The sequence below is a fragment of the Mercenaria mercenaria genome, chromosome 17 (genome assembly GCF_021730395.1).
Source record: "Mercenaria mercenaria strain notata chromosome 17, MADL_Memer_1, whole genome shotgun sequence".
NCBI lineage: Eukaryota > Metazoa > Mollusca > Bivalvia > Venerida > Veneridae > Mercenaria > Mercenaria mercenaria.
Genome location: NC_069377.1, coordinates 59,259,581 through 59,331,669, shown reverse-complemented (window position 1 = coordinate 59,331,669; position 72,089 = coordinate 59,259,581). Strand labels below are relative to the sequence as shown.

The 72,089-nt window shown below is 35.6% G+C and overlaps 4 protein-coding genes across 9 annotated transcripts in view; all 4 read right to left on the bottom strand.

Annotated features, from left to right (window-relative positions):
* Positions 1-8,562, bottom strand: part of LOC123536928 (uncharacterized) — a 9,329-nt gene extending 767 nt beyond the window's left edge. The window contains exons 1-3 of the mRNA XM_045320435.2: positions 8,319-8,562; positions 7,465-7,766; positions 7,137-7,244 (exon numbers count right to left, since the gene is read on the bottom strand). Of these exons, the coding sequence (XP_045176370.1) occupies positions 7,137-7,244; positions 7,465-7,766; positions 8,319-8,400 (492 nt within the window). The 5' untranslated portion in view covers positions 8,401-8,562. The remainder of the gene's footprint in view (positions 1-7,136; positions 7,245-7,464; positions 7,767-8,318) is intronic.
* A 12,047-nt stretch (positions 8,563-20,609) lies between these two features.
* LOC123535582 (uncharacterized) lies at positions 20,610-25,484 on the bottom strand. 2 transcript variants are annotated; one of them, XM_045318279.2, is made up of 4 exons: positions 25,206-25,484; positions 24,366-24,462; positions 24,037-24,144; positions 20,610-21,270 (listed from the first exon to the last, which is right to left on the bottom strand). In XM_045318279.2, exons 1-4 carry the CDS (start codon positions 25,280-25,282, stop codon positions 20,698-20,700), a joined length of 855 nt encoding a protein of 284 aa, XP_045174214.1. In that variant the 5' UTR covers positions 25,283-25,484; the 3' UTR covers positions 20,610-20,697. The 2 variants fall into 2 exon arrangements, with proteins under 2 accessions (XP_045174214.1, XP_045174213.1); XM_045318278.2 differs by having other exon boundaries at positions 24,366-24,667; positions 25,206-25,482.
* A 2,920-nt stretch (positions 25,485-28,404) lies between these two features.
* Positions 28,405-40,424, bottom strand: LOC123536910 (uncharacterized). Of its 4 annotated transcripts, none has more exons than XM_045320411.2 (6): positions 39,988-40,423; positions 36,402-36,734; positions 34,130-34,366; positions 32,411-32,584; positions 31,531-31,557; positions 28,405-29,693 (listed from the first exon to the last, which is right to left on the bottom strand). In XM_045320411.2, the coding sequence occupies exons 2-5, from the start codon at positions 36,732-36,734 to the stop codon at positions 31,534-31,536; spliced, it is 768 nt and encodes a 255-aa protein (XP_045176346.2). In that variant the 5' UTR covers positions 39,988-40,423; the 3' UTR covers positions 28,405-29,693; positions 31,531-31,533. The 4 variants fall into 4 exon arrangements, with proteins under 4 accessions (XP_045176346.2, XP_045176343.2, XP_045176345.2 ...); XM_045320408.2 differs by lacking the exon at positions 31,531-31,557 and adding an exon at positions 31,863-31,897 and having other exon boundaries at positions 39,988-40,422; XM_045320410.2 differs by having other exon boundaries at positions 31,496-31,557; positions 39,988-40,422.
* Positions 40,425-42,936: 2,512 nt separating this feature from the next.
* On the bottom strand, positions 42,937-67,818 carry LOC123536070 (uncharacterized). Of its 2 annotated transcripts, XM_053528300.1 has the most exons (12): positions 67,678-67,818; positions 63,174-63,384; positions 62,565-62,700; positions 60,375-60,457; positions 59,068-59,193; positions 56,003-56,107; positions 54,495-54,542; positions 49,964-50,073; positions 48,840-48,982; positions 48,220-48,360; positions 47,625-47,714; positions 42,937-47,423 (listed from the first exon to the last, which is right to left on the bottom strand). In XM_053528300.1, exons 2-12 carry the CDS (start codon positions 63,367-63,369, stop codon positions 47,027-47,029), a joined length of 1,575 nt encoding a protein of 524 aa, XP_053384275.1. In that variant the 5' UTR covers positions 63,370-63,384; positions 67,678-67,818; the 3' UTR covers positions 42,937-47,026. The 2 variants fall into 2 exon arrangements, with proteins under 2 accessions (XP_053384275.1, XP_053384276.1); XM_053528301.1 differs by lacking the exon at positions 54,495-54,542 and having other exon boundaries at positions 67,678-67,816.
* Positions 67,819-72,089: the final 4,271 nt, after the last annotated feature.

The following is a 72,089-nucleotide window of genomic DNA, read 5'->3' as shown; positions in this document are numbered from 1 at the left end:
CATAAGTGACGTGAAATTCGGAATGTCAACATAACTGAAATTGGTATATGTAAATAACAAATCTGGTAAAGTATATATGCTGTTTCACACAAATGAACAGTCAAAATCTCTCCGAATAAAGGTCATTACCACGAAACCTGCTTATAACGGCCACTACACTGTGAAATTTAAATTTTTTCGTGGTTTGGGTCAAAACAGCTATTTGTTTGGGATATAAAGTCGTGGGTTATGACCGTCTTACATAAAAGGAAAGGAATTTTACTGCTTCGTTGAGATTAAATTTCGTAGATTGACTCAACCACGAAACCAACGCAGATAAGTCCCCCACGAAGTTTAATGATTTGACAGTTTTTTGTTTGTTTGTTTTGGGTTTAACGCCGTTTTTCAACAGTATTTCAGTCATGTAACGGCGGGCAGTTAACCTAACCAGTGTTCCTGGGTTCTGTACCAGTACAAACCTGTTCTCCGCAAGTAACTGCCAACTTCCCCACATGAATTATCAGAGGTGGAGGACTAATGATTTCAGACACAATGTCGTTTATCAAATAGTCACGGAGAACATACGCCCCGCCCGAGGATCGAACTCGCGACCCCGCGATCCGTAGACCAACGCTCTTACCTACTGAGCTAAGCGGGCGGGCTGATTTGACAGTATTCTTCTTCCAGTTTACCATAATGGAGATAATATAAATTTACATGTGTTTAGAAATCACCCGTCAGCACCTCCAGCAGACAGAACAACGACAATGGTTACAAAATCCTCCCATCCCCTTATGTCATTGCACCGCATGTACTTATTATGATGACCGCAACGCTGCGTATTTCCTGCGCATAAACCCACAACAAAATCACGTGTACACCAGAACATGATATCACCACTAATAGTTGAACTATAGTGGTATTGTCCATTATTTGTTTTTGCTTGCAACTGAATAACGATAATATGACAGCTTTGGTGCTGTTACATGAGAAATACGATATGCCACAGCAGTACGATGACACGATGGTAGATACGACAGAACGATAGCAGGATGATGATGACAAGACAGCCCGACGAAGATTGAATGATAGCACGGTGATGGAGGTAAAACATAATGAAGCAAACATGACGTAATATCAGGTCTTCGTCATTATAACTTCATTCAATCACCATCGTGTCCTCCCTTCACCGCCATGCTATCTTTCTGTTATGTGGTCTGAAAAGATGACAAATATCACATTGCATGATAAAATAAATTGTTTCGTTAAACTTGATATATACATCCTATTAAAGAATTTTAACGGTTATTGTAGCATGGGATTAATTCTTGTTTTGAAAATAAACCACGAAAAGGATCTACTAAATGATACTTTTTATTTAGGGTGGATATTTGTTAGCAAGTGGGGCCTTCATCTAAATTTCGTCTCATTTTACACAGATTTGTGTCAGATAAGCTAATAGTCACAAATGCCAGTTTGTGCAGACGAGGTGAGCTACAGAACAATACCACCGGGATGTTGCAATGTTATTCTGATGCACAATAATAGCTGAAATTTCTGTACCTTACATGTTGCCGCAGATTCCACTATCGTCCACTGAGCACCAGTTCCTTCCATCAGTATTCATATTCATATTCTGTTCCCTGTGTTTGTCAGGACCATATGTTATGCCTGTGATTGTGTCATGGTATTCAGTTTATTATTAACAAGGTTCAACTGATAGACATAATTTGCAAGCACCACAAAGACAAGGCCAAGAGGTTACCTGTAAGCTTCAGTCACAAGTTGACAAACACAGGCTCCTTAAAGATATAAGTGGGAGCTGTCATTAAGGACTAGAATGGAGGAAGCTGATATCATAACCCCATAGCAATTGGTGTGTGAGCAGAATTTGTGACAGTGACATGTGATTACACATTCAGATTTATTTTGTTGATGCACTTCTTTGTTTTGTTGGTGCACTTTCTGTACTCAAGGATATATCATGCTCTCTGCTGATGGAGGAAACTGTGCTCAGCAGACAATAGTGGATATTGTAGCAGCATGAAAGACTATGACTGCCTGTGTAAGACAGAGTTTTCCCAAACCCGAGAGGCAGCGTGGAATGGAAAACCGAGCACTAGCGAGATATTTTATCCACGCTGTTCCGAGGGTTGGGAAATCACCTGCCTTACTCAGGCAGCCATGTTAGGTCATTTTTCTTGCACACTGTTGATATTACTGCAACCTTTTCAAAGACATCATAAATTATAATCGCTCAGACACTATAACGTCATAATACGACGTCAAATTATGACGTCAATGTTCTCGCGCATGTTCTCTAGCCCATATTTCCCCGCGTGGTGGCTATTACATTCCAACTCTTTGCAGCTCATAACCTGTCTGGATGCGATACTGTTGCCAAACTATGTGGCACTGGAAATGCAGCGGCTGTCAAACAGGTGAAACGAGGATGCAGTCTAGACAAACTTGGAGATGTAGATGGGATATGAACAAGGTCTTTGGAGAAATTATCAGTTTTTTTTGCTGCCTGTTATGAAATGAAAGGGGCTAAAAGGCTGTCCGATATCAGAAATTATATTTGGACATGAAAAATGGTAAACAAAACTGCTCAAATGATGTCCAAACAACAATCGTTGCCAACTACATTGAAATCGTTCAATGAGAATTTAAGAGCACACATACAGACATGCATATGATGGAGTGGTTTGGACCCAGACCCTTGAAATTTTGATGCCATCAGTTTTAGATGGAGCAAGGATCCAGCTCTTAAGACGCTTGTACCGACGATAATCCTTGTAGACAACCCCCCCCCCCCCCCCCCCCCGCACCAGCTTTGTCCTAAAGTTCATCCTTTCTGGATTAGAACAACCATGTGCAACATCCCGCTGTCGTTCTGTGGCTCACCTCGCCTGCACAATATTATGTAACTTCCATTAAAACTGTAGCTGTCAAAATAGATTGGCGAAGGATGTATATGAAATACTCAGTGATATAGATGATGATTCTAGTGATTCTGACGAAGAATACGAAAACTTAACAAATACATACACGCCAATTGTTCAATAGCTCAAAGTTAAACAAAATATATCATATATAGATAACAGTGCAACATGCATAATACAAAAATAGAACAAGGATCAGTAAATTTTTTACAGGAACATTGTAATGACATTTGATATATCATTACTGGCAATTACAGCAAATGTATCGCAATCATACCTACTTCTTACATACATTTTATGTTCAAATTGTTACGCTTTTGAATACGATATCCATTTTATCCACCTCTTTGTTATGAAATTACTGAAGAAACATTCAAAGTGTTGTAAACATTTCTAATCATTAGAAGTACCCATATATGGTGGAAAAAATCTGCACATTTAGAGTGTCTAATGCAATATTTAGGGATTTTCCCGTTTGGCGGCCATTTTGACCGCCATTTTAGATTTTTTTAAATGAATTTCTTCTTTGAATTGTACATTTGATGTTTATCATGTTACCTCTAGCGATAAAATAATATATATGTTGCAATCCTGTCCTAATCTCCTGTAATTTAGGAGATATGCCGTCTTTGCATTTTTGGCGGCCATCTTGAATATTTCAAAATGCTCAATGATGACAAAGTTGCATCATCCAGTTTCTATGAAGGTACATGTTGTAGAACCTTTTCATGTAAAAATATTTTGTGCATACTCCAATTTTGGGTTTTTTGGTCGGCATACTGACTATAAGTTGAAATCGCGATTAATTAATTAACGATTTGATGTTACTAAATGGGGATAATAATCATATTCGTTTGCATGACTGACATTGCGCAAACGGATTTTGGTTCTTCAAATTTAAAGCCTACAAAAATAATCTTCTTATAATTTAATTAGAATCTATAAATTCAACGTCGCAATTAATGAAAGTAATTAAAACTCCACATCTGGTATTTTGACAAGATTAAGCAAGAAAGGAATTATCAACACGGGTTTCTTGAAAACATAATTATTATATATACTTTATTTTATTTCATAAAGTTCTTTAAATCCTTTATTTTTTCCATGGGTCTAAATCCATTAATATTTAGTATCAAGGTTGTAAAATTCGTAAAATTGACATGGGAAGGGGGGTAAGTTTACTAAAGAGTAGTACCAAGGCTAAAATTAAACAAATATAGCCATGATCCCATCAAGTATTCCGGCATAGGTAGGGTTATCTTCATACTCTATGTCCGACCCGTCCGATATTTGGTTTCCTCCCTCAGTAAGAAAGGATGCAACTCCGAAATACTCTCTCACTGCTGATGATTAGATTTAGGTGTTTGGGTACCTTCTCTAATGTGAAGGGATGCAATCTTAATATATTCTCAAACTGCTACTGCTTAGAGTAAGGTGTTTGGCTACCCCCCCCCCCCCCCCCCCACCCCTTGTCTGCAGGGTTGCAACCTTAACATATTCTCACACTGCTGCTGATTAAAGTTAGGTGTCCGGTCACCTCCGCTAATTTGAAGGGTTGCATCCTTGATTTACTCTCACACTGCTGCTGATTAGAATAAGCTTGTTGGTCATCTCCCTAAATTTGTAGGTATGCAACACTGATATATTCTAACACTGCTGCTGATTAGAGTACTAGTAAGATATTGTGCAACCTTCCCTATTGTGAAGTGATGCATTCTTGATTCACTCTCACACTGCTGCTAATTAGAATTAGACGTTTGGTCATCTCCCCTAATGTAAAGAGATGCAACCTTGTGAGGGTATATTAACTCCCTGGGGCCGAAATGCGACTATTGGCGTTATATTTTCTACCTCTGTAGCGTCGATATGCGACTATACGCGCGTTATCAGGACTCCCCAGGACGGCGATTGACGAGTATAGTCGCGGCACCGAGATCATGATGATAGCGATAAGTACTTGTTAATTTTTGATAATCTTGACAAAAGCAAAATTTCTTTGCGTAGTGGCTATTATTTCTTTGATGTAATAATTACTAGTTGTTCATTCTGTATTTCAAAAGAGTAAAATAATGTCGTCGGCCAGAGATCTTCTTAAAATGAAGAAACTATTTATTTATTATCATGCTGATTCTGAAATATTAGTTCCGTCGGATGATGATTCCGACGATGCGATTCCATTATCAGACAAATGAATGGTCGGAAAATGTTAAGTTTTAGAAGGTTGAAATATTGTTACACTTAATCACATACGATACAAATGGATAAAAAATAACACAACAAAGCATGTTTCATAAAATACCAACAACAAAAAATATGTAAATAAACGCATGTTTGTAAATTGAATAATTATTCAAAGATGGATGTAAATATTACAACTTAACTGTCTCAGCGCGTGACACACAACATTTGTGTACATGTTTAGAAATAGATATACATCAAAATAAACCATTGATTTTCACACAAAAACGGGTGTAAATTTCGAGTAAATTATTAAATGCTGATGTAAATATTCATTGTTAATGATGCATTTCTATTTATTGGAATTTAATGTTCAAATATCTATTAAACGCAGTAGGTGTGTTAAAATTGTGAATATTTCGAAGTGATTTTTTTTCTTTTTGGATATAAGCTACGGACGAAATTGGATATAAAAAGTATTTGTTCATACTTCGAATATTTTGTAAGTATATTTTGATTTACACACAAGTTAATAATGTTTCCCTGCATGATTTCAATTGACTGTATGCGAGTGTGATTATGATAAGGTTGGATAATGTTCTTTGACGTCAGGTGGTAATTCTTATCCCGCCGCAGCAGGCATGTTACGATATCGGCCTCAGGGAGTTAAGGATGCATCTCCTAAATAAAGAGAGGTGACACTGCTGCTGATTAGAGTTAGATGTTTGGTCATAAAGGGATACAACCTTGATTTACTCATACACTGCTACTGATTAGAGTTAGATGTTTGGTCATAAAGGGATACAATCTTGATTTACTCATACACTGCTACTGATTAGAGTTAGATGTTTGCAGCAATGTGATATTGAATCAAGGATGCATCGCTTCACATTATGGGTGATGACCAAACATCAACTCTTATCAGCAGCAATGTGAGAATATATTAAGGTCGCATCCCTTCACATCAAGGGAGGTGACGAAACATCTAACTCTAACCAGTACCAGTTTGAAAGTGAATCAATGGTGCATCCCTGCTGATCAGAGCAAGATGTTTGGTCATCTCCCTAATGTGAAGGAATACAACCTTAATATAATCTAACAATGTTGCTGTTTAGCTACCTCCTCTAATCTGAAAACAACCTAAACTACTCTCGTATGAAATATTGGCATTTTACAAGTGTCATTTCTGCGAACAGTGTTCAAAGTAGAACCAGTATTATCACCATTGTTCAAGGGAATATAACCAAATACTATTACAATGTCTTCTTCCCTTTTTTCCATGAAAATACCTTGTCCTACCTCTGATGTAACGTACTTTAAACCTACAAAAACTACTCGAAAACAGGAAAGGACCAACATAGGACCTTGTAGTACGCGTCATGTAGTGGGAGTAAAAATACCCCACAAACCCTACTTTAATAAATAAAACAAATTATTTGTAAATTATTAAATTTTCTCTGTTACTGTACTTTTGTAATAGATATGTCTTTACCTTTTTTAAATCTGTGTGTATTGTAAACTCCTTGTACAGAATTCACATTAAAAATAGTAAAAAAACCTATATAATACTATGAAAAGACGCAACAATGTTGAGGGCATAGAGAGGATCCCTGAACCATTCTAACCCAATTCTTCATGTTTCTAGACCTAGACCTGGAGATCATGAATTTTCAATTATGCCAGAGGTTTTCTTGTCAAAAACATTTGCCCAAGACGACCTTAAGGAAGCATTATCTTTTAAAATAGAAAAATATATATACATTGTACATGTATGTTTAAAAAGTAGCTCAATCACTTTTCAAAAGCCGATTTTTTATAAGCCCTCGTAGCACTCACCCCTCCTCTCCCTCCAGATAACTTGCCTCGGTGGTCTTTCTGGTCTGGTTACGGCTTTCAAACTTAATCATAAAATACTTCAAATTTAGTTGTATGCCCGAATAAAGTTGTAACCATTCGTGTAAGGTCTTTAACACAAGATAGAGGCAACAGAATGTGGATAAAAAACATTGAAAATAAGTGAGATAGCTTGGTTACCTGAATCGCAAGTGGTTTCCATGATGTACATGGTATACAATCTTCAACAAAGACAGGAAACTGGCGAAAAGGGAACTCTTTGACCTCGCATTGGCCGTGCTGGCAAATCTACAAATAAATGTTTTCAGATGTAATACTAAGTAAACATTTTCTCGCCTTATGAATGAAAACAAGTTTTATTTTACTAAAACAAACCATTTTGATATTTATAACCTGATGGTATTGGGCTGACATGCAAGAATGGTGCGCCATAATACGAAGTGGACTTAGTAACTACATATAGCATGTCAATTACGCAGTAGCACACAACTATTTAAAGGAATACTACCTGTTCACGTTGTTGTGCAGTGAATCCAATATCATAGATGACAATCTTCAGTTTAGGTTTCATGTCTTTTATCAAATGCTTCAACCAGCCTTGTATCCTGGAGACATAAAATGAAGAACCAGTCGTAATTACGACAGGTTCTTTATGTATGTCAGAAACATCTTTAAACTTCGCTAAACCCAGTGCTGGCAAGTATGACCCCGAGTTGCCAAGAGGGTAATTGCTTACAACTCTGCGATTGTCCTCGCGTGGAATGGAAATAGACGCATTGACTGGACATTCTGCCTTTTCAGTTATTCCGTCTGAAAGTACAAAGCTGAGTTGTATTTATAAAAAGTATCAAAACACACATGTAATACACTTGTAGTGTTAGAATGCAGTAAATTAAAATTTTGTTTGAATTTATGCAAAAAGATATCGATGAACACATTTGTTCTTATCGAATAAAGTATTATTAGCTGTATTTCGGAATTAAAACTTGTCTTACTAATGTGAAAAACTAGTAAGGAAGGACTAGCATGCAGTTATATTTTTTCAGAGTGGATGTTGAATTGTAGACACAAGTGACCCTATAAAAACAAAACGCAAATGTAAATGGAACAAAATTAATTTCTACAGAACGCGCAATAATGTATGTGGCTAGCTTGGGGTTGGAACCTGTAAGCACAAAAGTTATGTTATTAATTAATTAATCTTATACACGAAAGATGTTGAAATACAAAAATACTGGGTTCATACATTTCATACTTTTGTATATCCAGGCCCACTGAAGTCATTTTCAGCAAAACCGAACACTGTTTGAAAGAAAAGTCACACAAGCCCATACATGGATGTTTAGAATATGTGATACTTACATTTTTTGCTTAAATAGATCACCAAAATTATCAACGACAGTAAAATAAGATACCACTTTAATCTGTTGCTCTTCCATTTCATCGTAGCGTGACTGTTTTGAAGTCATTCGAGTTAACTCATTGAAATATAAACTATCAATATGAGAAATCTGAAAATTATCATTGACATTTATATCCACATCCACTTTTTGTGTTTAATTTTGTTATTCACGATTTAAATTATAAAACAAACTAGGATGTCATTTTATACTATTATGCATGACAGGTATTTACTTACCTGTTAAATCAGATGTTAGATCTCCCAATGAAACAGTTTCAGGGGTGGTATAGTACGTCATCAACAGATGCGCACAACACTTCTCGATGCGTTTTTTTCTGTCAAAACACCTCGATTCGGTGAGTAAACTTGCGATTATTTCATTGGTAACGAATAGATTTGGAAATGACATATAGTCTAAAGTACCCGCATGTGTCTCTAGTTTATCACTGACGTTTGCATTTCCGTTTAAGAGAACATTCGTGCACAATGCACTTCATGAAAACACTTCCCCATCCATCACACCATATATATCATATCGCATAAAAAGAGTTTTCATGCATTTCTAACGACTCAAAGCCTTGACGGGTGTTCTTTTATAGCAAACAGAGGTCAGTGATACCTTGATTAATTATTGGAATCTAAACTTTCCAAAAAACCTGTAATATAAAATTTCACCATCCCGGTTCACCAGCTGAATTAATGTACTTCCCGGCTGACCGGCCGTGCGACATCGTCCAAATTTTGCGTGTTGGACTTGACATGAAAGTACTTTTGAAAAACCTTTCGATTTATTTTGACGCATGGTACTTAAGTTACCATACCAGGAAAAAGTAGTATTTAGCAATGAATGTTTATGTCAGTAATATACAGTGCTGGATGAAAGCATTTCATTTACCTTGCAAGGGCTATGTTTATGACACATTTACTCTTTCTTTTCCAGACCACCACGGAAACACCCGAGATATTCCGTAACTGTTTATCAGAATTGAATCATGAGGCCAAACCCTTGGGGTTCAGCAGTGTGATATCCGTGGACAGATAAACATAAGCTGCATATAAACTCGGGAACAAATTACACGTCGAAAACGTCAAAATTAAAGAAAGAACAAAACCCGTCTGTGAAAAATGTCAGAAATGAAGACCACACACGTAGTCGTTGAATGAGATTTACTCACTGCTAAAAGTATGTGGCAATATGTGCAGACACCGTTTAAAACAGCTCACCGTTACGTGTGACCACTACCGAACCATATTTAGCCATGAACAGCTTCTGTAGACGAAATTGAAGGTAATTTTGCGTGACTATGGTGCCCTTAAAACATTTTTTTATATATTTTTGTCTCGTCTGTCTGTGTTGAAGTCACAGAGTCTTGACAGTACCTCTCCTTTCTTCTAAATACCATTTGACAGATTTTGATGAAACGTAACAGCAGTAATAAAATTTGTATAGGATGTAGTTGACAGTGTCATAGGGTAACATCATAATCTAAATAAATAAAATGAATAAAGTGGTTGTTGTTTTGCTGTATGAAACTGGGTGAATATTGTCTGTTTACTAGACATATCGCCAAAAATAATTTCCACCTTATTATTTCGTGAGGAGTTGCTGTTGGAGGTATATTAATGAGAATTTTCCTGGCATGTCCCTTTAACGATTGTCTTATAGCTTGTGCGATGATATTTTCATGATACAATTTTGTTGCACAGAGACATTTGATTTATGTCTTCCATTCTTCTAAGGTAACTTCGTCCTTTGGTTTAGGTTTGTATCCTGAAAAGTGACTGATTTCTGGTTTAATCTGTACAATAGTTTCTCTTGTAATCTCCCTTTCATCTTTGTCTTCTTTCTTCGTTTTAGCTTGTGTATTCTCTGTGTTTTCCTTGTCGACGCATGGTTTCATAACCTCTTCTTACTTGTCTGCCTTTTCAGGACTACCGTTTTTCTCATATATGAACCATAATTCCTCTTTCTTTCGTAAATGTGCCTCTCGTTTTGTTAATTCCTCATTTCTTTTTCTCAATTCACTTTCTATTCTAGCTATCTCTTTATTATTTTCATCTTCTATCTTCTTTTGCTCTTCAGCTTTCCTTAACCTTTCATATCTCATATCACTTTTTCTCTCCTCTTCTTGAAGCTTCCTTTCTCTTTTCTTCATAACATTTTCTCTCTTTACTAATTCATCTAACATCATTCTTTGTCTGTCTTATTCAATCATGCGTTTCTTCTCTTCTTGTAGAATCTGCTTGTGCTTTTGATCTTCTATTTCAATAAGATCTCTCAATTCAGCCTTCCGCCTTTCTATCTCTGTAAGTTCTCTATTCACTGATTCTGTAATCACATTCTCCTTATATCTTTCTTGTGTTGTCTCTTTATCTTTAACATTACTTCCAAGTTCTCCTCTAACCTTTGCTTCAATTGGTAGTAATGCTATTTCATCCATTTTTCTGTCTAAGAATTCAAGATCATCTATGTCCTGTTGCCTTTTATGTGAAGTTATTAATCCCTGTCCAATCGAATTTCTCTTACTTTTTGACTCCTTATCTGACGTATAAGTGTCTATTTTATGTTTGCCTTCAGGCATTAGCTTATACGTATGGTGCATTTCTGTGGCTTCATACCATGGCATATAACTGTGTCTATTTTCAGTTATTCTCCTTCCGGTATCAATATCTATTTCATTTATTCCTGTGTACTCATTCCTTTTAATATGATATGATATTTTTGATGTGTCACTGAATCACTCCGATGCATTTGGCTATGATGCCTTGTCTTTGGCTCTCCTCGTAAGTCTGTGAGTCTTTCCTCTAGGACTTCCGTTTCTAAACTTAAGACTAAGCTTGCTCTGTCATGTGTTCGATTTGTCCTATTTACTATTGCATCTCTGTTGCTTGTTGTACTGTTTCCTGTATTTAAATTATCTCTTTCAGGTTCTCTTTGGTACCTTTCCTGTGGATTTACATAGCTCATTTAGCTGCCTTCATCAATACCTCGTACTTGCGGAGAGCAGGTTTGTACTGGTACAGAATCCAGGAACACTGGTTAGATTAACTGCCCGCCGTTACATTACTGAACTATTGTTGAAAAACGGCGTTAAACCCAAAACAAACAAACAAACAAACAAATCATCAATACCTCGTTCTGTTGTAGGTAGGTTTTCACCTGCAGCGTATTGACGAGAAGCTGGAGTATTTATATTCCTCCTTCTAGTTATATTATCATTGCCGTTAGTATGTATTTGTCTATCCTGTAACAGAGGTGTTTCATTCCTAGTTATATCATTATAGCTATGTATATCACCCATCTCTCTTTGCTCATTCCTCCTTTGAACTAATAACAAATCCCTTTGACTTTGCAATCTATTCATATCAATGAGTAGCCTTTGTCTTTCTCTTTCTATATTCTCAGTCCTTATTTTTTCTCCTCCTCTAGTCTCAACTGTTCTTGTAGTATTTCTCTCCTCCTCATCCTTATTTCTCTATCCGTCATGTGTTCTGCCATGTTTTCTACTCAAATAGATATTACACTTTTGTGCCACTATCTTGCTATAGTACTTATTCTTCACTAATTGAGACGTTTTTGTATAACTCACTATGTATATTGTTCAATTCACTTTTCACCTCACAGTTGCACTACTAGCCTGGCTCCCTGGCTGCATGGTTATTTTTTATATAAATATAGGAGTATAAGCTTTTGCTCGTGTCGTCATTTCTCTACACACTCCAATCTAACTTCTGCCTTAAGTTTAAAACTTGATACAAATTTCGTGGTCCCGGTAACAACTTTTTTCTTGATGAACTTTCTCTAACCTTTGTTTTTCAAGCTGCATACTTTTCAAATAAAATATCATCGTACTCTAAAATGGGTCATTTGAGTGACATTTGAGTGACTTCTATTAAGATGGGGGTTTTTTTTTGTTGTTTTTTTTTCTCTCAATATATACCCTTTACTATGCTTTACATTTAAAGATGTGAGTGGATCAGCAACAATCATGTGAAAGATTGATGCATGGGTGTATATGGTAACATACTTCAGTTACGTTTTGGTGCTGCATTCGATCAGGAGTGTGAATATTGTCTCTGCGATGCTTACGAAATATATGTAAAATATTTTTAGACGTGAGATATATTGAATGATTTTTTTTCCGCCCATGAACTAATTTTTTGGAGATCTGAATTGACAATATAAGATGCAGAAACTTTACTTTACTAAAATAACTGTGTTGGTATAAAAAAGAGTAATATTAGCTTGGATGTATAGAAGTACGTCATTGATATATTTGAGAAAAAGGAGATGGGCAAGGATGGACCCTTGTTGAACACCAGCAGCTTTTTAAAAAATATTATTAGATTTACAACCATAAAGTAGAGTTCTTTGCTTCCTGTTTTGCAAGCAAGATGAAAGCCAAAATAACATACGTCCGGACATGCCAATAAGTAATAGTTATTGTTCGAGGAATAGGTCTGCATTGTGTTTATAGACCTGTGAGGGATTTGTGAACCGAGCGAGCGTATCGAGCGAGGTTTTCAAATCTCCTCACAGGTCTATAAACACTATGCAGACCTATTCCGAGAATGATAACTGACTTACCTACATGCTTCTTTGTTTTACATAGTCCAGGTTGGTTTCGGATTTGTAAAACGTTTGTAACGTGTATTTATTATTAAAAACAAATAACTAGAAGAAGGAACAAGACAATATGTGCTACAATTTATCGGATACTATTAATATAACAAAATGCCCAACTTGCTACGCACCTGTAAATATATTTGTCAGCAATTAGGACATGACATTTTGTATTGCATGAAAAATCCGTGCACATCTGGGAAATATTGGGAAGATTATAGTCTCTTTTTGAGATCATCAATGTGTGTCTAGTCAATAAGTCAGAATTTTACGCGAATGTGTGTATGTGTGTTCGGGTTTAACGTCTTTTTCAACAATTTTTCAGTCATATAAACGACGGTGTCTACTTGTAGCAGTGAGCATAATGCCCAACTTTATAGTGCTGCCTCACTCGAATATCACGCCGTAGACACGTGGCATGATACCCCACCCAGTCGCATTATACTGACACCGGGCTGACCAGTCTTAGCACTATCCTCTTAATGCTGAGCGCCAAGCGAGGAAGCTACTAGTACCATTTTTTTACGTCTTTGGTATGACGCGGCCGTGGATCGAACCCACGACCTCCCGCACTCTAAGCGGACGCTCTACCACTACGCTACCGAGGCGGTTTTACGCGAATGTTATTTAATAGTTTTTTTTACATAATTAGTTTAAGAAACTTTAAGTTTATTTAGTTCTTTAAGGTTTCGATGGAGGCCTTGAGAAACAAAAATCAAACATCACCAAATCATAGAAAGAAAGAGTTGTTTGACATGAAAATTGAACAGCATGTAAAACATGTATATTACTTTACGAAACAAGTGTCAGTATACTGATATAAACATTGAATTCCGGAAAAGGGCTGCCTAAAGGGGCTCCACTTCCGGACAGTTAAACGCCTTTAAAAACTCACCATTTTCAAAGAACAGTTACACATGTTCGTTTTGATGCATTTGCAATAGCGTGCGAGTGGTGAAATTTCGCATAACAAAGTGGAACACAGTTTTCAGCAATTGTTTATCATTATTTCTTTACATATGGTATTCATTTTCAAAGGGAGACAACTGTTCCCGATTATTTTAAGTACAAATGGCATTCATTTTCAAAGGGAAACAACTTTTTTCGATTATTTTAAGTAATCTTTGAGAAAAAGTTGTCTCCCTTTGAAAATGAATGCCATTTGTAAAGAAAAAAAGATAAACAATTGCTGAAAACTATGTTCCACCTTGTTACGTGAAATTTCACCACTCGCACGCTATTGCAAATGCATCAAAACAAACATGTGTAACAGTTCTTTGAAAATGGTGAGTTTTTAAAGGCGTTTAACTGTCCGGAAGTGGAGCCCCTTTAGGCAGCCCTTTTCCGGAATTCAATGTTTATATCAGTTTACTGACACTTGTTTCGTAAAGTAATATACATGTTTTACATGCTGTTCAATTTTCATGTCAAACAACTCTTTCTTTCTATGATTTGGTGTTGTTTGATTTTTGTTTCTCAAGGCCTCCATCGAAACCTTAATTTGCTACTTAAATATACATTGCCGTATAAAAGTATTGATATAGATTTATCATTACATTATCACAAGTTAGACCAGGATAATCCGTAAATAGCCAATCGCAAAGCAGACTTGTACCCGTCTATATTTCATATACAACAGTAGCGTTGTATATATATCGGGGGAAACTTGGGCAAAAAACGCGTGAATTTCGTGTCTTTTTATCATCTAAAAATACAGGCTAACGCCGGAGTTAAATGACCTTGCAATATTCTCAACAGTTATCAATGGGATAAGAAATAAGACTGACTTGGAGGTAAAATCAGTTGACAACGTCTAAATATTAGTATCGTAAAAATGACCACGTGTTATTGGATATCAATAAAAGGATTCACATGACTGAAAAATAACTAAAGACTGGAATAACTATAAATTTAAAACTCAAATTGAATTACAAGAAACTACATATTTGTAGTGTAGAACCAACTGGGTAAATACGTAATTTACACATTCGCTGAAACGTTTCCAACAGTTGTAACTTTTATGTTAACTTGTTATAAAATAGACATGTCAGCACGATCCTTACATTTGCAAACAACGGGATCCAGTTGTTCGAAGCTTTAACAGGCGGTTGAGCTAACTGTCGATTAACTTTATTAGTATATTTCGACAGTTTAGAAAACTTACAAAAACAAATGTGTTAAGGATTATACACACTAAATCATCTTTACAGTAAAATTAAAACATCATATTAGTTTTTCCCACCCACCAAGACTAGTATCTTGAATAGAAATTAGGCAGGCGGTTAGTTTAACAGCTTAATGCAGGGGTCGTGGGTTCGAGCATCATTGGGGTCACGACCCTGACTTCTCTTATGACCCCAGAACTGGTTTTCCTAGGAAACGGACTCGTGAGTGGTTACAGTAAGCTTAAAATACTTTCGTCATAAACTTAAACAAGTATAAACTAAACTAAACTAACACCCCGTTAAAGTTTCGAACAACTGGGCCCTGTTAGAAAGTAGAACGACTACATCATTCTTACAATGAAGGCACAATATAGTAAAAAGTGTTCGTAGTCGTACGAGCATCTACGCACTAACTATATCCTGACAAAATAAATAAATAAATAAATAAATAAATAAACACCGGCACTGGTTCCTGTTTAAATAAGAGAAAAAAATGAATATAACCATAATTATTTTGTCACTTTATACCGATTGTTGAAAAGTGATTTCTAATAGAGTCTGATAATTTGTATGTGATTATGTATATACCAGTAAGCTCTAGTCCACTGGCACCAGATCAGAAAAAAAATGCTTCCGTACATGTTATACCCTACCCCTAGAAAGAAAATGCCTCCGTACGTGTTATACCCTACCCCTAGAATACCTAGGGGTAGGGTATAACACGTACGGAAGCATTTTCTTTCTGATCTGGTGCCAGTGCTCTAGTCCATACTTAAAATACCAGATTACTTCAAACAACAGTAATTTGTTTTATCCAACATGTTTACCTCCGATTTGCTGTCAGCCTTTTTTGTAGTTTCGGAACATGGCTATCTTTTTGAATCAACGTATCTGTCATTGTGTTTCGCCAACATACTAACTCCTCACAAAAACTAATTGTTCAGCAGTTCAATTTTGAGTATTTTTTGAGAAATCCATATTTAACTGTTTAGCATTTGCGATTGCAAATGACTCAAAGTGTTAATGAACGTCAAATTTTAGTAAATGCGGTATTTGAGTAAAACTTAATTTATACAAAATAACCTGCATTCTTTCATATGCCCTACTGTCAAGCGCTAACGGTACAAAGATAATATCACTCTTATAAAAACACCGTAATCCTAATTTCTATAGAACGCGTGGGACAGTTTTCAATAATTGCAGTTTTTATGTCACGTGGTCTAAGTCGGATAGACAACTCGTGTCGTTGTCTACGGGATATATACAACTCGCTTTGCTCGTTGTATATATCCCGTAGACAACGGCACTCGTTGTCTATCCTATACAAATGCGTATCATCCGTATCACGTTAGCCTGTAAATGGTGCGTGCCCATTACGTTACACACAAGTAGCATAATTGGGTTTTCTTGTATATTTTTGAAAAATATTCTTAGCAAGCTAGGCATTTCTCCCGAGGGTATATCATCTCGATCGGGATAAATAATATACATCAATCGGTGTAACGGGGATAACATAGGAACAAGAGAAAACACTAAAGTTTTGATAACGTTTTATTAAGAAAGTGTTAATACTCATACCACCATGACAACTTTGTAAGATACATGTATAAAAGTTCATCTTTTTTACCAAAGGAAAACAGGTAAAATTGTATGCAGGCGTGTTCGTATTGTTGATATATAGCTAAACTAAGTAACAAATTATGAGCTACATAAAATATAAATGTTAGCACTTTTCTAGAGATACTGAAACTTTTGTGTGATTTTTTTCTGTTGTTCTTGTATTTCCCCGATCAAGGCAAATTAATCCGACCCTAATATACCCTGGTCAGGCGCGCGCCAAGAAGACACAACGAAAAGTGCTAAAAAAAACTGCGCGCACACCATCGAGAAGATATTAAACCTTAAGATCAATCTTCTTGACAATGAAAGTAATGAGTACTACTTATTAAGAGGTGTGTAGTTCGAGGATTTGAATAAAACATTATTTCGTTTAAAGTCGTTCTGGTCCTCCACATCTGATTCACGTGAAGAAGTTATCAGTTACTTGTGCATGTAAAGTCAAAACAAGTATAGAACTCAGGAAACTGACAGTTTTACGCAAATGAAAGACTGTCAGGTCAACAAAATTTTGTGCAGTGCGAAATATTTGATAATATGTAAAGGCATAAAAATGTCAACCGTTAATTTGATATGAATTAACGACATTCAGCAAAATTAGAACATTTTTCAGAAAACGAGTAATGTACTTTGACCAGTTTCCCAACAATTACCACTACATAAAAACCTTAAAATATGTTTAAATTGTCATACGTCCAGAATATATCACGAACATTTAACTGGGTTATGTTCAAAAATACAACTTCGTTACTTTTGTTCAATGTTAATTGTACAGAAAATCGTCACAATTTTCAGTAGCAAATTAATAATTAACTTGGAGGAAATCTGTGGTGTTTGTATCTTTGCAATTACATCATTGTCATTATTTTTCTTTGTAAAATAAAATGTTCTGTTTCGTGAAGCATTCTCCACTTAGACGGAAGAGTATGCCCGTATTAACTTTCAGACCAATATCAAGACCTGTTTAGAATTGAATGTTAAAATTTTACAGCAAAGTCATGTTTAGATCAATTTTCAATTTTTGTAAAACTGGTTGGAAATTTTTCACTTAAAACGGACTATATTGAAACAAGTGATAATGTTGTTTACGATGTCAATCATGTGCGCACCGTAAATGACATGCACGGACTTCTCATGATTCTACTGCATTGTTACGGTCGCTTACGCACAACCTTAAATTTAATCTCTGACAACTGCGTTGACAAGTGTGTTGACAATTTAGCTCAGTAGTTAGAGCATTGGACTAGCATCCGAGCGAGTCAGGTTCGATTCCCGCTACAGGCACTTGAGATTTTTCGTCATAAACATTTTCGTGTAAACAGTCGAGGTAGGACAGGTCTGGTTATTGTTAAAAACCTCATAAGTAGTCTATAAGGTGTTTATAGACCTTATCGAAACAAAGAAGCCGGTAGGTAAACTCTGATATAAAAGAAACCCTTTTTGCCAAACATGGTCAAATGCCTTGCTTATATCACAAAAGACAACTCGTATTTCCTTTCAGGAGTCAACAGCTATAATGGATAAGTGTGTTGCTTAATTGTTGAGTCTCCCAGGACATTTCCGGATTGCAGAGGAGAAAGAAGTTGTCATGATTGGAAATGATTGAAAATTAGTATAAACACTGCATTTGAGCACTTTATTTGTTGTATTTATTAAGGATATTGACCGATAGTCATTGGTCAAAGACGGATCGTCAAATTTAAAGAGTTGAGTAACACTAGCTTCTTTCCAAGTGACAATTGAATAACGGATAAGAGAACACACAGGAGTACATAGTTCAGAAGAAAGTTGCCAAAGAATGTGAATGTTAATTTTGTCTGACCCAGCGACCTTCCCGACAGGAAACGACACGAGTAGATAAGCGCTTCATGTAGAATGATGGCAATATCGTGCAAATATGGTACGTAAGATTAAAATCAAGTATTTAATAGTGGTTACCAGGATCTGTATTATGGGGTCTGTAAAATAATCAACAAACAAAAGACTTTAATTGGAAACCACTACTTCAATCCTAATATAGTCCATGCCGATGATTAAAACGTCATGTCATGTAATGAATGCATCATCTTTTCCCTCCGGATTTATAAATGAGTAAAGAACTAAATTCGAAGTTGGAATATGTGGATCCAGCCATGTCTCTGAAAAAGACATTATGCCGAAGCACTTCTAGGCAGAATAAAGTTGTTCCAATTTTTAGAGCTAAACTATAAACGTTGTAGTTTACAAAGGAGAGACCTAAGATAAATCAATGTATTTTGCACCAGAATTTGTAGGGGATGAAGATGTATTTATAGAATCAAGCCCAGGCTTTTCATGGTTGTCTTCGGACAGCAGAATAAGATAATACTGGTGCGAGAGTTATAAGTATTAAAACAATGTAATGAAAATGATGATATTGAAGGAAAAGGTAGCATTGATCCAATGAAAAATGCGTGAACAACGGTGAAAGAATACATACATTTATGAATGAGAAGTAAATAAGTAATTCCAACAAGTATACCAGATACAACGTGAAATATGAACAGCATTACTTGCATAAGAAAAACTCTAATCTTAAAGTGAATGAGAAAAACTCCTAGATTTGTCTTGGACATTAAATAATTATAACTGGTCATGTTTCAACCGATCACGTGAACTTTCAATCATCAATGACACACAATACAGATTACGATTTATCTCTTCTGTACGTGCGTAAATATTTTCACCAATACATCATACAGTACTAGGAATATGTTCAAAGGTTACAAGTTCCTCACCGCTTATTATATGGTGGAATTTTAGCGTCTTCTTTTATAACTAGGATGACAATATCAGAAGTCCAGCAACTGTCAACACGGTACTATATATATTTGACAGTAATTGGCCGTGAATCTCTAGATTCGCTGTTATTACCAACTCAAGGTTATCGGTTCCACGTTGACATTAATTGTATCACATGTGTCAAGGATGATTTGATTTTGTTTTCAGGTATGGCAGTAATATGGATGTTGTTCCGGCGATTGTATTGTTGTGAGGATTTGTTTGGGATTAATACCGTTTTTTCAACATTATTTCAGTTACGCAACGGCGGGAAGTTAACCTAACCATCGTTCCTGGATTCTGTACCAGTACAGACCTGTTCTCCGCTGCTAAGGTAGCTGCTAACTTGCCTACATGAATCAGAGGTGACAGACGAATGATTTCAGACACAATGTCTTTTATTAAATCGTCATAGAGACCATACGCCCCGCCACGACCCCGCGATTAGTAGATCTGCGTCCTCGGGCAGGCATTGTTCTGAGGAGTCAGTCATTGGTTCACTCTCGATCTTGTTATTTTTATGCTTTAGTTTTAAGTTTTCAGATTCGAGCGATTTCACTTATTTTCTGAAGAAAAAAACAAACACCATTGATGATAGCATACAGCATCCTTGACCATTGCCACTATATCGTTTCTAAAAGAAGACAATATGACACCTCGGACATTATCTCTGAATCGTCATGAGTAAAAGCTCATTCGTGAAACTGGTTTCACCAAGTATAGTTTGGGAGATTGTACAGGTTTCTTAGAATCAGCACTTTCAAACAATGACATGCAGCGCTTCTTCTTTGTACTTGGTTCAGAGTTCGAGTATGTTAATGACGTGCGTGATTCTTTCTTAATATGATACTTAATATAATGTTATAAGGACATGGTTTTCATATGTTTGAGTTTAATCATATTTCATACCGGGTCAGTCAAGTATAAACTTTATCCTACAGTTTTAACTTCTGTATTCAAGGAAGAGACATAAGTTGCCACCATGATCACATGATTGATTTTTTCACGCATATTATCTTAGGAAAATATCATAACTAAACAAAATGCTTATGAAAGTAGTTCCATTTCATACAAAGCAGGTAAAAAAGTTCTAGGAGACAACATTACTGAAGACAGATCTAATCTACTGTTTCTTTAAAGTTCCAATTTTCTATCCGGACATTGTAGGATATCTTTCTTCTCGTATTGAAGAAACACCATATCGTCTATAAGTATATGGTCATGTCCTATATAGCACTTTCTCCACTTTACAGCGTTGCCTAAATCAACCGTGTCCAGATTTGAGTAGTACAACCTATTTAGGATTATACCCAACACGGACTGTGCAAACCTATGACAATACCCATAGTTCTTTGAAAATCTACATTTGTTTTGAAGCGCACGTCCACCAGCAATGCAAGACTTCGTCAGAGCACACGAAACCCAAGGTCTCATTATATATTTATAAGTGTAACGACTTTTCTGTATGAACAGTAGCGACGCACTAATGGTGTTACAGTTTTTAAATGCACATGGGTCCTCTCCAAGTGCGTGAAATGTTTCTGGGACAGTTTCAGATGCTATTTCTACCGTAGAACCACCATAAGTCTCGTGGCCAATCGCTATACCTGTTTCTTTAGCACTGTCTATACCAGCTTGCAAATTACCGTCCATCACAAACACTGCAGCATCCATCCAGATCACAAATCCAAACTCTTCAAGGGCTAACTGACAATACATAATATAGAATTATCATTACATGATAAAAATGCAATCTCTTGTTTATAAAAAATATACAAACGTTCCTATGTCTTGATACTGCCTGTCAAAGGTGACGTGAAATTCAAAAGTCAACATAACTGAAATTTATATATGAGCCGTGCAATGGGAAAACCAACATAGTGGCTTTGCGACCAGCATGGATCCAGACCAGCCTGCGCATCCGTGCAGTCTGGTCAGGATCCATGCTGTTCGCTAACAGTTTCTCCAATTCCAATAGGCTTTAAAAGCGAACAGCATGGATCCTGACCAGACTGCGCGGATGCGCAGGCTGGTCTGGATCCATGCTGGTCGCATACCCACTATGTTGGTTTTCTCATGGCACGGCTCATATGTAAATATCAAATATGTAAGTGGTTACACACAAATATACAGTCAAAAACATAGTTAATTGATTTTTGTTTTAAAAACAACGAAAAGGATCTTTTAAATTATTTTTTATTATGGATTGGTATTTTTGAGCTAGTGATGCCTTTGTCTAAATTATGTTCTATTTTACATAGATTTGTATCAAATAAATTTTCAGTAAACAGTTAATGAATTGATGTTACTAAAGGGGGATAATCATCATACTGATTTAAAAAGAATCAACAACAAAAACAAAACACATTCATTTCGTTTGCATAACTGATGCATAAACATTGCGTGATTTATACGAATTTTGGTTTATCAAATTTAAAGTCTACAAAATTAATATTCCTTCAAAATTAGTTTGAAAATTTGTTAATTCAACATCGCAATTAATGAAAATAATTAAAATTTCACATCTGGTATTTTTACCAAAGGTTAAAAAATTTCAAAAGATTTAGCAAGAAAGAAATTATCAACATGGGTTTCATGAAAGAATAATTATTATATATATTTTACTTGATGTAATAAAGTGCTTAGAATTATATATTTTATCTGCGGGTCTTAATCCATTAATAATTAATATTAAGGTTGTAAAATCCATACAGCTGAAAAAAAGTTTATTAAAGAGCAGTACTAAGCTTAAATTAAACAAAAATAGTCATAATCCGTCAAGTGCACCGAAATTGGTAGGGTCCATCTCGTCCTCTTCCAACACGGACAATTGGTTCAACACCTGATGATGTGGCCAGAGAAGGTCTGCTGAACTTCTGAGAGAAAATTAACATTACAACTAACTTGTACCTCGGCATCCTAATATTTGTCTGTTTTTCTTTCACCTGTTTTCTTTTCCCAATGCTGTATTTTTTTTATTATTGTTGTCTGTCATCAACTTCCTTCTGTCCCTATGGTTTTGCTTTCACCATTCTGTTTGTCTGTTGCGTCCTCTCTAATTCTTCCAAAATTTTCTTCCATTCTTTCCTTCGCCTCACTTGCTTCTGTTTCTGTAAATCTTCGCGAAGCTTTGTGATATTGATCATTATTGTGATTATTTTTGCCACTGCATACAGACACCTGCCCGGAGCAGTAAGTAATACCTTGTCCTGCTAAAAACTTGAATAAATGCGGGAGGTTGCTTTTATCGACTTTGGTCACTTACATCTTGACAATTCTAACACCTGATTGAAATTTGCCATTCCTTTCTGCTGTAACGTTTCCTGAGCTGACTGAAAGCTCTTTACATTGCCTCAAGTTCCTTTTTAAAACGTATCGACCAACACCCATATTCTTCAGAAAATCTATGACATCATTGATCCTAATGTTTCTGAATAAATTTAAATTGTCATTCTAGATAGCTGTTATTCTTTGTAAGGCATTGACATTTAGTAGCCCTTGGCATAATGGATGTAAATCTATTACGGCTTCCATACTGAGACGTTCTTTGATGGAGTAAGATGTTTGGTTTCCTCCCTCAATATTAAGGGATGCAACTCTGAAATACTCTCTCACTGATGCTGATTAGAGTTAGGTGTCTGGTAACCTTCTCTAATGTGAAGGGATACAATCTTAATATATTCTCAAACTGCTACTGCTTAGAGTAAGATGTTTGGCTACCTCCCCTTTGTCTGCAGGGTTGCAACCTTAACAAATTCTCACACTGAAGCTGATTAAAGTAAGGTGTTTAAGTATGAAATACTGCCATTTTACAAATGTCATTTCTGCGAACAGTGTTCAAAGTAGAACCAGTATTGTCACCATTGTTCAAGGGAATATAACCAAATACTATTACAAGTTCCTTCAATAAAACTCTTTTTCCCCTTTTTTCCATGAAAATGCCTAGTCCTGTATCGGATGTAACTTACTTTAAACCTACACAAACTATTCGAAAACAGGGAAGGACCAATATAGGACCTTGTAGTACGCCACAATTGCTTGGGGGGGGGGGGGGGGGGGGGGGGGGGGGGGGGGTGCATATAGAGGATCCCTGAACCATTTTAACCCAATTCTTCATGTTTCTAGACCTGGACCTGGAGATCATGATGTTCAATTATGTCAGAGGTTTTCTTGTCCCGAGAGGACCTTAAGGAAGCATTATCTTTTGAAATATAAAAAAAATGTATATAAGTTGTATGTTTAAAAACTAGCCCAATCACTTTTCAAAACCCGACTTTTTATAAGCTCTCGTAGCACTCAGTCCTCCTCTCTTTCCAGATAACTTGCCTCGGTGGTTTTTCTGGTCTGGTTTCGGCTTTCAAAATTAATCATAAAATACTTCAAACCATTCGTGTAAGGTCTTTAACACAGGAGAGAGGCAACAGACAGTAAATAAAATAAAAACGTTGAAAATAAGTGAGATAGCTTGGTTACCTGAATCGCAAGTGGTTTCCATGATATACATGGTATACAATCTTCAACAAAGACAGGAAACTGGTGAAAAGGGAATTCTTTGACCTCGCATTGGCCGTGCTGGCAAATCTACAAATAAGTATGTTCAGATGAAATACTTAGTAAACATTTTCTTGCCTTATGAATGAAAACAAGTTTTATTTTACTAAAACAAACCATTTTGATATTTATAATCTGATGGTATTGGGCTGACATGCAAGAATGGTGCGCCATAATACGAAGTGGACTTACTTCTTATATATAGCATTTCAATTACGTAATATCACACAACTCTTTGAAAAGAATATTACCTGTTCACGTTGTTCTGCCGTGAATCCAATATCATAGATGACAATCTTCAGTTTAGGTTTCATGTCTTTAATCAAATGCTTCAACCAGCCTTCTATCCTGGAGACATAAAATGAAGAACCAGTAGTAACTACGACAGGTTCTCTATCCATGTCAGAAACATCTGTAAACTTCGCTAAACCTAATGCTGACAAGTATGGCCCCGAGTCACCAAGAGGGTAATTGCTTACAACTCTGCGATTGTCCTCGCGTGAAAGGGCAATAGTAGCATTGACTGGACATTCTGCCTTTTCAGTTATTCCGTCTGAAAGTACAAAGCTGATTTGTATTTATTTCATTATCATTATAAACAATAGTGTTAAAATGCAGTGAATTAAAACTTTTTGTTTGAATTAATGCAAATAGATATCGCAGAACACATTTGTTCTCTGTCGAGTCAAGTATTATTAGCTGTATTTCGGAATTAAAACTTGACTTGATAATGTGAAAAACTAGTAAGGAAGGACTAGTATGCAGTAATATTTTTTCAGAGTGGCTGTTGAATTGTAGACACAAGTGGCTTTATTAAAACAAAACGCAAATGTAAACGGAACAAAATCAGCTTCACCAGAACGCGCTATAATGTATGTGGCTAGTTTGGGGTTGGAACCTGTAAGCACAAAAGTTATGTTATTAATTCATTAATCTTATACACGAAAGATATTAAAATACAAAAATGTTTGGTTTATACATATGTCAAGGCCCACTGAAGTTATTTTCAGCATAACCGAACATTGTTTGAAAACAAAATCACACAAGCACATACATTGATGTTTATAAAAAGTTGAATATGTGATACTTACATTGTTTGCTTAAATAGATCACCAAAATTATCAACGACAGTAAAATAAGACACCACGGTAAACTGTTGCTCTTCCATTTAATAGAATACCCCATTGTAACGTGAATATTTTGTAGAGTTAACTCATTGAAATATAGACTATCAATATGAGAAATCTGAAAATCATCATTGATATTTATATCCACACTTTTGCGTTTTAATTTTGTTATTCACGATTTAAATTATAAAACAAACTAGGATGTCATTTTATACTATTATGCATGACAGGTATTTACTTACCTGTAAAATCAAATGTTAAATGATCTTTATGATAAAGTAAACGTACTTACACAATTTAAATGCATGTCAGTAATACGCATGCTTATGTACAATTATGTATAGTTTTGCTCATTTAGTCGCATACTTGTATGAAGACAAACTTATTTCATAAACGATGACAGTATGATGTATAGCTAGGCGCCTTGTCGTAATTGGGTGCTTTATAAATGCACCCTGCGTGTGAAGTTTTTCTAGCCCGGGTCAGTTGAAAAGGCCTGTCGAAGCCACTGCTGATTTATGAGACATGAACAGAGAATGACAGTACAGTTCAGGACCTTTTTGTAAAGCGACATTGTCTTCCAACTGATTCTTTAATGGATCCAATCATTACACTTAACTCACATTGATATCATACTCATATTGACATCATTATCTAGCTAAGTTCCATCGTAAATATGGAACTTTACATGCTAAACTTGCTATTAATGACACGATTGACTCTGCCTTTGCGACCAGTGTAGATCATGATCAGCTTGCACATCCGTGCAGTCTGATCAAGATCTGCACTATCGTCATTCAGTCAGTATCGTTTTGGTAAGCACTCCTTTTAACAGTTAATGGTTCTGTCCAAACTGAAAGATGGACAAGTTCATTATAGAAATTTAGCAGGGTAAGGGTTAATCAGATTCTTGGTTATAATAGTTCTGTATGCAATGGAAATGTCTATATGAGAGAGATGAATAATTATAAGAGAAAACACAGGTACTTGTGTACTTCTCTCCAGTCAAATTATTGTGACTGTCGATTGCATAAACTGAGCTGTAAAGGTGACTGATAGTTTGTTTGTTTGTTTTGGGTTTAACGCCGTTTTTCAACAGTATTTCAGTATGTAACGGCGGGCAGTTAACCTAACCAGTGTTCCTGGATTCTGTATCAGTACAAACCTGTTCTCCGCAAGTAAGTGCCAACTTCTCCACATGAATCAGAGGTGGAGGTCGAATGATTTCAGACACAGTGTCTTTTATCAAATCGTCGCGAAGAACATACGGCCCGCCCGGGGATCGAACTCGCGACCCTGCGATCCGTAGATCTGCGCTCTCCCTATTGAGCTAAGCGGGCGGGTTGAAGATGACCGATACCCTGGTAAAACTATTTATTCAACTTTATCGTGACGCGAAGCCTTGCTGGTGCTTTTCGATGCGGCTAAAGTCGGTGGTTTAGAAATTGTGGCGACCTCTCCTTATGAAAGGATATATCATTTAGGATACTATAGTATACATGTTTTCATGGATGTTTCTTGTGATCGTGTTATTAACACATGTTTTATATGCCCCTTGGCAAAACAAAAGATTATAAGAAAAAAATAAACTATTATACTTTTTGAAATGTTTTTAAAATCTCTAAACAATTAAAGCAGTGCTAAAGACTACAAAAAGGAATGGGCCACTAACTGGAATCACAATCAGGGTATAAACAAGGTTTGTTGTTGTTGTTTTGTGTTAAACGCTTTCCAACAGTATTTCAGTTATGTAACGGCGGGCAGTTAACCTAACCAGTGTTCCTGGATTCTGTACCAAGACAAACCTGTTCTCCACAAGTAACTGCCAACTTCCCCACATGAATCAGAGGTGGAGGACGAATGATTTCAGACACTATGTCTTTTATCAAATCGTCATGGAGAACATACGCCCTGCCAAGGGATCGAACTCACGACCCCGCGATCCGTAGATCTGCGCTCTCCCTATTGAGCTAAGCGGGCGGGCTATATATAAACAAGGTTTACAGCTAGGGGTGTATTTGGACATTGTTATGATGGACTATACAAATGGTCATTTGATCGTGTCTCAGGGTGATCGTTCCCATATCAAAATCCTGACAGTAGCTGAATAAACAGCAAGGACAGCTGAAACTGACATCTATGTCCTTCCATCACTTAACAGTAGATGTATTTCGATTGCCGGAGTCCGACTATTTAATCCTTTCCGCAATATCAATACTACTGCAATAGTAAAGTTAGGCATGGAAGGCAATACAAAATGAATACTAGTTTGTGAAAGACTGGAAAGGCACGGATAGGCTCGAAAAATGCCGGAAGTTAACGACGGTGACTGAAGAGTCGTTGAGCAAAAGCAATAGCTTTTTGTGCCTGTGCCAGTCGGTACCCTAGGTGAGTATAGTAAGCCGGAGTGCGACGGAAAGGTTAAGAAGCTACCGATTGAAACTTGTGTCGGAATAAGAGTGGTATATCAATTATTACGCAGACATTCAAGAGGTGCGTATACGTCAGCACGGAAATTGATAGCGTCAAAATTTGTACGATGGTGGACAATATCTCGTATTAAAAAGGGTGTATACATGTATCAGAGATACGTTTAATATTACATTTTTTTTGTTATATGTACCATTTGTTTTTGGTTGTATAAATGAAAATTTGTAAAATTTGTCGTAAAGGTGTTACAGTTAATAACATTTTCGGAAAGGTTGTAACAGTAGTCTTTCGCGATACAGTTACGATAAGGAATGTCACAGTTATTCTTTGAAGATATGACCCTTTTCCAAATCTTACAACTGATAAAAGGAAAACAAAACACAGCCAAACATCAACATCGCACTTTTCTATCGTGTCATTGCACTATTGTCATGTTGATAAAAGGACGATATAACGAAAGTACGATAGTGCAGTGTTAATATCGATTTTTCGCATCGTGATTCGTTTTTTAGCATCGTATTATCATGTCGTCGCCTATACGACCTAAGGTTTGATTTGACAGTACAATATAGTGCGATGTAAATATCACTTTTGCATCGAAATAGAACTGGCAATATCAAAATTTGTTCAACAGAAATGCAACTTTTAGTCATTGCTGCAACAGACTTTCGTGTTAGAGTGTTGCCTGTAATCACCATATATATAGATCTGCGTCACAAGTAAATAAGAACTATTCAGTTTTTTCCATAAAAATTGTTTATTTGAATGTACAATTATCTACACAAAAATAAAAATATTTAATGAAAATTTATAATGAAATGTAAGTATTGAGTTATTCAATCACAAAATACCTCAGCACACAAACAATTATAAAATATAACATATATCACAGATTTACAGACAAGGGAAGCCAAAACTTACAAAGTTTAGAAATACATGTGCCAACCATTGTTTCTACGGTATCTCTGTGTATACAATTTCACATAGCCTGGTGGATGAGAATGAGAGTATAATGCATCCATGACGCTGAACTTTCGTAGTTTTTAAAAGTTCGTTACTTTAATCCTTACCCTGCTGCAGGCAAGACTGATTCAGCCTTTGCGACCAGTTCAGATCAAGATCAACCTGCACATCCGCGCAGTCTGATCATGGTCTGCACTGTTCGCCATTCAGTCAGTATCTTTTTGGTAAGCGGCCCCTTTTAACAGTTAATGGTACTGTCAAAACTGAAAGATGGACAAGTTCATTATAGAAATTTAGCAGAGTGAGGGTTAAAATTTAGTTCAAAAATACACCAGAAGAACAGTCCTATGTACATTGTGGATTATGTTTTGAGAAGAAAGATGACTGAAAATGTCACTTTCTTACTGACAGTCAGCTCACGGTTATATGATTATAAATAGGTACAGTTTCTTCTATAGTGCCAAACATGATTAACCTACAGGAGAAAAGTATCCTCTAGGTTTCGTTTTTTTATCCTAAACCAATCGGCAATAAATTGTCCAGACAGACTTGTAGTACGTTTTTATGTACTGCTGTCAAGACTGTATTTAAAAATAAATTGATTTGTTTTCGCAAAACACCACATCTAAGTTTTACATAAAAAGGCAGTTTTTGCAAGTAATCTCTGCGTTGGGGGAAACACACATAGAAAAAAGACCAAATGATGACTGTTTCTTGTGGTATTTAAAAAGAAAGCCCGATTGTTTATCCATCCATTCGTCAGACTGGAGAAAAAAATGTAAAATATGTTTAAAAAAAAATCCGACATTTTTCCTTTCAGCAAATGGTGATTTTGCTTTCATTCCAGGATAGATGTTGACTAAAGACGTCGAGGAATTCTATTTTCAAGACTGACCACATTTTTCAAAAGCAAGTATTTTCGATAAGAAGACAGAAACATTTCTAAATAAAATAAAACACCAAGAATCAGCCATTTAATCTCTATCACAGACAAGTCCAAGTAAAATCATTCCCACACCCTTATGAAGTCTTGAAATAACCAATGTCGTGGAATTTCATCTGAAACAATAAAAAAAATGTAATAATTTTAATACAAACTTATACCGGTAAATGTAAGGTTTAAACGAACTCCCTAAATTCGCGCAGTTATATACAATGTCATGCATATTTCTCGATATAAGTTACCTAGTGGTTTGCCTTCTTTCTTCCAATATAACCAGGTATCACATTTTAGAAATAGCTTAGAACTGATAAATGTAAAACGTAAGGAATTTTTATAATACGCATTCTCATTGGCTAATTCAGCCCAGTATAATATAGATATCAGATGGTATGAAGTTTCATTCTACAACTGATCTATATAGATTGATATAATAGCTTTAATAATTCATGAAGTATGGACTTTTCAGCTAAACAGTATGATGTGGTATGGAACGGAAAAATATCATTGGCAAGGGAGCGATCTCAGAATTAAGGAGTCGGGGTGGGGAGTGTGGTAAGGCACCAGCTGAACCTACCCATACTTCCCTGAAAACGTTTTAATGAACGACAAAAAAGGAACGTTCTTCCCCTTATTGACAATAGATGTCATATCCTTATCTGTACATAAGAACATCTAAATTCTCTCACAAATTGTATTATTGTTTAGAAAAATCAGTTTTTTGTCAAAAGTTGTGGGGAGTACAGCATATACTGTCCCTACTCTCAAAGTTGAGAAGCCGCATCCTCCACGTCACTCCCATTCCAACTCCGCCCGCAAGCTTCTATACCAATGAATCTAGGTCAATGTAGTATTTTGTCAGTTGAAAAGTCCATTATTTGTATAATATGTAAAGTAAAACTGCAAGTTGCAGAAGTCTTAGTAGTATGTTAAAAGAAGCATAAAATATAAAGTTTGCTTTAGAACCGAGCCCATCAAATAAGAGCCAGTTGCTTCTAGGTCAGTGTGAAGAGTACTAGTATAGGAAGCTAGCTGGAAGTGAATGTCTATACGCTGCTCTTTAATGCTTTACTAAGAGACTGCAATCGAAAAAGTAGGAATTAATATTTTGAACTGTTAGTACAAACACGACACGCTAAGTTCTTGTAATTATTCTGCAACAGAAATGAACCCAACGTATTTATTTGGACCGTTTGTAGTTTATTTATTTCCAATATTTATACGAAACAGAAGCATGCCAGCTGTTGCAAAATAGAGTAAACATTTCATTATACGGCTGTTTATATTTTAACTCAACTATTCAGCAAGTGTTTGTAATACTAAAGTATAAGTTTCCATGTTGAAAAGACATTTTGAACATCTTAGATTAAATCAAAATGACGTAGTAATTCTGTATCCAAGGCTACTGTTGCGTAAATGTGGTTTCAATTGCGAGAATATTTTTGCGAGTCTCCTGTCAAATTGAAAATAAAATATCCATAAATGGAGAAAAACAGTATACTTTCGCACAAAGCGGCAAAATTATGTGGAAATGCGCAATAGAATTTCTCGAAAGTGGAGGCACGAAACCGCTTCCGTACATACCAATAACTTAATTATTACCCGCTTCAGCGTTGTTTCATTCGATTACTTGACGTTCTTTGCTGTCATTACGTAGACGTTTTTAACATAAGTTTAACCACATTACAGTAAAAATTGACATATCAAAAAACACGAAATTCTACCTTGAAATTTCTTACAGCCAGCTTACCCATCTTGACATACAAACTTGTAGTTCTGCGATCGTCACTACAAAATCTTAGAAGCTCAGAAAGCCCCAGAATTAAAGTGCATGAATATCTAAGTAGTATCAAGTAATTAGACTATGCTAATAAGCTTTGAAGTTAAATTTTATTAATGACGCAATTACGATGGAACCTACGTAATACGGTTGCAGCTACTGGAACTGGAACATACCGTCTAGTAAAATCCGTAAGGATTAAACTGTAAAACACAAAATGATCTTTTGACTGTTTGGTTACCGTTATTATACATCTACTGTAAGAGAACGCACTGACTATGCATGGAATCACTGTTATAAAACGGACTAGCACTAGATTGGTAATAATAAAATACGACCATATAAATTGCATTTATATATATACGCATATATATTTCGAGGCTCTTTTCAAAATAAACAAAACTCAAGTAAACTCTTGTTTATATATAATTCTTATAATCGTTATAGAATTCTTGATTAGGTGTGCAACTCCCTCTTACCAAACATGGAGTGTATGTGCACTACTTACATTCCGAGACCTTAGCGACTGCTAGGCCTAAAACCCTGCACATGTACAAGGATAAAATATGATATTTATTTCATTGTTCACTATTGTTTTTCGCCGATAAGAACGCATGTTAAGATTTACACTGGGTTCATCGTACCAAACATGTAATCGAAAGGGATCGCTTTTTTTTAAATTTCCAAAATGTTTGGTTTGACTTAAAGACAGTTGATGCCGTTATCAGCAGTAATAATCAACGCACGTTAAAAAATTTCTTAATTATCATTCAAAAAATAATTACAATGATGAGTAAAAATCTTTGCAATTCTTGTAAAACACACATTGTCGTTTAAAATGTTTTCTTTGCTCATTTCAATCATTACAATTTCAATGCATTGTTTATAAATGTACTGAAATAAAAACAGAACTGATGTCCAAAATCCGGAAAGTGACACTACTGAAATATCTAGAATAATGGAAACCTCAAACCCGACTATAAGTTAGATATGAATTACGGGGAAGGACTTTTAGCTAAAAACGCAATGTAAAAACGAAGAAAATAAGACACCCACCATTCTACGTCCAATCGGATCGGTGCGGATGAGCTTGGATTCCGGGGTCCATTTTCTACAGAGATCACAGCAGTAGTGCCAGCGTATAGAGTCCCGGAAGGGGCCATCAGATCCCGGCATCATTGACATGCACTCGTCACAAAACTGATGAGCACAGCCTAGTTTGTTCATACACTGTTAAGAAATAAAAATAGTATAACTTAAGCAATACAGATGTTACAAAGTTGCAAAAAGGTCAATTTTCAATGGAAAAACAATAAAAAATGATGATCAGTCTGTAAGACCGTTTGGGAGCATAAAACGCAAGATAATAACAATATCTGTGTATGAGATATAATGAAACGTGCAGCATCATGTCACGTTATCTAGAAACGGCTTAAATGGAACTTTATAACATATATTCAACATGTACCCCAAGGACGGGGCGATTTTTTACGACCACCATACCGCACTTTAACACTGCTATTGTCCGGTGTAATCTAAACTTCTTTAAAGATAGAACTCATTCAACTTTCCAGGATTTTATTAAAATGTTTATGGGTCACATTCTTTGTCAAGATATATTGACTCTTGATTTCAAATGGTTCTGAAACAAATCATATCAACAGAAAATGCAAAAATGATTCCGTACGCTTAATTTAGGATACAGCAGACACAAAAAAAATGGAAATGAATAAACAAATTTAGTTGAATACTAGATTTTTGTCCAAAGGAAACTAGTGTCCCCACTTCCGGTCACTGTACATAGTGTCATATTTTTAAGATATATGCAACATAAACTTTAAAGCACTTGTGTAATTTTCACTAAGTCAATTTTTTACTAAGTCAATGACCATAATCCTGTCCGGCTGAGCGATATCCCAAACAGAACATCAGATGTACAATTTCACATGCTATTTAACAATACCCTAATGTATTATGACTCTAAGTCAAATACGTTTTGAGATACGTGCGATACAAACTTGTGTGCACTCTATACATGTTTTTGGCGAAATCAAGGGTCATAACTCTGATCTGACCCCAACAAAACCCCAGGTGCACAACTTTACATGCTGAATAAAATTCCTATTATATTTCATGACATTAGGTCAAACACTTTTTTAAGATTCAAGTTACTCAAGCTTTTATGCCTTTTATACTCGTTTATGCATATTTCTCACTAAGTCATGGACAATAACTCTGGTATTGCAGTGTGAAATCTTAACTAAAACGCCAGGTGCACAACTTCACATTTGGCTGAAACATTTTTGAGAGATGTATGACACAAATTCAGACGGCCGGACGGACGTTTATATTTATGACTAAGTGAAGGGTCATAACTCTGGTCTGGCTGCGTGAAATACCAATTAAAACACTAGATGCACACTTTCACATGCTGGGTCAAATACTTTTTGAGACATGTACGACACAAATTCGGACTGACGGATGGAGGGACGGACGGACGTTCCTACATATGGGTATTTATGTGGCTACTCTTTTATTCTCTCTATTGTTCTTTTAGCCACGTAAAAGAAAAATAGCCACATAAAAGCCTTACGGAATGAATGACATCAAAGAAAAAGTACAGTTACCTATTGTTCCTATAGCCACTTAAGTATGCAAATGTGGGCTCGGACACACTGACGCGCAAGGGCAACTTTAAGTTTCCCCAAACATTTCGGGGCGGGGCGGGGGGGGGGGGCAAGTACGTATGATAATTGCACTGCGGAAATATATTACCACATCCGGTTTGAAGCATTTATGACACATGCACTTTCTATGGTCATGTGGATCTGCTGATTGTCCATCCACCACAAGATCGTCATACTGTGCGCGCAGATGTTCTGATCTGACATCGCGCATCCTTTCCTGCGGTCGACCTCGTTCTTGCTGGTGTCCTCGCTCTTGATGGTGGCCTTTTTGGCCTTCGTACTGTTGCTCTTGGTAATATTGTTGCATATTGCCCGGTGGCGGTTCCTGAAATAACAAATATTACTAGATGAGTGCAAATGTCCATGCATTTATTCTTGATACCGCAGATTTTAACGAAACAAAACGTGGAATTAAATATTAATTAACAGATAAACATATACTGAAAATAATTAGTATTGCTAAATATACTTTATGTATTATAATCAAAGCATCACAACTCAGTAAATATTAATTCAACCTTAAAACCGGTAATTTATGCATAACAATGCTTGCTACTGATCACATTCCTATCGTTAATTTCATTAAAGTCGCACCAAACGTATAGAAGAAGTTTTTTTGGTGGGTTTAACGACGTCGCACCGACACATGGCGACTTTCCAGCTTTGATGATGGAGGAAAGCCCCATGTGCCACTCTTGCAATATTTTATCACGGGCGGGCACCTGGGTAAAACCTCCGACCTTCCGTAAGCCAGCTGAATGGCTTCCTCACACGAAGAATTCACCCCCAACCCCGCCCCTCCCTCCTCCCCTCCTCCCCTCCTCCCCGAGTGAGGCTCGAACCCACATTGGTCAGGGGCATAAGATTTGAAGTCAGCGATATTAACCATTCGGCCACGGAGGCCCCTGTAAAGAAGAAGTAGTCTGGGCAAATTCTATTAAAGTGACCTTTGAAGGACCATAACTCTGCAAAATATCTCCCGGACATCCCATGCCAACGACATGCATCGCTAGTGTTTATACCAATAACTTCTGTAACGTTTCAATGAAATCTTGACAGGTATTTAATAGATATAGTGCATGCAAGAATCTCTTTATAGACTTCATGCATAATAATCAAAGGGTCAAAAACTCTATGAAAATAAATTCAACTCTCTATCCGTAACGTAAATGTCACTGATAGTACTTATGAAGTTTCATTCAAAACCGACCAACTGTACAGGAGAAGCAGTCTGGAAAAATTATATTAAAAATGACCTTCAAGGGACAGTAACTCCAGAAAATATAAACCGAGTGGGACGTACCAAAGATGACAACACATAATAAATAAACCAATTATCTAGAAAAGCTTTCATAACTTATGATGATTGCATGCCAACCTGAGATCAAAGAACGCGCGAGTAAGCAGCGCCATCCCTTGTTCTTTAGTAAAATGTGTAAAAGAACAATGCTTGTCAACAACGACAAAACAATGTGTCGTGTTGTCGTGTAACACCCCGCCAGTGCGACACATGACAAAATGCTATTTTTTTGTGTTCGCGCTGTCGCGTTGCATCCCTCTAAAACGACAGCGCGACATGGCAGAAACGAGCATAATCCTGTAGAAAATGCACTTAGATCTGATCTTTAGCTTTCAGATTGTTCCGACAGATCCAGTTTTTTGAAGTAAACCACTTGTAAAATGAATTATTTCACAAAGAGTTTCAAAGTATTTCGAAAAAGCACGTCTTAGTCCCAGAACCTGTATTGAATAAACAATGATATCCATTTCATCTAAATTGCCATTCATGTATATGATTGTGCTGAAAATGCAGGTCTGCCATGAAATAAATTATTAACCTGTGTAAACTAAAGTCTCCTCAGCCGTGAAAGGTAGCATTATCCATGTTTTCCACTGACAAAACCATTAGAAAAATGTAGATCTCACTAAGATGCTGATACTGTACAAACTCACGGAAATCATGCAATCTTAAAAGGCTTTTTTGTTTCTTATTTCAAGCTTTGGTTTCCTAACTAAAATAAACATGAGTGATATTGTCCGCCCGTTAATTTTGTCCTGCTCTGTACATTTTTGAAACTCGTGTTTTATTTTTTTAATGTCCATTTTTCACTCCCCTGTTCACCAAGTTTCTCGGACGGAAGGAAGGGCGGCTATGATACCAACTGATTCCACAGGCATTAGGTTTGACAGCAGATTATGTGAGGAAGCTGACAAAGTCAATTTTAGCTCTGCTGTCAAACATGTACAATGCTGACTAGATTTTATGCATACCGATATTCAGCACAAGCATGAAAACATGTTCACGTAAGACATAAATAAATTAAAATACAATTACACAACATGTATATTAAAAAATTAACCCTGTATTCATCTCTCCTTGGAGTATCTTCTTCTGAACGAGCTCTGTATTCTCTTTCTTTCTGCATGCGCTCAAGTTGTTCCTGCTCGTAGTAGCTCATTTGTTGGTACGGCTTCTTGTTGCGTATTGACGATTCATCACGCGCGGAGGGATACGGATTTAAGTCCTGCGGGAACCAGCGCCCAGGTCGCTCTGGCTCCCGAAATGGTTCATACGCTGGTGATACCTGAAACGTGGGCACTTTCATATATGATGTTCCATATGTGGTGTTAAAGTTGTCTGGTCTGTATTTATTTACCAGAGACATGGCATAGGGGTTGTCTTGGTACTGCATCTGAAAATAAAATGGAGTTCACGTGTGTTCAAAGTAGGAAACTGGTCAAAGACCTACAACTCAATAGTACCAAAGCAACAAAAGTAGAACTGAACCATGCCACGAATATATATTAAATTTTTGATGAATTTAAATCTGTTTAAAGGTCTGTTTTCTTGTTAGGGACACATGGCTTTCTATACGGCGTACGGGAAAATCACTCGAAATATACTAAAAGCAGCAATTTTTAAAGAAGTGTTTTTTTCAACGCATTACATATTTATGTTGAATTGATTCTCCTGAACTGGCAGTCCATAACGTTCCTCTAATTCTGTTCATACTACAGCGGTACAGAAGGGACATAGGACATATACTTTCATTCTAACAATATGTCGTTCACCATTCCCCAATTAAATTACCAACAGTCTTCAGTTAGTTACTGCTGGCGACTACAAATTAGCGTAAATACAATAGTAAACGTATATACATAACGTTAGGACTAGGGTTAGCTACCGATGGCGCACGCAGATATGTATTCGCCAGCAGCAGCAGTAATCCATATGGGCGACTCCTACAAAAAATGTTAATAATTTTAGTTAGAGGATAGTGCAAGATGCGGAAGATGCTCAAATGCCAGTAGTTTACTTTTGGTAATTATCTATATTTTACAGCACCCATACACGGGACTTTTATCCGAAGAGCGCAGGGAATGAAACTCACGACCCAAGGTTTCGTAGTCAGTGTTACCGTTGAATGCGTCCGCTTGCGAAGCTATATACTGCGAGTATAGGCTGTTGGATGCACATGTAGAGCTAATTAAGGCGTCTTTATCGTTTCAAAAACTATGAGAAAATAGTTCAATCAAAATAAAACTCCTTACATATACTCAATTATTTTGAAACCTGGCGAACAAAACGACCAAAGGCTACATGCAGTGCAGACAGTAAATGTTTAATCTTTCAGTCTTATTTTGACCCTACAAATCACTTAAAACGTGATGGTATTGAACGTCAAATATTAATACAAGATTGAATTTCTCTGTTTTGACACCTGTGCCAAAATTTGGACTATAAAGATTGAACGATTGTAGTGGTTCAATGCTTTTCTTTTCATCGCCTATTTTACACCAATTTAATTAGTCACAGTGCGAATAGAAACTTGCAACATAACCGAACGGTATGTTATAGTTATAATGTTAAAGGTCACTGCACGCATAGTTTATGTAGTCACTATATTAGCAGACAACCTGTAATTATGGCAGTTTCTTATATCAAAATATTATTTCGACGCCTTAGTGCAAAAGGGGGATAACTGCATTGACATAGACCGACAGTTATCCAGTTTTTGCACTAAGATATCGAATTATAGGACAGTAATATAGAGCCGCCCATTATTTAATTAAGTAAGAAAATATCCAAAAGAAAAACTCGTGGGATATTTCTCAGCCAGCCGCTTATCTAGGACGTCGTGGGTTAATTCTAGCTCCAAAGGGACCATGACCGCATCTTTTCTTATTATTCCAATGTTTTTTATTTTTGTTTTTCAGGAAGCAGACTCGTGAGTGGTATACTTACATCACAACGGAGCTAAAATAAATTAGTACAAACTAACCGAAATAAGTCAGTGTTCTTAATGAAAGATTTAAATCCTTTTAAATTGCCGTTCTAGGCATGGGTAGTCTTTATAAGCTGGAAAAACTTATAGATGAAAGTAGAAATCAAAATATCAACATTCTTTCTCTTGGTTCAATAACGCATTTAAACCATAAATCGCTTGAGATGGTTAATATTAATTTAGGCGATTTATTTTCTTTATCAGCGCATTACTATATTCACGAAGGACGTTTGAAAAAACAAAACTTATGGTACTTGTTGATATCTAGTTTTAAAAGTCGTTTTACGTAAACTGAGTCTATAGCACATTATATGGTTGTTAAAATTCTAAATTCTGAAAACTTCACGTTTTATACATACAAGGACATGTAGCACAATTTGTAATTTGTAAAACGTCGCAACTTCCTATTTGAACTGTAAAAAATAGTTTCACCTTCTTTTTAACGCACAAATAGCACTTATCATCTTATGTTAAGATTTATTTATCTATTGATTTCTAAATCAACAGTGGGATATGGGTAATTGTCAGTCATATCAAAACCCCCATAGCATGTGACTGATTGATCTAGAAACTGAGTAAACATTCAACATATAGCAATTGCCAGATAATCCAAGATATTATTTCAGTGCTTAACATGACGCATTTCAAACTTCTAAACGTTTGAGCATATCTTGATTCATTAACATGGAAAAAAAAGAAATATAGTATACTACTATATGTATTTCAAAAAATCACCTGCACGTGCAACAGTTGTAAACGTATAATAAATTCAGACAAAATCGACTGACCCTACCGATAGCATTCTGTGAAATAAAATGTTTTCTTTGACATATTGTTCTCCATACGAAGGCTTTTGGCTATTAATAGAGTCATATGTACCCGAAGTCAAGGACGAGTAACAAGTACCAAATATATTTTGTAAATTTGTGAAGGAAACCCGCCAACGTACGACCAGAATTATAGTTTATAAAATTCATTTTCAAACACGACTGAGAAGACATATGACCAGGGGTAAAACTCGTTCTGTTAAGTTTAATGTCGTTTTAATACACAGTCTCGCCTTCACTAACCTTAAGTCATCATACTGCAAAATGAGAGAAGTTTCGACTTGCATGTAATTTTGACCTTTTATTTTGACATTAATCGCAAACTGGTACTGAAAATTGCAACAAGTGTTTATACTGACGTATTTGATAAAAGAAGAGAGGCGATTGTTGATAAGCCTCATTAGTATTTCAATAAACCCCTTATCTGTGTTTTATGCTAATTCATACAAAGCATTTCTCTTTCGGTCTCGCCATGCATATATCTCAATAGCGAGCGAACTTGAATACTAAGCTTGTCTGATGGCAAAAGTAACTTATTTAAAGAAATAAAAATTCTAATAAACTATTCTCACTTCGAATTCAGCTAACTATATTTAGTATGCACTAACACAAATTAAATCAGTATCAAAAATTCCTCCGCTTTTAAAATAGAAATAAGATCGAGCACTCAGTTTTCATTTTCAGATAAGTTTTAACATTAAATGTGAAGGCAAATGTATCAAATTTACACAAGCTTCTGAGCCATGATAAGATTATTTTTGACGTATTTTCATACAGTATAACATTATTATAAAACAAGAAGGAGAAAATAATAATTTAAAAAAAACGATTACCTTGTTTAGGTAAAATTATGCCGTTGCTATTATCCACGATCTGGACCGTTTCCAATCTCTTAGAGAAATTAATAGTGTAAAGTTTCTACTAGTTTAAATTCCAACATAAATTTGGTCGCACTTGGCGGAACGAAAACGCGCTTCTGTATGGATATAGGATTAGCACTTTCAATCGAAAAATATATAACTCTTATTGAAGCAATGAAAATAAACAGCAGATGTTTAAATCCTATTTATTCTGGATAGTGTTTATCAACATTTTTTTCAATTGCATCTACCGAATGGTTGATTCGAACTTTAAAAGTTATATCGATTTCAAATAGAAAGATTGACAAGAAGACGATAGAGATACATTTAGTTGTATATACCCGTAATTAACGTCAAATATATAAATGACTTTTGAATTCGTATAATTGGTTCGGCCTTCGTTCGCTACAATATTTATAATAACTAAAAACCAGATTAGAATTTACATTATTAAGACAATTTAAGTAGCAGTGTAAATACGCGATATTTTCTCACTATTGAATAAATGCCAAGGTCTATTTGAACTTTTTTTGTTTTGTCAAAGCGAAAGTCGGGTGACAGGTTACCAGTAAGGCAGAGAATACTGTAAATATTTATACACCGTTTATTGAACTCGTTCTCCTAGCTATTCTATTAAGACCATAAAGATAGACAATATTACAGAAGGCTATAAAACCGTATAACTTTTTGTTGAAAACGAAATATTTACACATCTAAGCATACCAGATGAGATGGGATATTAAGTGGATATGTTACCTAGAGGCAATTAGAATGAATGAATGGAAAGCGAAGTCTTGAACATTAACATTCAATTAGTATGCCAGTTTAGTGTGGTTCTTCGCTGTCCTCCATTTCCCACAGCATGCAAAGGCTTCTTAGGGTGAAAAAGGTGTGTTCATAAGAAACATTAAATTCTAAATCCTATTTTTTTTTTTGGAATAAGAAAATCTATATTTGGGAGGACATGTAGAATCACCATACAATGAATATATAAAAAATACATGTGCTTAATTTTTGTGGCAGGGATCGGTTGTAGTGCCAAATAGTCGTCTTAAAGATGTTTTTTCATAAAAAAAAAAAAACAAAAAAAAAAAAAAAAACACAACAAAATAAGCCGTAGTAAATACTTAGACGTTTCAAGACATATTACTTGTCAAATTACATTGAATGACTATGCATACCTGTGTGTACTTACGCCCTAATCATTACTTTAAGATAAGGTGATAAAAATGTTTACTTTAAACTGATAATCGTTGAAAATGAATTTCAGTCAGAAGTACTGTTTGCTAAATGATGACGTCAGTGAAAAATTTCAGTGCACATCAAGATAACGGAAATCCTTGGTTCAATGTTAGGGCCGAGTACATTAACAAGGTAAAATGTGTGATCAACAATTGTATGGCACATGTCCCCTGAAAATGCTTGTCAGAGGCCATGACTAGAAAATGAACGGACAAGAATATCTATCCTAATAAAATATGAAAGTCCGTTTCATGATGCTGATATCTACCAACTTTCATTTCATTAGGATGGAAACTGTAAGAAAAGTTGGGTACAAATTCAGAGTCCAAAAAGGGTCATTACTCCTAAAAATAACCAAAAAAGAAAGTCCCGACTACATATGCATGTCTGTTTTATGTTGATGGTAATACAGAGTTTCATTTCAGTTGGTTGGAAACTGTAGTAGGAGTCAAGTTTACAACGTTCTGACGTCGTGGTAATATTACAGTCATAAAAGGGCCAAAACTAAAAAAGAAAGCCGACCATTAAAGTCCCGAAAATATGAGCGTCATGTCCACTTCATGTGGATGATGTAATTTCAGTTAAATGTAAGCTGTATGGAGACTGAGTTTACAGGAAAATATGACAGGCGGACAGAGAGACGGACAGTTCAAGCACTTAATGCCTCCAAGGTCTTCGACATCGGAGTGGGGTGGGGCATAAAAATATTTATATGATGAAAGATGATTAACATTTAAAGATTGGGTGTTTTTCACAGTTTTAAGTCATAACGAAAAAATTTAAGTCATACAAACGACGTCCGATCTTAGATGTTACAGAAAGGCCCCAGGGCACTGTTGAATCCAAAACCCACGACCGAACATGAAAAAATTCTACACCAGCACCAGTCTGTATTTCAAGCTTACAGCAGTGATTCTTGGTAGGAATATACTAGAAACACAGAATTTCCTCAGAAGAGGAATATTGGTCAAAGCAACCACGTATGCGATCAAACAAAAATTGTCATGCACATCTGATGTTCTGTCATTAAACAGACTGTTAGCCCTAAGCTTGACTCAGCATGAATATTTATCTAGTTGGGCTTTGGTTAATGAAAAGCTTTAAATAAACTTTCATGGTGTAGTTATACAGTTGAATAGGAACTTATTTCTAAATGTAGTAAAGTATCTATGTCCGGTGTTAGTGCAATATACAGTATGCCCCTGGGCTTATATTAAAGTAAGATAATATTATCTTTGCTAATAACTATTTATTTATTTATTTGGGTTTTACGGCGCACCAACACAGTATAGGTTATATGGTGCTAATAACTAAGTTTCTATAGAAGTTATATAAATAAGATATATATGACACAACACTGCCTAACTCTTTTTAAATTCGCATGTCGTATATTGTCATTTTAGTCATAAACAGAACTGCTTTCATGAATAATTGGTTCATTATTTATATATAATTTTATATAGGCACTGGCTAGTCTTTAATAAAATTGCCCTCTGGACAATAAAATGAAACCTTAATTGTAAATATGGTAGTAAACAGAGAGTGTTCAAACTAAACCAGCCTAATTTATCAGGCATATTTTATGTGTTACATTCAATGCCATATGGAATCTATGTCCGTTAAGTAAAAGGAACATATCACTTTGCGGTAAAGTACACTGAAAATAAGAGAAAATATATATTGTTTGTGATTACCTTCATTTATTTCTAATAAATAACTAACAAGATGCATGTAAATTATAAATTTATGGACATGCAACAATAGTACAAGTGTAAATATTTCATTTACGTAACAATATATATGTAAACACATAAACTACAAAGACAATAGTCCCATATAGGCCTTCAATCACAAATATACAGTCAATTGCATGTATAAACAAAGGTCTGAATAAAAAATTTGGACGGACTTAACAACATTGATAAATATTTAGAGGCATTAAAAACTCTCTTGAATGACCAAAACATAAGGCTGCCACACATCCAGTAATATACTGGATAACACAAATTGCACGGGCATTGCACAAGGAAATCCATTTTGCTATTTGGATGACAAAAAATGAATTAATATTTGAGCCGTGCCATGAGAAAACCAACATTGTGGGTTTGCGACCAGCATTGATCCAGACCAGCCTGCGCATCCGCGCAGTCTGGTCAGGATCCATGCTGTTCGCTAACAGTTTCTCCAATTCCAGTAGGCTTTAAAAGCGAACAGCATGGAGCCTGACCAGACTGCGCAGATGCGCAGGCTGGTCTGGATCCATGCTGGTCGCAAAGCCACTATGTTGGTTTTCCCATGGCACGGCTCATTTGTTGTTTCATTTTCTACTAATATAAGAACTTGCTGACAAGTATCCTAAATAAATAAGGTCTTCAACTTTATCCAGCTAAATCTCTAAAATGAATTGGTCCATCATTCAATTTGGGCAGTACCACTTGTTTATCAAAGTGGTGTTCATTGAAAATTTACTGACTGAAACAGAGAACAATGCAGACCATGATCAGCTTGCAAGGACTTGCAGGCGAGCATGGTCTGCACTGGTTCAAAGTCAAAATCACCTGCCACCTGCAAGCTAAAGGTTAAACCTGCAATCCAATGTTTATTAACTATATTGCATGTCTAGCAAGGTAATATTTATACATTTGAAGTTTTCAAACTTAACCCTTATCATGCTGGACATGATTGTTTCTGCCTTTGCGGCCAGTGTAGATCATCTGCATTGTTTGCCATTCAGTCAGTATCTTTTTGTAAAGCACCCCTTTTAACAGTTAATGGTACTGTCCAAATTGAAAGATGGACAAGTTCATTATAGAAATTTAGCAGGGTAAAGGCTAACACAACAGTAGAAATGCAAAAGGACAACATGAGCACTGCAAAGAAAGGAATGTCAAAGCTGACAGAAATTGCAATTGTTAAGTTAGGTAGTGCAAATGAACCAAGGCCACTGTCTTTAACAGTGGTAGTAAGAACTTTCTGAGCTCAAATTCTGTAACCAAGATTAGAAACAGTTTCAATAATACAAGAAATAGTAATAGAATGAAATAATGTATGATTCTAAGTTCACAACTTCTGCAAATTTACACAGTACAATATCTTAATATTTAAATTTCTAACTGCGTTTTCCCATTTTTAAACATTTACGCAAAGTTTAATTGTACTCAATCCAAGCATTTAAAATTGTATGAAAACTTGACATCTAGACTGAATCATAAATCGGTTAATGACTCCTCCCATTAACGACACCTGTTGTTAGCAACCCCTCCCATTAATGACACTTCCAAAAGGACACCTCTCTATAAAGACGTATACAATTGAAACTCGGTACCTTCAACTCACTTATTTATAAATTCTGGCTACTTTGAGGAACTTTTGAGTACTGCGCCAAAAACACAAGCAAAATTTATCATCTTCATGTCCAATTCCGTTATCTGTAAATAAAGCACTTGGTCCCTTCTAATTCACATCATAACGATTCAACAGTGTTTTCTTTCCAATTTCTAACTTCATACTTAATCAACCTCTTGAGACTTATCAGCCTGAGAACAACAACCACTACTTTGTCTTCCCAGTCATGTTTACTGTATAGCGGTTGCACAATAGTTTGATCCACAAACTTGGACAAATACTTACAGAAAAAACGGACCTAGATGTACAAGGAAAATCTACATTCTAGCAAAAACTAAAATTTAAGTCATCTTTTATTCCTTAATTATCTCTAATACTGTGAAATCATTAATTTTGGAGGAACAAAATTTTGTGGTTTGGGCAAAAGGGCTATTTCGTGAGGATATAAATTTGTGGACTGTAAGATTTTTCATTGGTTCATGGGGATTTAATTTTGTGGATTGAAGCAACCAAGAAAAGTAGTCCCTCATGAATATTAATGATTTCACAATATACTGTAAATGCCAATTAGGTTTGTTCTAGCTACTAAACAGCTACTTTTGATCAATATGAGCAAATTTCATTAAATAATTATATAAGATATAAAATAATTGTAAAATTTTGATTAACAAGGACTAAAAAATCAATATAATCTCTGTGATTGAAAATAAGTGATTAAAAACAATAATTAAAATTTTCGTAAAAACACAAGAAAAATTGATTATCTATAAATGGAACAGAGGCAGGAATATATCAGATAAAATGTAACAGAAGTAACATAACAGAAATAATATCAGAGACATAACAAAATAGTAGAAATAGAAATAACATATTAATAGAAATAACAAGTACCAATAAACACATTCTGAACTGTTGTATTCCTACTAAAGATATATATCACAAATTCAGTACAGCTTAAATCTACTATTATACACTTAAGAGAGAATATCATCTCCTACTGACCTTCTTAACAATATAAAACAGGAACAAAATTTGCAGATAGAACAATAATTTGATAACATAAGTAATAATAACATCACCATATCCAGTCATGCAACTTCACACAAGTCAAGAAACTTTATACTTGTATCATACTCTATTTTAAAAGCACCAAATCTTTAACAAAGGGGTGTTTACAGCACATGACATCTTCATTCATCTGACAAGCAATTTCCAGACAGTATTTTCCCCTGAATTAATTAGTAAAATTTAGTGATTCTTGATTGTGTATGTGGATAAAAATGAAGTTGTAAGAATTAAAGTAGTACAATACTCTCAAGAGTGGATTTTTGTGAATTAATTTTTGGTTGATATGTATATGCCATTAAAGGCCTGGCCTAGCTGTATATTACTACGAACCTTGCTTCTTAACCTATCCCTTATGTGCAAATTCAAAATGTTTATTTGGAATTCATTTAATTGCACTGTAAAGTTACATGCATTATCCAAAGGCACTCACAGATTATCTAATGCTAACTGATATCTACTACAACTAATAATTTCACTTAAACAGCCCTGGAACAGTCAATGGCAAATATTTTCCCCACACAGGATATACTGAAGCCAGTGATCTAATCCCTTACTATTTCTGATCTCAACTATTTACTATGACATTAAAATCAGATTGGCAACTGAGTAAATACATAATAAACAACCAGTAAACTTGAAATAACTCTCAGCACAACATAATCTAAAGCAATAATGTGAGCCTTGCCATGAGAAAACCAACATAGTGGGTATGCGACCAGCATGGATCCAGACCAGACTGCGCATCCGCGCAGTCTGGTCAGGATCCATGCTGTTCGCTAATAGTTTCTCCAATTCCAATAGGCTTTAAAAGCGAACAGCATGGAGCCTGACCAGACTGCGCGGATGCGCAGGCTGGTCTGGATCCATGCTGGTCGCATACCCACTATGTTGGTTTTCCCATGGCACGGCTCATGTAACCATGCTCTATATTTATACTGGGAGATCTTAATTTACTATCACAACTAACAATAATCTGACATCAAATTATTGGTCAAAATAAATAACTTTGTAAAACAATAAATATAGATTCTCTACAATTGAAAGCAAAAATATTTCTACTTTAAGCACAACCTTTGCACATTCTTAACAATTCTCATAACTGCAGAACAGATAATATTCCAAATGGTTCATTTCAGCCTATATTTGCAAACTGAGTGACTCTAGATAACAGTTGTGAACATCAAGCTACATTACCTACCTCTATTTAATCAGTTGCAAACTGTAAATTCTAAACATTATGAATACGACTGGTTTCTTTTTGTCTATCGAATTGCGAAATAAAAGGGACACTAAATATGTCCAATGTAAAGAACTTTCCTATCAGCTGCCTTTCTATTTTGAGAGACTGCTGCACTGTTCACACTGTCTGCATAACATGTGGCTGTAAATGTGGCACTGTGTCTCTTCCTGACACCCATGTGATGTCGAACAACCTGATCGAGCGGAACAACATCGCAAACTGTTCAAGCACTTTTCTCAGTATATCTCCAAATGGTGAAAACATGTGTCGCATTCCCACAAAAACATTCCAAAAGAATATACTCCCCGGTTGGACGAAGCCGTTAAACATTGCTGAAAGAAACGGTTTCACAACAAAGTCACCCAATGTCACAAATATTCCAACAATTAGTGGCTGGAAGATATGTTTGGCAAGAAATCGGGAAAGTTCAACGAAAAACCAGATCACAATGCTTAGAATTATACGTAGTATTGCAAATATTTCTTGCCACACTCTCTGGACTACCCTATCCACCCTGAAAAGAGAAACGGAAATAATAAATTAAATGACTTCTTGAGTTTACTAGAATTTACAGGAATCAATATGTACATGCAACCTAAAACTTGAATAAAACTGGCCAAAATGTTTGGCACAAACAGTTGCTGTTTTGTAATTAGCTGAAAAATCGAAGTAGAAACAAATTCCTTATAAATGGGTTATTAAAAATAGTACTCACTTGTCAGCAACTGGTGGTAAACTGGCCTCTTCAAATTCTTCATTTACTTCATAATACCGTAGGTTACCATGTCCAAAGTAGTACACATATCTGCAAAGAAAGAAAACCATGAGACATTCAAACAGTGGTAATCATGAAATGTCCTGCTTTTAACCCTTACCCTGCTGAATTTCTATAATGAACTTATCTATCTTTCAATATGGACAGTACCATTAACTGTTAAAAGGGGTGCTTACCAAAAAGACACTGACTTAATGGCGAACAGTGCAGATCATGATTAGACTGCACGGATTACCTGTTTTCAGATACAAATTACTACTGTTTTTATTTAAGAAATAATTTATAGCAAGACTGTGTTTTAACACTATCTATACAAGATGGATTGTTATACGTCAGGTGTAATAATTTCCAGAGGGTGCAGGGTTATTTCAGATACAGGTGAGCAATATTTTCAACAAGCCAGCTGGATAGTTCCACCCATTAATGACATGTCCTAATGGAGTTTTAAAGTCACAGTGGTGAGTGGCAAGTGATCCGAAGTCAATGACCTTAACCTCACGGCCACAGAGTGTTATTTTATTTCTTTAATCAATACCTTCCAGTGTCTTCATCTTTCATAAAGAGTCTAGGAGGGTCCTCTAGGAGCTCTTCTTCTTTCTGCACAGCAGGGGCAGCCACTGCAGTGGCGGGGTATGGAACATACTGGACCTGTGGCATTGGTGGACTTGTACTGTACCTGTAATATAATGACGTTATTATAGAAACTTTGTCTGGGACATTGTAATTTTCTCCAGTTGATTTTGCCTGACATGGATCACAAGAGACATTTTTTTGTTTTTGTTTTTTTTGTTTAATTTTAGCTAAAATGACTATGAACTCATTTAAAACATAGAACTTTCTGGGTCATTAACAATAAATTAAATGCAGAAAGTAGTCTAGTTACAGGCAAAATACGTAATCAGAATTCTAGCATAATACAAATTTTGATGTTTGTCATTTAGTTTCTTTTTGTGAAATACAGCTCTATTTGACTTGTCATATAATTTGTATTAAATCAATACTGCTGAAATGAAATTTTGCATAACTGCCTGTACCTAAACTACAAGCTTTATACAAAGTTTCATCACAATCTGTGGTAATTAAACAACACACAAATTTTTTTTAGTGTTTTCAAGTCTTGATATTTTTTCATTGATTCTATTTTCATTGACATACCTTTGGTCATATACTTCAACCATGGTTGGAGAGGTCACCTCTGCTCTCTGTGTGACAGTGCCTCCTTGTGCAGCATGTGGCTGTGACCTTGAACTTTGCTGTGGAGGCTCGCGAGTCCTTGGTGTTGCCTGGGCAGCAGATGCCTGAAATAATAATATAGTACACTGTCATGTGACTAGATAATGTCATGTGACTTCCAACAATGACATCAGTCAGCTAATGAAGACCACAGGATATGGTTGAAATATTTGTCCAAGTAGGAACTCTTATCTAAATTATGAATTCAGAGCAAAGAAACAACAAACCGGTATTTAACTGAATAATGTTGAAAGTTCTGTAAAGTAAAAAACAAAGAAAATATAAATGATAGCCCCACCATCAGGTGTCAATGCTTGTCTGTTAGTGCTTAAAATAAAGTAATATGCAAGAAATAAGTTATAGTTCATTGCCTTCTTACTAATCTAATGATAATAAACTTGGGCTTGAAGTTTCATATATTTAAAAACCTTATGATAATAAACAAATGTGGAACTTAGTTCAATACAGTATTCATGAAAATGGACCTAAACAGAAACTTTAACCAAAACAGTAAATGAAGAGCCATTATTCTGTCAAAATGCATGTCAAAGTTATGGCTCTTTGCCTACAAACTAACTTAATAATGATTAATAAGTTTGCATAGTTTCAAATTGATGACAAAAGTCACAATACCTCGTAGGCTAATTCTAAATTTGACTGAGGAAAATGAGACTTGGTATTGTTTTGTGGATTTAAGAGTTATTTGTCAACCAGAGACATTTTTCTATGTTTTGCACCAACATGAGCATGGGATGGTGAGTCTAACTCCTGCTGATGTGGGTTCAGTGGGGTAAGGGTTTATTGGGGTTCTGCTCCCCTGCGAAAAAATTCAGAATAGGACACGAATAATGCATTATGGAGACTGGTCTCCAAACTCAGTATACAAGTGAGTCATTAAGTTACCAGATATTTTCACAATGCTTTACAAGCATGAACCTGTAAATTCTATTTATTTCACATTCTTTGACCATGACAACAAGGCTGAGTGAGCTAGTAAATTTATGCAGTTGGGATTTTCATTCAATGTTCTAATCTAAATTTCCTACCTGTGACTGAGTATTATTCTTTGGCCCTTTGTTTTTCTTGCCAAACTTCCAGCTTCTCCAGGTAGTTTCTGACCTAGCTGTCTGAGGTGCATCCTCAGCAACAGATGTTTCTGAAAATTACATCAGAAAAATATGATACTGTATCTATATAACCTCTGCAGCATTTGACTGAATTTAACACCATTATTTTTCAACAAGAATTCAATTTTGTAACAGCTGTCAGTTAACCAAGCCTGCTAGTGTTTTTGGATTCTGCACCAGAACTGACCAATCCTGTTAAAGTAAATGATAATTTCCCGGCATATATCACAAGTGAAAGACAAATGATCTTAGGCACACCCATCTTCTGCGAAATAATCAAGGGCAACATATATGTCTTGTCCAGGAATCAAACTTGCCACCTCTTTCCAAGCTTATGCTCTACCCACTGAGCTACTGGTATTATACCAATCGGTATGTGTAGGATGTAAAACCATAAATATATAATGCTAATTGGAAAGATGTCTAATGCTAATGATCAGAACAGCCAAAAACGAAAAAAGCAATTAATGACACCTATAAACAAGAGGACCATGATGGTCCTGAAAATCGCTCACCTGTCCCCACATGATCCAGCTTTGAACTGAGTATGACGTCGTTTTTTCTATTATTTGACATAGTGACCTAGTTTTTGAGCTCGTGTGACCCAGTTTTAAACTTGACCTAGATATCATCAGGATAAAAATTCTGACCAATTTTCATGAGGATCCATTGAAAAATATGGCCTCTAGAGAGGTCACATGGTTTTTCTATTATTTGACCTAATGACCTAGTTTTTGACGGCACGTGACCCAGTTTTGAACTTGACCTAGATATCATCAAGGTGAACATTCTCACCAATTTTCATGAAGATCTCATAAAAACTATGGCCTCTAGAGAGGTCACAAGGTTTTTCTATTTTTATACCTACTGACCTAGTTTTTGACTGCACGCGACCCAGTTCCAAACTTTACCTAGATATCATCAGGGGAACATTCAGACCAATGTTCATGAAGATCCATTGAAAAATATGGCCTCCAGAGAGGTCAAAGGTTTTTGTATTTTTAGACCTACTGACATAGTTTTTGATCGCAGTTGACCCAGTATCGAACTTGACCTAGATATCATCAAGATGAACATTCAGACCAACTTTCATACAGATCCGAACTTGACCTAGATATCATCAAGGTGAATATTCTGACCAATATTCATGAAGATCCATTCAAAAATATGGCCTCTAGAGAGGTCACAAGTTTTTTTTATTATCTGACCTACTGACCTAGTTTTTAATGGCATGTGTCTCAGTTTCGAACTTGACGTAGACATCATCAAGATAAACATTCTGACCAATTTTCATGAAGATCCATTCAAAAGTATGGCCTCCAGAGAGGTCACAAGGTTTTTCTATTTTTAGACCTACTGACCTAGTTTTTGACCGCAGCTCATCCAGTTTCGAACCTGAACTAGATATCATCAAGATGAACATTCAGACCAACTTTCATACAGATCCCATGAAAAATATGGCCTCTAGAGAGGTCACAAGGTTTTTCTATTTTTAGACCTACTGACCTAGTTTTGGACTGCAGTTGACCCAGTTTCGAACTTGACCTAGATATCATCAAGGTGAACATTCTGACTAACTTTCATAAAGATCCCATGAAAAATGTGACCTCTAGAGCGGTCACAAACAAAAGTTTACGGACGGACGCACGCACGGATGGATGGACGACGGACGCTGCACGATCACAAAAGCTCACCCTGTCTTTTTGTGACAAGTGAGCTAAAAATGAAAATGGAGCATAAAATCTTTAAACAAAATGGACTATTTTCTAATTTAAACTTACTGTTGTTATTAACAATGTTGAGCTTTTCTTATTCTCTTTTTACTTTCAATAAATAAACATATACGAACAGGCCAACATTCAAATGTTACAGTAAGATTTCAATAGGAAGAAAAAAATCCACATGTTTCACAATTGTTAAACATATGTAACATGTACAGCTGATATAAATCAACACATTTTTGAAACAGATGTTAGGGTGGCATTTTTTTTGTTTTTGTGGTTAATGGGGTCTGAACATTATTTTAGTCAGAAAAACAATCCCGCATTTGCGGTTTCCTTAACAGAATAAACCTGTTCTCTGCAAGCAACTGACAACTTCTCTACATGAATGAGAGGTGAAGGAGGATTAATCATGATAGGATTTTTAGGCACAGTCAATCATAATGAAAAATATAATGATGCCACAGCTGGGCATAGATTTATTTAACTATCAAAAAAGCAGTAAGTGTTACGTGATGGCTGAAAAATGTACTTATTCTTTACTCTGCTAAATTTCTAAAATAGACTGGTCTATCATTCAATTTGGGCAGTACCATTTATTATTAGAAGGCATGTTCAGTGAAAATTTACTGACTGAATAGCGAATAGTGCAGACTATGATCAGCCTCTACATATGTGCAGGCTGATTTTGGTCTGCACTGGTCGCAAAGGCAAAATCACTTGCCTCCAGCTCGCTTAAGGTGATACTCCATTCATTGAACTAGTAAGGATGGTTTTTAGATAGAATAATTTTATCTGAAAGTTTTCTAAAGGCTAGGCATCCTTAAATACAACTATTTTAGATGAGAACTGGCCTTATGATTAATGAAGCCCGAATATGAACGGAAGAAATTACAGTTTTGGTATGAAATACATAGGGTTGTAGAAGTATGTGGGAGACATTCAGAAGTACTAAAACACACACAGTCTTGTATTTCATACCAAAACTGAAAGTATTAAAACATTTTTATATTTACAATAAGGTTTTCTCTATTTTTTTACAATTTTTCAATTGATTTGGTGTTGCATAATATATACTTTTGAAGTTCTAGACCTCTGAAATGACAATATCTCTAACTTACGTCTACACTTGAACATCAAAATTATTAACTAATGACGGCTGTTGGAATAGCAATTATTCTAATACTTTGTCACAATGCATGCTTAACATGACTAAAGGCCAGTAAAATGTGCATATATCACGGAACGATGTGATGTAATAAAAACTATACAATCTATTTGTCAAGCAAGTGTTATGACCTCTGGAATGCTCTCTCTCCTTATGTGACATCTTTAATCATGTGAATTTACTGTACACTATAAACACACAGATCATAAAGGTAAAATTTCAAATGCAGAAGCAATGTAAGCAGAAGCTTATTAGAATAATAATCAAAGGCTGACAGCTGAATATGCAGATTACACATCATTGTTAGTACAAGGAGTATATCAACAAATAATACACAACTCTTATATTATATGGTAGGAGTTGGGAGGTAATTGGTAAGCACAATAAAGGTGTCTCATAAGCCAAATTGGCTGGCCCTTTCAATAGGGGTGACACTATAATAAACAAGAGCTTTACCTTTACCTTTTACATGACTCCTTATAAAAATTGCCAGTTCACAGTACACACTTACTGAATGGCTTGTCAGTCATTAGTCAAAACTATTGCCCTAGGTTCAAAAACCAGGGGCCAATACTTAAAGCTTTCACTTTTGACTGGCAATCCGTTCAATAGGTGTTTTATTATATGAAATCAGAAATAAATATTTGTATTATTTCTTTTTTGAAGTTTTGACTTTAGCCAAGCAAACTCTAGTGTTCAACTCATAATAGTATGAACCATGGACTGGAGCTTTGTATCAGAAATGTAACAATTTGTTGTATTGACCGGTCAACAACACATGTTTGCTAAACTAAAATCAAACTTGCGCAAAAAATACCCTCTTGAAATGTATGTCTGATATCATGCAATAAAATACTTATTGAAAAGCTTTGGCTTGACCAGCAAACCATTCAATAATTGTAGAAGTGTACCGGTATACTGAAGCATAGTGTTTGCTTTGAATCTCCGATAAACAGTTTTGGCTAGTATATTCCAAGCTGTATACTGTTACTAATGTGGTGTCAGGATTTTTTATTATTAAGAGAGGTGGAAATTCCAAAGACATCAAGGCTCTGTTGTCTATGTGTCCATCATATTAATCATATTCCTAATACATGTATAAATTAATTCTATTTGTAAGAATCAATTCATGAACCAAAACTTCTTCCAATTTGATTTTAAATCTTTAATTTCAAGATCACTAATAATGGGTTTAAAACTTTAGAGGGGGCACAGGCCGGGTAACCACCCTCTGAAACATAAAGCGCTTTTTTGTGAGTCAGAAATAGAAGATGCGGATCAATGTTATCAAAATTCATCATCAAACAGTTAAAATACTGTCCAACACTTAAGTTAATCAGCAAAGCAGCTACAAACAAGAATATATATATCTACTCACAGGTGCTTGAAACATACTATTTTTAATGTTCTATATGGTCTATATAGTATATAGTCCAAATAAAACATTAAAAATAGTATGTTTCAAGCACCTGTGCATCTACTGTTAAAAAGCATAACAAATAAGAACAGTATATATCCCAGTCACCAGTAAATAAATGTTCCTTTTTCAAACACAGTTTACCTTCAACAATTACTTCATTATTATTTTCTGGTTCCCCTGGGTCGTGTACTTAAATAAATCAATTTATGTTTAGTGTCACTATTCTTACTTGAAACCTAACTACCAGGCAGGAAAAAAAAACAAGAAAGTGTTGATATAAATAAGGTTTTGTATGTATCATGTCTATCTTGACATGCAAACCAAAGTGATTAATAATAACAAGATATAAAATACTAAGTACTAATTTACAACACAACAAGAATTAAAATGATAAAAGAACCAGATTTTCAATTCAACATGACCTTTCCTGAAGATTTCTAACTGATACAATTTACAAGTGACAACTATTACCTGAGTTTTTACAATGTGTTTTAAGTAAATGGTGTATAATGTATATATCAAACATAAATTTACAGTAATTTATACAAAAAAGGAAAGTCTTAATTATTTTTCTAAATGCAGTCATTTTTCAGTAAACATTCTATGCTGAACTTTGAGGAAATGAAAATGTTGAAAATTTTTACCTGAACTGTGGGGGCAGTAGCTTTAAATGATATTTTATTAAAGTATTATAGAAACAAGTTACCAGTCTTGACATCATGGTTAAATAAGCATTTCCACTTATAAATGTCACACATTAAAATCTTATTCATTGAAAATGATGTCATAATATCAGCAAGGACTCTGCCATTCCCCATCTGATCTATTTGCAAAACAGTGATTTTTTTTTAAATTGTGAATGGGTCTGGTAAAAGCCAGAAAAATTGTGAAAATTTGCGTCGTTTTTCTCAGAGTTTTGAATTCCCCACCTCCTTAATTGTGATTTTTTTAATACTTTGTTGTTTCATTAACAACTGTGGATCGGAACAATTTAAATGATTCGTACCTAAACGCACTATGAATTAAAGTTTCGTATCCAAACGTACTATGAATTAAAGTTTCGTATCCAAACGCACTATGAATAACGTTCAAGGGTCAATAATATAGGGTGACGAACGTAACAAATCTTGATCAATCAGATGCTTTTCCTCGCAAAAGTCGATAACAAACTTCTTTAAAGTTTTTCAATGCTTTTTTTACATTTTTCTACTATTTTTAGAGATTTTTCCAATTGAGAATGGGTCCAAAGGACCCAATTTGAAAATTGTGAAAGACCATTTGCAATTATGAACGGGTCCGATATTCGGTACCACTTATGTAAGGAAAAAAATCGCTGCTAAAACTTCATGAAAAAAAGAACTTTTCATGTGGCTCTTTCAAGCTACTTTCTTGCATTATATCAAAATTATGCTACTTCGCACTAACAGTGAAAAGAAACTTTTGAGCCAGTGTGAAATTAAAATTAAAGACGAAAATGAACTTTTGAATGCGATGATGCACATCAAAATGTCTATAGAAATCATGATGTGTAAGTGGCAATGGATTATGAATGTACACCCTGATATGTTTTCAAGATTTCGTTCATTTACATTACACAAATGCCTGACTACGATTGGTACATTATATGTAACATTTGAATAAGTACTCACCTTCTTTCATTTTTTGCTCTTCTCGCTGTTTCTCCTGCCTGTATTTTGACCTAACTTCCCGCAGAGTCCGTTCATCAGGATCTGAATCATCCCACGAGCCTATACCTGTAAGTTAAATAAAGTTCTAGTGATTACACCGTGTCCAACGTATACGTCGCATTTACGGTGGGTACGCTGCATACATGGTATATTGTACGCTCCATTACCGGCATTTCCTGTTGATTTTGTCAACATCCCTTATAGTGAGGTAAGAAAAAACTACTTATTTTCATTAAAGTTCAACGTGTTCAAAGTAACGATATATTCAGTACGAGCTGCAGATCATTCAAGCTCCCAATGGGAATGTGTTTTTGGTCAGTAATTTTCTAGTTTCTTCAAACATTCGAGTAAACCGGCGTGTGAAGTCGGTTTTGAACTCGGATGTTCACTTTCAGGTTCATTTTCTGTCTCTTAAAATCCTTCTGTTGACTTTTCATCGGTTTAACGCGAGAATAGTATCACAAGCTACAATTTGAAATATATATCATGGCGTAAATTCATGTTTAAAGGGAGCTTTATGCCAAAATAAGCGATGTACGCCCTATAAAACGGCGCGTCTACAGAAGTACGCCACATAAAAAGGCCGTTATATATATCTAAAATGCAACAGTTACTGTCATTATTGTAAGGAATTTCCGGGGAGGATACCTAAACCCCACCACTATAATAAATTCCTAGCAAAAGGTCTCTTTAAAATATTAATTTTAATGTCGAATTATCAAATAAACTTGACTAAATATATGAAATAACTGTGTTTGTAGAGTTACATTCACAATTAGATATCATGTATAATAATTTTCAGTCAGTTGTCCACAAGCATTTACCTGACACTCATTAATCTTCGCCAATATTTTTGGGCGTTTACGTTAGCTTACGAAAGAATCGTATCCTGAAAATAATTACATATATGTAGAAAACACATTACATGATGGCGTGGTGTCTCAGTATTACACAATGTTATTGGCACTGATTTTATTCTTATATCATTTCACGTGTATGTAACATATTTTACGAATTTTAATTGTTTTCATTTGTAGATTTGAGCCCCAACATCAGAAAAGAAACATGCAGTGGCTTTGCGACAAGCATGGATACAGACAGCCTGCGCATGCGCGCATTCTGGTCAGAATCCATGCTATTTGCTTATGGTTTCTCTAATTGCAATAGGCTTTGAAAGCGAACAGCATTGATACTGACCAGACTGCGCGGATATGCAAGCTGGTCTGGATCCATGCTGAAAGCCAATATGTTGGTTTTCTCATAGCGTGGCTCATTTTTACTTTCAGGAATCATTTACAACAGAAAATATGTCTTTCTTTCTTCTTAGATACTTTAAAAGAAAAATTGACAATTTCTTCCAGGGTTATCTTGGAAACAAGTGCTTTTCATTCAGGAAATGAACAAGAAATGATGATTATTAGTTTGATCAGATAAGTAGGGGAGAACGCTGTTGAATATGCCACACGTGACTTATAATATTTATTGAAGAGCTTAGACGTCATTTACATTTTTTTTAAAAAATGCCATTTTTTCAAATACTCTTCTTGGAAAGCACAAGCATTGTAAACAAAAGGACAACCAAACTGTGTTTGAAATACCGATTTTGACCGCTAAAAGTAATTTTTGACGTATAACACATTTGTGTTCTGACAGTTCGTTAACATGTAGATATATCGACATAAGATATATAATGAAATTCAGCATTTCCCTAAGGTTAAATGCCATGTACTTTCATACTGCTATACCATACTGAAAGGTAAGGGTGTACCCCGCACAGTGTACCCCGCATACTGTCACAACCTACCCCAGACGCGGGGCAGATTGTGAAGTTACAGGCCATGTTCACACTAGCAGTATTCGTTTTGTCCGCAGTCTACCTGATAATACGACAATATGTTACTTGTGAAATACATTTTCAGTTTTTAATTCGTTTTAGGTTCCGACACCGAAGATTACTTTACGAAAATATATGGAATGTTCATGATTCCCAAGTAAAAACTTTAACGGGCAATTTTATACCGGACTGTTTATACAAAACAAGCATGTTTATTTTATCTTCCGAATAATTAATATTACTGTTATTACATTATGTAATTCCAAAACCGTTTATAATTGTTAAAAAGTGTAAATAAAATGAAAGAATTGATGCGAGTGAAGACATACGTAATCAGTTGCTATAAATATAACGGCCTTTTTATGTGGCGTACTTCTGTAGACGCGCCGTTTTATGGGGCGTACATCGCTAATTTTGGCATAAAGCTCCCATAAAACATGAATTTATGCCATGATATATATTTCTATTTGTAACTTGTTATACTATTCTCGCGTTAAACAGATGAAAAATCAACAGAATGTTTTTAAGAGACAGAAAATGAACCTGAAAGTGAACGTCCGAGTTCGAAACCGACTTCACACGTCAGTTTACTCGAATGTTTGAAGAAACTAGAGAATTACTGACCAAAATCGCATTACCATGGGGAGCTTGAATCATCTGCAGCTCGTACTGAATATATCGCTTCTTTGAATACGTTGAACTTCGATGAAAATGAGTAGTTTTTCTTACCACACCACATAGGATGTTGACAAAATCAACAGGAAATGCCGGTAATGGAACGTACAATATACCATGTATGTAGCGTACTCGCCGTAAATGCAACGTATACGTTGGACACGGTGGATTAGAAACTTACTAATCAGAAACCAATGTTTGTCGTGTGATTAAAAATATATTTTATGTATATAACAAACAACTCAATCAAATATATTTTATGTATATAACAAACAACTCAATCAAATGGCAATGTATTGACTGTCACTAAAAAACCTATATTTGCACTATGGAGAAATGACGCTTAGTCTTCCCAACCAAGTATCACACTATACAAATCTGTCACTGCATTAATCGTAAAATACAGACAAAAAACAATATAATAAGAAACATATTTGAAAACAAGTCAAACCACTGTAAGAAAGTTCACAGAAAGTTTGGTTTCCGGCTTCTTTTAATTTAATTAATTGAAACTTACTTTTAATGCTGCCTTGATGTTTCTGTATACCCCTTGGTGTTGGACTCGGTGCCGGGTCATATGCTGTCCCTTTCTTGTCTTTACCTGGTGGACCCCTTTCTACTGGCTCTGGGGTTTGTCTCCTGTCTAAAAAACAAAGAAAGCAGAAGTAATTGATGCACTGGATTTCCAGGTGTACACAAACAGTTTCTAACAATCAAGGTAAAAATGAAATTCATCTATTCATATCCCCCTGGAAAAGCCATTTTGGCCAAAGCTAAACAATTTCATGCACATGAAGTTAGTGCTTATACAGTATGCAATTAAATCCAATTAAATCAACCTCTATGTTAAAGCCGCTAAAATCACACTTTCAAGATGTCATGTTCAGGATGAAACAAGGCTGCAGTATTAAACATCTGTACATACAAATGAAACTGTAGCAAAATATCTGCAGACATTTAACAGAAAGACTGAATCCTGCTAATATAGAATAATTTCTGCTATTTAACAGATCTATACATTTCTCAGTTATTGATAAAGTGTGTGTTTGTGGAACACAGTAACTAATCAATAAGTTAAATAAATATAGCAGTTTTAGTTTATAAAAGGTATATCTGTTAAAGTAGGTTGAATTTTCTCTAGTATTAATCAGCTGAAAAATAGAATAAAAGGAAATATCTTAAATAAAGTTTTACTACGGAAAATTTTCGTCCTTACAGAACATGAATTTAAAAAATAAAAAATATCAGCTAAAAATGGTGATCAGATCTCTTTAAAGTTTTTCGTTTTGAATCAGACATTACTTGGATTTTTTCATAAAATTTTGCTGACCTATTTTTACCTAAAACAATAAATTACAACTATAATGGAACCTGTCTAAATTGGACAAAGTTAGGGACAGGCCACTTCAAGGTGATGCCTATTTGTCGAGGTTTTGTAAGCAAACAAAATAATTATGAAGATGGTGACTTGTAACAGGACACCTAGTTGATGTTTTAAAAATAATTTTTGTGTTACCTGAAAAACGAAACTGAAGGGTATTGTAATTTGGTCTCTCCATCTTTGTTTTCAATTTGATTCCTTTCAGGTAATCTTTTCTTCCATTTTGGACAGGAATCGAAAGTAAAATTAACCAAATTTTGGACATGAACCAAATTTTTCAGACAGCTGCTGTATCTGTATTGAATTCCATAGTATTCAAGCTTGATGAATGTGAAATCAGGGTAAAACTGGCAACAAAAAAGGTATATATCTGGGTTCGAGGAGGGAGATCATACATGGAGGGAACAATTATAACAGGTTCTCTTGTATACTACTATACCTACCAGATATAGCCTCTCTAAAGTTATACGGTGGAGGATCCGGGGTCTCTGCTTTTTGTGCATGCTGATTGGCAGGCTGTTCTACTCTGTAATTATAAGACACTGATATGTGTACGTCATATAAGGGAAAGACCTGTAGCTTATAGCTTGTTTAAAAGTAATTGCAATTTAGCTGTAATAGTATCTTTATTGCATTTTGAAGCAACAAGTTCATTTTTAATACTTAATATTAGGCCGGTGGTCTAGTGGTAACACGCTTGACTGTCAATCCAGAGGTCCGGGGTTCGAATCCCAGTCCAGGCACTGAAAATTTCTGAGATGCTCTTGAGTGTCTCCCACCTAACTTAGAGGCCTGTACTGGTTCCTCCCAGGAAAGACGGCTATACACCGGGCATGTTAAAGAACCAGACTGTCTATTCACAAAGAGCTAGGCTAAGTTAGCCGGACAAGATGTATCTAAAAAGGATTTCTCTCTATCTGTTCTGGGGGCTTTATCTCACTCTGTCCCTCTGGTCAGGTCGCTCTGTGTCTGTACTAGTAGAGGATGAATTTCGCGCCCTGTGTGGCTGCGTTTGCTATATGTAAAGCGCCTTTGAACGTGTTTATCATGAAAAGGGAGCTATATAAATCTGGTATAATAATAATAAAAAATAATAATAATATTTGTAACTGTTTATATTACATTCCCTGTACAGTATGTCTAAACATGGTTTAACTGATGATAATTCAACTGTTTCAACTTACTAACTCTAGTTAGAGCAGCATGTCTTGAAATGATTTATAGAACTAGCATTCCAAATCAACAGTATCAAGGATTACTACTGAAATTAACTTTACCCAACAATCTTACCAGACTCCACATAAAACTGGCTGTATAACTTGTCTTAGTAAATCAAACTGTTTGTAAATTTACACAGAAAACTTTTTATGTTTGGCATGTTATTGCCAAATCTTAATAAACTTCACTGAAAACAGACCAGACAATCAAAACTGAAAAGACAAAGTATACCATCTATCCAGAACTGTCTAATTACAGAATGCTAAACCCTTTAAAGCCCTTGCATCTAATGCTAGTTTACATAAAAAAGCTGTAACAAATTTTTTCTAAGTTAAGTTATACAAGGGGCGTTATTTTGCCAAAAAGTAAGCAAGAGTTATGAATCTTGTCATATCAGGTCACTTTATAATACCAAAAATGAATGCAGAATCTGACAACATTTGGTCAAGTAATTCCTGAACTACAAAATATGAACTAACATTCAGTTGGGATGAATAGTAACTGAGACATGAACTTTCTCAGAATCGTTAATGTGTCTGCATATGACACCAGAAGCTGTACATGACACCAGAAGCTGCACATGACACCAGGGGGAAATACAACAGCTCTAGTGACTTTCACCACAGTGTGCATATAAGTTATTGCAAAACTAGAATTGTGTCCATTGGACATGGATGCCCCCACATACTGTGCCATCCTCTAAATAGCAAAGTTTTTAGTAAAGACAACCTTCACATGAAGGATGTTCAACTAAAAGTTTGAAACAAACTGTGTTCTGATAAGGCTGTGCATCTGAGCAACTCTGAATCCATTCCTTCAAAAAGTGTATGAGGAATTGAACACACCAAATTTCTTCACTATGGCCTATTTTGTGAAATTTAGAAAGGGTCATAATCCACAGAAAATATCCATTATTTATGGCCATCTTCGCATGAAAGTCCTTTATCTGTGAAACTTTTAAGCATATCCTTTCAATAATTGAGGAAATGGACACACAAGATTTTTCTCTATATAATATTCTATAAAGCAAAACTGTCATAAAAGTGGGGGTATGGTAAAACAAAATACTGGTAATACAAGGGAAGCTACTCTGACAAATGTTTGAGTAACTAAGTATGTATGAGTACATTCCCTTGGTCAATTCCATTAATGTTTATTGTTCATATTCCATTAGAAGTGTGACCTTTATAAACCTTTCTTTGTTATGTTGTTTCCTGTTATGTCTAATAAAGCACTGGATTAGGTCTCACTTTCTATAATATTTGTAATTACAGAGTCACAACTAAACTTGAAATAGTCTCAGAAAGCTTAGTCTGATCCAGATTGTATGTGAATTCTTTACAAATGTTAGTATGGCTGACTGTTGTAAATATGCGGCCTTAAGTATTAAACTGTATAAAATGTTTGTAGGATACCTCTGCACTGGCTGTGACTGCCTATGTTGTATATTCTGTTGTTTCTGGGCAAGAACAATATTGTTTTCTTTCTGATTACTGCGGTTACTGATGTTAGGTGAAGGTGCTCTTGGTCGGTCCTCTGTTGGCTTTAAATCTGCAAAGCATGAAGACAAGAATTTGGTATTCTTAAAGGCCTAGATTTTGGCAGTGGGCCAAGGGATTTCTGTTATTTTATGATTCTGATATTTTATAGTTGCCATCCCTCTTATAATTATAATGCTGTACTGCACATCCTGTAAGTAGTTCTACTACATAAAAAGACAGATGTTATTATTACATTCCTCCTTACATGAATCGCAAGTCCATAGTTTGTACTCTATGACCAGTCTATATTCAACTGGTCTAGTAAATCAAAAATTAAAAAGTATAACTGTGAAAATCTATTTTTGTTGTCATGTACTAAACCATTCCATGTTTTTAATAGTTAAAAATGAATTGACCCTCAGTCACTCTGATCTCTGGCAATAATTCATCAACTGGCACGCCATTCAATTAAAGATTAGTATAAAATGTCATAGAATAATAATAAAATTCTACAAATTTTCTGACATGGGCAATAACACCTACCATTTTTAATGACTTGCTTATCATTTGGCAAGTTCTCTTCCACATCAAGATCACTTTCATCAGACAATGCAGACTCTTCTTCAATTTCTAAGTTTATACCAGGTTTCAGCTGTCCTATACCAACATGCCTCTGTGATGTAAAATCCAGGGTACTGTCCCAATCCGAGTCACTACCATCTTTCTCTGTGTCATCCATTATTCTACCTTACCTCTGGTAAAAAAAGGAAAAGTGCTGTTATTTTTCATAAGTGTTCGCCTGATATTCGCAGCATGATTGCAACAAATGTTCCCAGCAAACTATAATATTTCCATAAGGGTCAACAAAATGGAAGGGGGGATATTGTCACCCTTGGTCAAAATTGAGCAGGGAGGATTGTGTCTGTGAAGGGGAGATTTTGTCATTCTTTAGTTTTCTACACTCCACAGTGCATATAGCAAGAAAGTGTTTTGTGAATTTAGTATTGGTCAACACATCAAGCAAGATGGTCCTGAAACATTAACTTTAAAATGAAGGAAGTGGCTATTCATATGGTCCCGTACGAATAGTGGAATTAAATAAGTCTGCAGGTGGCTACTCATACAGTAGTTTTGTATTACATTCTACTGTAGTCATTCAACCAATTTCTTTACTTTTCAGTCGCAAGTATTTCAGAAGTATTTTTAGCTCTTTAATCCCGAAAATATTAAATTATTTATAAATTAATAGCTCTCTACTCAAGTAGTAAAACGAACTCAACAATTCATTAGCACAATCCATGTTAAAATAACTAAATTCTTCAGTCTCGAGAAAAACACAAGACTGATAAAATAAAGTGCTAATTACTATCATTAATTATCAAATTTGCGATCATGTTTTTCTCAGGATTAAATAATAATAAATAATTCTGTTTCCTGTCTTTTACAATGTATCTATAAAACGATGAAAAACGCTGTTAAAATTTCACATTCAACAAGCCTCCAACCCGAGTGAGAGCTATTTATAAACAAGAGGACCATGATAGTCCTGAATCGCTCACCTCTTCCCACATGACCCAGTTTTGAGTATGACGTCGTTTTTTTCTATTATTTGACATAGTGACCTAGTTTTTGAGCTCATGTGACCCAGTTTTGAACCTGACCTAGATATTATCAAGATAAAAATTCTGACCAATTTTCATGAAGATCCATTGAAAAATATGGTCTCTAGAGAGGTCACAAGGTTTTTCTATTATTTGACCTATTGACCTAGTTTTCGAAGGTACGTGACCCTGTTTTGAACTTACCTAGACATCATCAAGGTGAACATTCTCACTAATTTTCATGAAGATCTCATAAAAAATATGGCCTCTAGAGAGGTCACAAGGTTTTTCTATTTTTATACCTATTGGCCTAGTTTTTGACCGCACGTGACCCAGTTTCAAAACTGACCTAGATATCATCAAGGTGAACATTCAGATCAATTTTCATGAAGATCCATTCAAAAATATGGCCTCTAGAGAGGTCAAAAGATTTTAATAATTTTAGACCTACTGACCTAGTTTTTGACCACAGCTGACCCAGTTTCAAACTTGACCTAGATATCATCAAGATGAACATTCAGACCAACTTTCATACAGATCCCATGAAAAGTATGGCCTCTAGAGAGGTCAAAAGTTTTTTTTTATTATTTGACCTACTGACCTAGTTTTTTACGGCACGTGACCCTGTTTCGAATTTGACCTAGATATCATCAAGATGAACATTCAGACCAATTTTCATACAGATCCCACGAAAAATATGGCCTTTAGAGAGGTCACAAGGTTTTTCTATTATTTGACACAGTGACCTAGTTTTTGATGGCACCTGACCCACTTTCGAACTTGACCTTGATATCATCAAGATGAATATTCAGACCAACTTTCATACATATCCCATGAAAAATATGGCCTCTAGAGAGGTCACAAGGTTTTTCTATTATTTGACCTACTGACCTAGTTTTTGACGGCACATGATCCACTTTCGAACTTGACCTAGATATCATCAAGGTGAACATTCTGACCAATTTTCATGAAGATCTCATGAAATATATGGCCTCTAGAGAGGTCACAAGGTTTTTCTATTTTTAGACCTACTGACCTAGTTTTTGACCACACGTGACCCAGTTTTGAACTTGACCTAGATATCATCAAGATGAACATTCAGACTTACTTTCATGAAGATCTTGAGAAATATATGGCCTTTAGAGAGGTCACAACGTTTTTCTATCATTTGACCTACTGACCTAGTTTTTGAAGGCACATGACCATGTTTCGAACTTGACCTAGATATCATCAAGATGAAAATTCAGACCAACTTTCATACAGATCCCATGAAAAATATGGCCTCTAGAGAGGTCACAAGGTTTTTCTATTATTTGACCTACTGACCTAGTTTTTGATGGCACGTGACCCACTTTCGAAACTGACCTAGATATCATCAAGGTGAACATTCTGACTAATTTTCATGAAGATCTTGTGAAATATATGGCCTCTAGAGAGGTCACAAGGTTTTTCTATTTTTAAACCTACTGACCTAGTTTTTGACAGCACGGACCCAGTTTCGAACTTGATCTAGATATCATCAAGCTGAACATTCTGACCAATTTTCATGAAGATCTTGTGAAATATATGGCCTCTAGAGAGGTCACAAGGATTTTCTATTTTTAGACCTACTGACCTAGTTTTTGATGGCACGTGACCCAGTTTCGAACTTGACCTAGATATTATCAAGATGAACATTCTGACCAACTTTCATAAAGATATCATGAAAAATGTGACCTCTAGAGTGGTCACAAGCAAAAGTTTACGGACGGACGCACGCACAGACGCACGTACGACGGACACCGCGCGATCACAAAAGCTCACCTTGTCACTTTGTGACAGGTGAGCTAATAAAATATTACAAAACAAAAACCGTAATATAATGGCAACTTTTTTTCACGTGCACAGTCCATGTCTTAAATACTAACAAAAACAGTAAGTTTATTATTTTAATTCATCGGTCCGAGAAAAGCAAGAATTTGATAAAAGCTTCCAATTTCGAGGTAAAAATTGCAATTATTATTTATTGAATTTGCGATGGTATTTTTCCCGGGATTAAAGAGAATACTTCTGAAATACTTGCGACTAAAAAGTAAAGAAATCATTTGAAAAATGTATTGGTGGAATGACTTCAGTACAATGTAATTCAAACTGCCATAAGAATAGCCTGAGAGGCTATTCGGATGGGGCCGTACGAATAGCCACTTCCTGAAATGAAACACCTGCTTTGTTTTTTCAAAGCAACTCTGCAAATAAATGGCATATCATTTACACTTAATTTTTTCTATCCTCTGTTTTAAACAGTTAACAAAAATTACACTCTGAAACTGAAAATACTAAAGCCAAACCAAAGAAGTATAAAATACACAGAATGGCAATCTTGCATGATCTCGAGTCAGAGCGTGAATTGGCATTATCTTAGTAAAAACAAACATCGGCGAGCATGGAGTTACAATTTGTACCTTTAAAACTAGAGTGGGCAGACCAATGCTCGGCGTAAAAGCTACATATTTTAAATCTAAAAACTGATTTTACATTAACTTACCGTATCTTTTTATCGTCAGTTTGTAGAACAGTGCGGTTCATGCGGAAGTATACCAACGCTCGGTGTACGGCATATTAATCTGCAGGTTGTAATTTTGAACTATTTATGCATTAAAGTGAAGTATAAGAAATATCTAACACAAGACATAGGTTGTATTGATTAACCGATTATTTTAAGTACATAAACATGTACGTAAATTACCCCTCTCTCTATTCTGCATTCACATTTTATACAACAATTATCTGAAGGAATTCATTTGAAGATAATTTATCACAATTCTGTGAGTCTAACTTCAAGAAATCAATAACTTATGATATTTGATGATTTATTTCCATTATTTTTGGAAATCTTTTCAAAAGTGTCATTAGTCCACATAGTATATCAATTACTTGAACAGCATAAGCTACAGAAAAGTGCAGTACAATTGGTCCGTATAAAATGCCATGATAAGGGTTTATAGTTTATTTAAGTATAAAAAAATAAAATAATTAAAAAGAAAAATGCTTTTTTCTCCATAATTCCGCCTGCAATCTACATTTTTAATACATGTTTTACCAGAAAATCTGTTTTAATGAGAGTAGAACACAAAACTGAATGGCTTTTAGCCTTGCATCGTCTGCTTTACTGTGACCACGTGACCATACTGGAAATGAACCGCACTTGGATAAAATTACGCGTGATGTAAACAAACGAAAAGGGACTCACAAGAGCTGATATTTTAAATATATATTAAGAAATTCTCAGAGAAACGTGATATACGCAGAGCGTTGGTATGCGCCGAGCATTGGTCTGCCCACTCTACATTTAAAATACATGTTAGGGTCTAAAACAACATAAGTTTAATGTGAAATAGTCTTAAGACACAAAGTACACGTTTCTTGCCATCAAAAGAAGCATGGTCATACGGTGATAATTAACTTACCGATGAATAATTGCTTTCGAATACAAAATGGCGTGCGGAGAAAACGTTACTTCCGGTAAACAAGATCTCATTCAGTTATCACGAGATGTTGGCGAGATTTGCTCTATATGCCTTTCAAGTTGCCGATTTATTTACTTTTATAGCTCTTTGGCCAAACTAAATGGGGACATGATGACCTGTATCAAAAGTTCTGTGGAAAGCCCTCCAACTGGATTGCGACTAATAATGTATACTGGTGGCAATAGTGATGAATTCTTATTTGATATTTCATTTGCAACAAATTAACAATGTACATTACCAACAATATCTAGTTAAAAGGGATCCACTCTTCTAGACAATTCCTTACACAGATATCTTGAGGTACAGTCCGTACCTCGAAATCTAAAACTCAGATCATCAGTACCCTTAGATACTTCCTATCCGAAAATGACATAATTTTTATGATATAGAAAGCTTCACGGGTTCAGACTTTAAAATGGAAATAAAATAGTACATGCAAATTTCCTAAATATGTCTACTATCTTCTAAGGAACTAGTGTTCTAACTAAAGCTTTAAAACGCACAGAAAGTGATACGCTCGAACAAGTTCGCTTCCTTGTCAACAACCATCTGTGTTGCCGAACGCTCTTGAAAAAAATGAAGAAGTACGCCCGTTTGGTTAATCAAGATTTTTTTACACCAAAAGGGGAAATTATAAAGCCAAAGAATTGAAAAAGAAATTCGGGCGTACACGCAAATTTAGAGATTATCTAAGAACCCCAGCTTTTAATAGCTAATTAAGACATCAATTTACCAAATATTGAATGGGGGGAAGCGGGCATTCAGACTGACGTAGATTCTGTAGTGTCTCGAGGTAATGATACTCTGTCAATTAGACCCAAACGTCAGCCAGTAACAAAGGAAAATTACGTTGTAATAAATCGAAAAGGAAGAGAATATAGAAAGTAAAATTGGTTGAACAAAACACAAAAAACATGGACAGGGCGGATGGACCAGGGATGGGGCAATGGGTAATGGATAATGGGCATTATTACCCAAAATAGTCCAGGAACCCACTCGTGAAAACCATATTCTTGACCTGTTTTTAACAAGTACTGTAACCCCTCCATTATAAGAATAAGTAGTGTGAAACCTTGTATTAGTGATCATGATGCTGTACTGGTGGTGTCACACACTTCAGCCCAAATGAAGCCACAGAAACCACGCAAACTCCACCTGTTTAATAACGCTGACTGGGAATGTCTAATACGTCATTGACATCTCGAACTTTTCCGTCGCTCCATCACTGGTCAAACAAATACCAACCTTAATCTGTAGAAAAACTGTGACAACCAGCTCTAGTGCAATAGAGGAGGATATAAACACGTTTATCCCGTCAAAATGGTCATCTTAAAAAAAATAAACTCCCCTGGATTAAGGTCAACGTCAAACGATAATATAGGAGACGGGATAAAGCCTACAGAAAATATAAAATTAAGAAACTAAATAAATTCAAAGATCAGTACCTCAGGTTAAAACATCTCTGTAAGAAAGAAACCAAAATGGCTTACAATAATATCTAGAAGAAATACTGGAAGTGAACACTGGCGATCACGAAGTACAAGAACACACAAAACTTAACACCAAAAAGCTCTATTCTCTCCTCAAGCATTCAAAGCAAGACATATTTGGCACTGACTCACTCAAAAAACACAACAAATTACACTGCAGACACTGACAAAGCCACAGTACTCAATGAACAATTTCAGTCTATCTTTACATCTAAATCTCCTCTCTCTCTTAAGTGTCTGGCTGAAATGAAGGTACAGGATCTTGAGGATACAGATAAAGAGATTCCACAGCCACCGTTTAGTCCCCATAATCCAGTGCCTGATATTAATATATTTACAAATGGTGTAGAGAAACTCCATAAAGACCTTGACTCCCACAAGGCTTCAGGTCCAGATCAAATAAGGCCAATACTACTTAAAAATATATCCAAAGAAATTGCCCCTATCGTCTCTCAGTTATTCAGATAGTCACTGCAGACCTATACAATTCCAGATATTTGGAAAATGGCAAATGTAGCTCCTGTTTTTAAAAAAGGCTCCAGGTCAGATCCAGCCAATTACCACCCAATCTCTTTTACCTGTATCTTGTGCGAAACCATGGAACACATTGTCTCATCCAGTATATCCTGCACTCTGTGAACAAGGGCATAGTCAATCCTCATATTACTTGACTTCTCCAATGCGTTTGATAAGGTCAACCATGAAAAGCTACTCTAGAAGCCTGCTTTTCTATAGGTATAAGGGCCAAACATCTGAAATGGATCAAAAGTTTTCCTAGACAACAGATCACAGTCCCCTAAGTGGTAAATGGGGTCCACAAAAATGCCCAGAACCTCATGAGTTCCAACAGGGTTCAGTTTTCTAGGATTTCTCGCTATTTCTTATCTACATAAACGATCTTCCTGACTGCATTCACTCTTCTAAAGTCCGGCTCTTTGCTAACGACACAGCTATCTACCTCTCTCTGATAGTAGCCTCTCACTCTAGTCTTCTGCAACACGACCTGTACCAACTGGAACATGGAATCTAAAGGGGACATGAAATCAATCATCCAAATGCCAAGAAAATCAAATCACAAAACGACAACAGCGATCCCACAAAATACTATTGCATAACACACCCTCTAAACAGTTTCATCAAGCAAAGTATCTTGGCAACATCTTTCAAATGATCTAACATGGAAAAATCACACATAAAATATCACCAAAAAAGCAAATCAAACACTAGGTTTAATTTCTTAAGAAGAAACATCATTTGCAGTGCACTCATAAGGGCTAAAGTCAGCAGCATACAGGACACTTGTAAGGCCCCAGCTGGAGTACTGCTCCTCAGTCTGGGCCCCATACACTGGAACTCTCATAGACCAACTGGAGGCCGTACAGCGCAGAGCTGCCCGCTGGGTCAAACACGACTACGGCCGAATGTCAAGTATTTCAGACATGTTAGCTTCCCTTCAATGGAGACGCCTTGACCTTCGCAGAATTGACTAAGGCCTGGCCATGTTTCATAACATCTTGAACAACCAAGTTGCCATCCCTCTTCTAGACTATACCTAGTCCCAGTCTCTAGATCTTCACATTCATGTCATTTCTTAGTATTTCAGTATATTCAGACCAAAACAGATTATCATAAATTCTCATTTTCCCTTAGAACTGTTATCAACCGGAATGCATTGCCGCCGGACGTTGTCACCTTGTCTGGCCCTGAGTTCAGTTTGGCCATAGCGAGATTGAACATATCTCTCCAAAAAATACATGCTCTGTTTTTAACCTGTTTTAACCAGCCTTCCTTCGATCTTTATTTCTTATCTTACTAATTTCTTGTCGGTTGACGCGCGTCAAGTCTAGGTCCCCAGCAGGCGTTTGACTGATTGGAGGATAGATAGATTATTTTTTCAGGAATGTAATGTAATGGGTAATGGAGCTATTTTCCCATTACATGAAATGGTAATGCAATGCATTATTTAAAAAAAAATGAAGGTAATGGTCAATTAGTTTTCCATTACTTGCCATTACTTATCTACATATATTGAAAAAAAATCCATACCTTTATTGTCTTTAAAGCAAATGTTTTAATAAATAAATTTACCCTCTAATCACAATGCATGTGTTGAACAGTCTGAACATTGTTTGATCAAATATAAGGTGTGAAAGATAAGCTATACAACAAGTACAACACCTATTGTTATGGACTGTGAAATATAACCTGGGAATTTGGTATAGCAAAACAAGCAGGTCTGAAGGATCAATTTAAGTCATATTTAAGCATTTTAATCCTTAATCCTATGCAAAATGTACCCTTATACTGTACTGCTGTTATACCTTTTATATTCTCTGTATAGATGAGTATATCATTCGCATCTAGTTTGGAGATGGAAACACTGAAATTCCTTCTGATACATCTGGAAACTTTAAGGCCAAATGCGCCGTTGCCTGGCTTTTATAGGTGCCGTTTTAGGTAACATTCCAACTTCAGGCCCAGATAGAGATGCACGATTAGTGACTTAAAGTGCGCGGCTTTGATGATGATCAAGACAACTGAGACACTTTTAAGATCAAACATTGACATAGTTGTACAGTAAAACATTTAAAATGTACGATTAGTAGTAGTTATTTACTGTGTGCACTCATAACATGTGGCAATTTTCAGAATAAAAATATCGATTAGTATACTATAAAAGCTTAAAATGTTTAAATATAATGGTAGTGTAAATGCATTACCATGGCATGTTAATGGTAATGGTAATGCATTATCTTCAAAATTGAGTTAATGGTAATGGTATTGGGGTAAATCGCAATGTAATGGTAATGGTAATGCATTGCATTACCAAGTAACTGACCCCATCCCTGGGATGGACTGAAG

Coding starts and splice junctions, on each gene's coding strand:
- LOC123535582 (XM_045318278.2), bottom strand. CDS start 25,299: ATGGGGTATTCTATTAAATGGAAGAGCAACAGTTTACCGTGGTGTCTT. Junction 24,668..25,205: donor GATCTATTTAAGCAAACAAT/GTAAGTATCACA, acceptor TTGTACTTTCAG/ACGGAATAACTGAAAAGGCA. Junction 21,271..24,036: donor GGAAACCACTTGCGATTCAG/GTAACCAAGCTA, acceptor ATGTATTGTCAG/TTAGCCCTTGAAGAGTTTGG.
- LOC123536910 (XM_045320407.2), bottom strand. CDS start 36,734: ATGCAGTACCAAGACAACCCCTATGCCATGTCTCTGGTAAATAAATAC. Junction 32,585..34,129: donor AATGCTTCAAACCGGATGTG/GTAATATATTTC, acceptor ATTTCTTAACAG/TGTATGAACAAACTAGGCTG. Junction 29,694..32,410: donor ATCCGATTGGACGTAGAATG/GTGGGTGTCTTA, acceptor TTATTGTTTCAG/ATGAAATTCCACGACATTGG.
- LOC123536070 (XM_053528300.1), bottom strand. CDS start 63,369: ATGGATGACACAGAGAAAGATGGTAGTGACTCGGATTGGGACAGTACC. Junction 50,074..54,494: donor TAATGAAGTAATTGTTGAAG/GTAAACTGTGTT, acceptor TGTAATTTTCAG/AAACATCTGTTGCTGAGGAT. Junction 47,424..47,624: donor TTACCACCAGTTGCTGACAA/GTGAGTACTATT, acceptor TTCTCTTTTCAG/GGTGGATAGGGTAGTCCAGA.